This window comes from Cornus florida, unplaced genomic scaffold, assembly GCF_030987335.1.
Source record: "Cornus florida cultivar Cherokee Brave unplaced genomic scaffold, ASM3098733v1 CherokeeBrave_3.0.0_Hap2_Chr05, whole genome shotgun sequence".
NCBI classification, from domain to species: Eukaryota; Viridiplantae; Streptophyta; class Magnoliopsida; order Cornales; family Cornaceae; genus Cornus; species Cornus florida.
This window is the reverse complement of record NW_026775575.1, coordinates 81376193-81448281: the sequence shown is the minus strand read 5'-3', so window position 1 is coordinate 81448281 and position 72089 is coordinate 81376193. Positions and strand designations below refer to the sequence as shown.

Here is a 72089-nt window from a genome sequence, read left to right as displayed (position 1 = left end):
CTTATAGGTTCTCTGTCTCTTTGCCCAAGCTCCGGCGCCAGCGTCCAAACTCTGAACCATTTCATTGCCAGACCCAATTCCTTTTTTCTGCTCAAAACAAAACAACCACAACATCAGTGTGCCAGTGTTAATTTGTCTCATTGGCCCAACATTTCGTTTCAATTTCTTGATAAAAAATGAAAACTAACTTTAGCTTTAGATAAAGCATCGATGTTGCCATTATTAAGTGATGGAGCTAAGGACGAATTAATTCGGGTAATTTCCTCCAAAGCAGAGCATTTTTGGAGAAGCTTCAGTTGAGAAAGCATGGGGTATAGTTAAAGCAATTCTCTATTTCGTGACCCAGAATTAGGGCTGTAAATGAGCTGAGCTGAGCTTTGGAGTGTTCGGGCTCGGCTCGACTCAATCAAAGGGATGCTCAAGCTCGATTGAGCCTTGGCTGCCCATGATTGAGCTCGGCTCGGCAGTGCTCGAGCGAGGTCGAGCTCGGCTCGGCTTGGCTGCTCGTTTTGTAATCCAAACAAAAAATTAAGTCCCGTTTATATATATATATATATATATATATATATATATATATATATGAATCTGTGTATAAACGGAGCACCAATCTTTACATTCGTACCAATGTTCGTTTCATCCTCAAACTTTGACACTCCCGATTTCAATCATTCACACCAATATTAACAGAACAGACGAGTGAGACCAGTAGAGTGAGAAATACGACTATAAGAGAGACCAGTTGAGAGAGAGAGAGAAACACCAATAGATGAGAGAGATGAAGCTTTGGCTTGGGTTGTTGCTGTTACTGTGATCGTTGGCTAAATGGGACTTTTGCCGTTACTGTAATCGTTGGCTGCTTTGGCTGTTGTTGTTGCTGCTGCAATCGTTGGCTGCTTTGGCAAAGGGTGTGGTTGGGGGAGTTTTAGGGTTCAGACTTCAAAGTGATGCGATGAGGATTGAGGGTTGAGATGATATGTGTGTATAGATGGGCTTCATAAATGGGCTTGCGGATAGACATGTTAATTTGTTCGCTGGCCTGTATCTATTTTGTTTTTAAAATGGTTGGTTGCATGCATATGGATTGGGTTTGGATGGGCTAAACGTTTTAAGTTTAAAAGAGAAGGTATGTATCCAAACTTATAGTTAAAAAGGAAAAAAAGGGTAACATGATGTTATTTGGGTTAAAGTTAATTTTAATTAAAGTGGGTCTGAGAATATATTTTTGAGCTAAAAAAAAAGGTGGGCTGACTTCTTCAAGGTACAAGACATATATATATATAGCCATGTTCACGAGATGAGGATTGAGGGTTGAGATGATATGTGTGTATAGATGGGCTTCATAAATGGGCTTGCGGATAGGCATGTTAATTTGTTCGCTGGCCTGTATCTATTTTGTTTTTAAAGTGGTTGGTTGCATGCATATGGATTGGGTTTGGATGGGCTAAACGCTTTAAGTTTAAAAGAAAAGGTATGTATCCAAACTTAATAGTTAAAAAGGAAAAAAAGGGTAACATGATGTTATTTGGGTTAAAGTTAATTTTAATTAAAATGGGTCTGAGAATATATTTTTGAGCTAAGAAAAAAGGTGGGCTGACTTCTTTAAGGTACAAGACATATATATATATATATATATATATATATATATAGCCATGTTCACGAGCTCATTAACGAGCTTTGTTCACAACATGTTCACGAACTAACAAGTCGAGCTCCGGGTTGTTTGAGATTGGCTCGTTTACTAAACGAGCTTGAAAATCTTGTTTGAGCTTGATTCATTTATCAAATAAACGAACACAAGTCGAGCTCTTATCGAGTTGAGCCCGAGCTGTTTGTCGAACGTTTGGTTCATTTACAGCCCTACCCAGAATGTCATTGTTGGCGAAGAGTAGCTGAGAGAAGCTCCCTCCGACGAGTGTTTCTCCGAGGAAACCTTCATTGCCTGCCACTGATGTATCAAAATCAACCCCAACAATAGTTTTTTGATAGAGAGAGCGAGAGGTTGGAAGTGGGTTTATAGGAGTAAACAATGGAAGGTTCTGATATTGAATCTCAAACAACGGAAACATGGAGAAATTGAGGGAAAAATAGATGGATTAACTAAATATATACGTATATATCGCATAGTTGCAAAACAGGAGGATGATGACCATTGATGAGTGATCGGAGGTTGTCAATCTGAGTCTTAGAATTGCTGCTGTCGGCTTGGTATGAGAGAAATTCTAGGTTTGTTCTGTAAGTAAAAAGAGAGGAGGTGATTAAGAAGAGAGAAGGGTATTTTCGGTGTAAAGAGGGTAAGCGAGAGCACATGACATCACGTGCTTCTTTCCCGTTATTATCTAACAGCAGAATAACAGAAATAGGGGTAATTTGATCAATTTTGTTAGTTCGAATGGCTTTATAATTCAGTTGGGGGTTTTATGCATAGTAACCCATTAATTTAGGGCGGCGTTTGACTTTGGGACCACCATTTTCCCTTGGATAAAAACAACGATAAACCAGCCTCAAAATAATTTCATAAAAGAAGACTAGGAAAAAAAAAAGGATTTATTTAAGAGCCCTGCTTTGAAACCCAAGAGCTGAAGAGAATATAATAACTATGCAGTTGGTAAAGTAATCAATAGTAATGCCTTAACTTGCATCAAGTAAAGAGAATTGACCTTGGTTAGGATTTAGTGTGGTGGGTTGGTAAATTTTGTAACAAAAGCCAGATTTTGTAGTTTTTATTTTATTTTGAGTCATTCGGATAGAAACGATTATCTTAATTGAAATTACTACTCAAAATTTCAATCATAATTTGTAGTCTTCAGTGCATTCAATTTCATTCCCCATATTCCTTTGGTTCTCGTTCTGCATTTTTTTTATAATTATTTGTTAATTGAGTTCCTGAATTAATTTGTGGCTTATTTGCAGTTCTGTATTGGTACCATAAAAGATGATTTCCTGGGTGTGATCAGTGACCCTGGCTCAACTTCATAATGGAATTGTTGGTGTTTATCACATCAAACCGCACCATCCCATAGTACGCAATGGGCATGCCTAACTTGCTTAATTTTGTTTCAGAAATTCCTAGTGTTGGTGGTGCTGCATTCAATATCGTGCGACTGATATAAGAGTATACTGTTATGTGTTGTGTAAAAAGATTGCTCTGATGTTCCCGGCTAGGTAAAAGGAAAGCTGTTGGCTGTGTCTGGTTGCAGCCCATTTTGTATGAAGTTGAGCTATTCATGCTGTGAAATGGTTTGTTGTCAAATATCACGATTGACATAGATTCTAATGAATCCTGAGCCAATATATATATATATATATATCTTTCTTGGCCCTGCATAAGCATTTTTTTTTTCTTAACAAATCTTAATACTGCTCAGAAATTATGTATCTAGTCCATGGATAAAATTATGCTATCACCCCTGCAATGAGTGTTCTGTAATTCCGTGGGTATAACTCTTGAGAGGAGAATGAAATGTTGCAACTTGTAACACTAAATTTTAAGGGTTGTGTGAAGACTTAAAAGCTGGGTTTTAACGACTATCCATTCCAAGTTCTACCTGGTTTTAAGAATTTTTTATTTTTTTCTATTTTTTTTCCTTCCAACTCTGAATAATAACTCTCCTACACAAACTTGAACCCTCAGTCATATCCAACTTCAATTTATTGATTTTGTTTTCAATGCATGTTTATGCTCCAGTTGTTATTTAATGCATTTTTTTATTTTTTTTTTGTCCAAATTGAACCGCAATGCATGTTTATGCTCCAGTTGTTATTTAATGCATTTTTTTTTTTTTTTTTTGCCTCCCCCCCTCCCCTCCCCCCCATGTTTTTAGGATGGGGAGATTATATATTGTGGTGGAGGCGTGCCACCCCCCCCTCCCCCCCCCCCGCCCCCCCATGTTTTTAGGATGGGGAGATTATATATTGTGGCGGAGGCGTGCCACGTTTAAGCTTCTAGTTTTCTTGCCAGTTTATAGGTTCTGCCATGGCTTAACACATTCTGTGAAAACATTTTCAGCATTTTTAAAGTATTAATCAAACGCTCAAAAAAATAATTCTTTTTAGAAAAAAGTTTTAAATGAAAAATATTTTTTCAAGTAATTGTCCACGTGAAACTTGTTGCAATGGGAAAATCTCTGTATTTAGTGGTGTGAAATGGAATGGAATGCCCATTTCAATAATTTATTTGTTTGGTATGGCCATTTCATTGTAATGAAAATTCATTCCACAACTAAACCTATTGAATATCCATTTCATTACCAAGTAATTTTTTTAAAAAAATTAGCTTTCCAAAAACCCTCATGTTCCAAGTCTAAAAACCACCATTATTGACCTTCACCGTCGCCCACCGCTTTCCACAACCACCACTGACGTCACCGCCTATCACTACCACCGCCGCATTTCACCACTGCGACCGCCATCACCTTCCACCACCACCGCCATCGCCCTTCACCGCCGTCCACCACCACCACTGCCACCGCCTTTCACCATAACCACTGCCTTCCACCACCACCGCCATTGCCCTTCACAATCGCCACCACCTTACACCACCACTGCCGCAACTGCCGCCTTCCACCGCCACCGTTAGTGGAACCGCCTTCTACCACCACCACCACCGCCACTGCCTTCTACCATCACCACAGTCACCTCCATTGACTCCCACCATCGCCACCTCCATCACTATCTCCTTCCACAACCACAATACTATCACCGCCTTCCACCAACACCACTAAGGCCGCCGCCATCCACCATTGCCACGACTGCCACCTTCTAACACCACTACCGCTTTCTACCTCAACTACGACTACGGCCACCATTTATTTTTAAAAAATTATTAGAGAATGTCATTTTATTAATTTAATTTATTTGTTACTAATAGGGATATTTTTGAAAATTCAATTTATAATCAAACACTAGAATACTTATTATTATTCAATTTTTACACATTTCATATTTACAACCAAATAATAGAATTAGAATATTTATTCCATTACTACTTGGTATTTCATTCTATTTCTGCACACCAAACATAACATTATACCTTCAAATTTCACCTTAAAATGTCGACAATGATATTTAAGCTGATTGAGTCAGAAGAAGGTTTATTTATCTTTAGACAAGGGATAAATGTCCGATTAACAGTAGTAAAAAGATTTTAAGGTTAAAAAAGAGTTTGAACGATATTATTGGAAGTGCTCAGTTGAGTGAATTTATTAAATAAAGAGAGTTTTTAAGTCTCCGTTGTTCAGACTCTTTGTTTGGAATATCAGACTCTTTGTTTGGAAAAAATTTCATTCACTAGAAAAATGGAATTTATGCCCTTTGAATTAAATCCCGGATAAGAATCTACCAATGCACTAGAAGCTACCAGCTAGAGAGTTAAAAATACAGAATCAAACTAGAAGCGCCGGAAAGCCTATTGTGACGACGCATTCTAGCAACATTGGAAGAAATCTCATGTGATGTGGGCGTTTCAGGCCCTCCAACCTGTACAACAACCACCTCCTTACCACCAAATACACTCCCAAAAACACCAAACAACTCGTGTCTTTTCACGACACCAAACCTCCATCGCCATTAGCCCTTCAACCAACAACAATCACTTGATTCAATCTCTCTGCAAAAAAGGCAATCTCAAACAAGCCCTCCATGTCCTCTCTCAAGAACCCAACCCAACCCAACACACCTACGAGCTCTTAATCCTCTCTTGCGCCCAACAAAACTCTCTCTCCGACGGAGTTATCGTTCACCGGCAGCTTATCTCCGATGGGTTCGATGAAGACCCTTTCTTGGCCACCAAACTCATCAATATGTACTCTGAATTGGACTGCGTTGACCATGCACGCAAGGTGTTTGATGGAATTCTTAACAGAACCATATACGTTTGGAATGCGTTTTTTCGAGCTCTAACATTAGCCGGTCATGGAGAAGAGGTGCTAAATCACTACCGTCGGATGAATCTAATTGGTATTCCATCGGATAGGTTTACTTACACCTATGTTCTTAAAGCTTGTGTAGCTTCGGAGGCATTGGTTTCACTACTGCAAGTGGGAAAAGAGATTCATGCGCATATTTTGCGGCATGGGTTTGAGACCCATGTTCATATTATGACTACTTTAGTGGACATGTATGCGAGGTTTGGGTGTGTATCGTATGCAAGTTGTGTGTTTAATGAGATGCCTGTGAAAAATGTGGTTTCATGGAGTGCTATGATCGCGTGCTATGCTAAGAATGGGAGGCCCTTTGAAGCGTTGGAACTTTTTCGTGAAATGATGCTTGAAACCCATGATTTGGTTCCGAATTCGGTGACAATGGTCAGTGTGCTTCAAGCTTGTGCAGCACTTGCTGCCCTGGAACAGGGTAAGCTGATACATGGCTATATACTTAGAAAAGGGCTTGATTCAATTTTGCCAGTTATCAGTGCCCTTGTGACCATGTATGCAAGATGTGGTGAACTGGGATTGGGACGGCGTGTTTTTGATCAGATGGATAAGAGAGACGTTGTATCGTGGAATTCCATGATTTCAAGTTATGGGATTCATGGTTTTGGAAGAGAAGCAATTACAACTTTTAAAGAGATGATCTATAGTGGATTCTCACCGAGTCCCATATCATTAGTTAGCGTTTTGGGAGCTTGTAGCCACGCAGGATTTGTTGAAGAGGGCAAAGTTTTGTTTGAATCTATGGCTAAAGAACATAGGATATATCCTGGTGTGGAGCACTATGCTTGTATGGTTGATCTTCTTGGTCGAGCCAATAGATTGGATGAGGCAGCCAAGGTCATAGAAAATATGCGGATTGAACCGGGACCTAAAGTATGGGGTTCTCTCCTTGGATCATGTAGGATACATTGCAATGTTGAGCTCGCAGAGTGGGCAAGTCGAAGGCTTTTCGAGCTTGAGCCCACAAATGCTGGTAATTATGTCCTTCTGGCTGATATTTATGCAGAAGCTAAGATGTTGGATGAGGTAAAAAGACTGAAGAAGCTGGTACAAGCTCAGGGCTTGCAGAAAGTATCAGGCCGTAGTTGGATTGAAGTTGAAAGGAAAATATTCTCATTCACATCAGTTGATGAGTTTAACCCACAGATTGAGCAACTCCATGCCCTGTTGCTTAAATTGTCAGCGGAGATGAAGGAGAAGGGCTATGTGCCGCAGACCAAAGTAGTGCTCTATGATCTTGATGAAAAAGAGAAGGAACAAATTGTATTGGGACATAGTGAGAAATTGGCAGTTGCCTTTGGGTTGATCAATAGCAATAAAAGGGCAACCATTAGGATCACCAAGAACTTAAGGTTATGTGAAGACTGTCACTCCTTCACCAAGTTGATTTCCAAGTTAGCTAATAGAGAGATTCTGGTGCGAGATGTGAACCGCTTTCACCATTTCAAAGATGGGGTATGTTCATGCGGCGATTATTGGTAATTTTTCACAAAACTCAGTCCTTATTCCTTTCTTCTTCTTCTTCTTTGAATCACAAAGGGTTCTTAGTTGAGAATTCTCATCAGATGGAGACATTTTCAACATCTATAGGTACCAATACCAAACTATGAGAAATGATTTATTGACTTTATTTTTATTTCTACATAAATGATGCTACCATTTTGTATCTTCTACTATTTTTCCCATATCAAGTTTAAGAGAAGTTTAATAGGGGACAATTGCTTAATGTAAACCGTTGCATTAGATTTTGTTTTGGAACAGATATATATATAAAGAGAATTTGTAACTTTTGTTTGTACCAGTTCATGTATTATAATATAACTGATTAATTTGGATTAATGTTAGTTAATTGTCTAAGGACACTGATGAATCAACTATATTAATTGATAAATATTATTTTCTTCTCAATTTTTCTTGGAAATTAAAAAAAAAAACAAAACAAAACAAAAACAAAAGCAAAAAAAAAAAAAAAAAACTTTTACATTCAAAATAAGACTAAACATTCATTTTCATTTTGAAAATTTAATTTTTTTTTTTTTGGTAGAATATATAATATTTGAAACCAAAAATATTGCTATTTATCTCTTTCATAAATTAGTAATTAATTCTCTTTTTTATTTCTTTAAAACAATAATACAAGAACTATCTTTTAAACTAGAACAAATTTCTATTTTTTTTTTTTTTTTTTGTCATGACTAACACTCGTAACTCAACACTCACCCTTAGCATTTGTTGACTACAAATGAGCCATGCACTATTTATATATGCATCTCCTCTTAATAGACGGGTACAATTATACAACACTCCACAATTCTCTCATGACTGATAGGAGGAATTTGTTAGTAGGATGTAATAGTTTGGAAATTTGGCAATAATATCTATTTTGCATTTTCAATTTCATATAAAGCAAAACCAATTCATATTTATGATCTTTACAAAACTCTCTACCATTCTATAATATTCTTTGATTTACAAAGTTTTTAATGTTCTAGAATCCTCTACTCTACTGTTATACACCACTCCACAATTCTCTATACAACGTAATAATCAAAATTTAGTGAAATTTAGTGATAGGGAAATACATATAGGATGTAATAATTTGGGGGGAAAAAGCAATAAAAATATTAATATAAAATACTGATATTAAGAATCCTTTTGGCAATAATTTATAATTTGCATTTTCAATTTCATATGAAGCAAAACCAATTATATGTTTTTTGTGATGTGATTTATTCCAAAACAAAAACATATTTGGTAATTAATTTGTTGCACAATATTTTATATAAAAAAAATGTTTAGAGTTATTTAAAAACAAGTGAAAATCTCCTCTCTTTTTTTATAAAAAAAGTTAAAGCAATACACATTCTTTCTTCACCCAGGTTCGAACTCCCAACTTTCCCTTTACGAAAGGAGGAGTGATAACACTGGGCAATTGATCCTTTTGGAAGTGAAAATCTCCTCTCTCTCGGCTAGCTTTCAGATTTTGGTCTTTTGTCTGAAACAATCTCTAATTGTATAAAATAATAGACTTTAAAAATAAGATAATAAAAAAAGAATAAGAAGATAGAAAAGAAGGTTGCTAAGAGGAAAAAAGAATAATAAAAAAAAAGGAAAAAAAGAAGAAAATAATATATATATATATATATATGAGAGAGAACTTGGAAGGGAAGAAATTAGGATTTGATTGAAGAAAGGAAATGCATACCTTTTTGAAGAGAACTGAAAATAAAAATGAAGAAGAACAAGAGTAGGAAGGAAAAGAAAAAAATAATAATAATGAAGAATTAGAGAGATTTTTTTAGAAAAAGATAATTTTACTGGGGATGCCTCTCTGTCCCTCTAAGCGCTTGCGTGTCAACTTTCCTCCATATTGGATATATATATTTATATTTCCTTTTATTCTATAGAAGTTCTTTAACCTTTAAGAAGTTCAAACAGGCTAAAGCTCATAAATAAACGAATCAAGCTCGAATATGCTAATGCCCGACTCAGCTTAGGTCATTTGCAGTTATAGTTGGTAAAAGAAAAAGGCTAAAAAAAATTAATTTCCTTATTAGATCCCTTACCTTAGATGTGAACATTCAAGCATGTAAAATTTCACATTACAAAACCTACCTCCCAATCAGGAACAAATTGTATTTGGTCAATTTGGCAGTTGCGATTGGGTTGATAAATAGCAATATAAGGCACCACTAGGATGCCAAGGGCTGTTAATCTTTGCAAAGCTCAGTCCTTATTTTTATTATTATTTTTTTTTTCTGAGAGAATTCTCATCAGATAAGAGAGATTTTCTACAATCTATAGTTTACCAACACCAAACTATGAGAAATAATACTCCGTACTACCATTTTGCATCTTCTTCCACTTTCCAGTATCAAGTTTAGGAGAGGTATATATAAGAGAATTTGGATCTAGAAAATGATTTAAATTAATAAGTAGGAAAAATGAATAAAAAAAATCACCAAAATTGAAGAAGATGAAGATAGAGAAACTGAGCAACCTAACAGATTAAATGCATTCTGAAATTATTTTCTTGAAAAACCTTCTTTCCTATACATTTGCTTTAATTACTTGGATCCTAAAGTATTAAGAAATGTAATTTATTTGGTGGCAGATATTAAGAAACTATAAAGATGGTACATTAAGTTAAATAAAACAAATTAAATTATTTATATGCAAAATTAGACATAAAAAGGGTGAAAAAGTTTTTTCCAACTTAAAGGCTACATATAATTGAGTTGTTATAAAATATGAGAACAAATTGATAGTAAACTACTCTCTCAAATCAGTAAATCACCCAATTTTGACAGTTCTCATTAAAGCAGATGGTCATATGACATCAGTGTGTCACATGTTTTGTATCAAAGACAAATTGGGTGACACTATACTTTTTATCTTATTTAAATTTATTTAATTTGTCCCTATATAAAAATAAAAAAAAAATTGATAATAAACTGGGTTGTTTGATAGTACAGCTGTTTACTGGAAAACAATTTTCAGTTGTATGAATTTTTTTTATAGTATATGCATAATTTGATAATATTCAAAAAAAAAAATTGTATAGTACGTTTGATAGTAGGGTAAAAAATTGTATAATACATAAATTCTTATGCCGTCTAAAAATCCGATCCATTTTAACATATTTTTTCAGGAAAACTTTATCCTCCTCCTACTCATCCTTATTAACTATCTAGATATTTAAGATCCCTACATAGTCTACTCTTTTACCGTATATTCTAGTCTGCCCATTTTTATAAATTCTCTATATTCTAAAAAGAAAAAGAAAAGAAAGAAATAATAAGAGATATATCTAGAAAATGATAATGGTAGGGAACAGTTGTCCCTAAACCCATGCTGTTCTCTATCACCTGCACTGGGATATATATGCATCTCCTTTAAATTGATCGTTCATATACATTACTTTTTATTTTGTAGAATTATTACTAACTAGATATTTATGATCTCTACATAGTCTACTCTTTTATATTCTAGTCTATTTATTCTTATAAATTCTCTGATATTCTAGAATTATATATATATATATATATATTAAAGAATGAGTAAAAAGAAAAAGAAAGAAAGAATAAGAGAGATTTCTAGAAAATGATAATGGTAGGGGACAGATGTCCCTAAGCCATGGTGGCTAGGTCGGTCTCTATTAGCTGCTCTTGCATGGCTCATATAAATACAATTATTTTACTGAGTTTTTAAAAAAGTTAATTATTTACTAAAATTGCATTAGTTAGTACAGACTAATATTTAAATATTTATTATATTTATATTTCCTTCATTAATGTTTGAATGACCATTCTATATAATATTGTATTGGAGTTCTTTAATCTTTTGTAAGTATATATTTGTCAAACTTGACTTAGCCCAAAACGATTCTCAACACAAGTTTGGTTTTTTTATTTTTTAGTTTTTTATCTTCAACACTAGAAAAACAGCCATACGATATTTACAGACACAACCATAAACGCCTTACAAAAATAAACAAATCATAAAATAATAAAAGAAAAAAATTAAAGAATAGGTTTCAGGTTTGTTGAGAAACAAGTCAAAACACACCAGCGAACCACTCAAGGAGAAGAGCAGCAACGGGGATGACCCAAAGGTCAAGCCGTCATCAAGACAACAGTTTCAAAGCTGCATCCACAAGACGCTGCCGACTGGGAGAAAACCATCCAAACCCCGCACAAAAAGGGGGGGACACCAAAACCCGACATAGATCGAAAATTTAGCCAGAGATAAAACAACAGGTCCATTCCGTCGAGCCAGAAACAAACCAAACAAAAATAGATCTAACAAAACAACAGCAAAACGGCGTGATACCCACCCACCGAGCATACTTATTACAACAAATCGAGTTTATTAAGCGGTGGGAGGCAAGGATTCGCATTTCCCCACTCCCATGGGAGGGAATGAGGAACAAAACAGAAGGTAAAAAACGAAGGGGAGGCGGCTAAATGGTTAGAGAGGCGAGAAAAAGTAGAGTGAATTCAACAATTAATTTTTTGTGCGGGGTTGACCGAAGAGTCGACATGTGAACCGGGTCAGGGGGAGTAAGTGCCCTTGTCAATCTACTCTCAGGAGGCCCCTTATGCAGCTACAGTTCATAGGTTGCAGATGCCGGGGGTAAGAAGGGCTTCGTCCCGATCCGATGTGCTCCAAGTTCAACAGGTAGGTGAGCAGCAGAGCATTCCTTCCGCCAGAAAGATTTCTCAAGTTGATAATGTAATTAAGCAGAAGGAAAGAGGCCCGAATGGAGCGGGCAGTAAGGGGCTTGCTTGGCAAGAATGAAGGCTATAGAGGAATCAAACTATGTTTCCACAGATTTCACTTTTCGGCCAACATGTTCTTTTGACGACGAAGAGGACAAATTGGACGCTATTCAACTGGAAGATTGAAAGTCTGCTCCTGCAAATTTAGATGACTAATCAGGTAGCGCCCTTGCTTGTAATGCTTGCTGGTTTAACAAACAGAGAGTGGTGGGGCTGGTGGAGTGTTGTTGAGCCTCCTTTTGTTGGGGGAAGGTTATCCGGGGGTGAATTGAATTCATTATGAACTCAAAAGTGTAAGGCTGATTAGTGAGGTCTTAAAAACTTCATACAATGAATGATCGTCTATTCCATTTTTTCAAATCTAAGCTTTCTATGTTTCAATCGGCAATTGCTTGGATGCGTTTGAAAGCCTCGAGATGGCTTGCATCAGAAATGCGTTCTGTTTATTTTTTAAAACCATGAGACAATGATTCATTTTATTAAATGATACGAGACAAGTCGAACCATATGAGACAATGATTCATTTTACTACATGATATGAGACCAGACGAGCTCAATTTTTTGAGCTCATCACGCCAAGCTAAGCCCGAGCTAAGCTTATAAACAAACACATCAAGCCCAAACAACCTAAAATTCGGTCAGCTCGGTTCATTGGCAGCTGACTGTAACTGCCTGTCTCTGTGTGATTTGGGCGCGAATCACCTGCAGTGAGGTTCCTATGCGGTTTCATGCTGTAACTTTTAAGTGGTCCATATTTGGCCACATCATTCTTCAGCTAACGGACACTAAGGTCGTGTTTGACCAATTACACCACAACATTTCACACCATTTATAAGTAACATCACAGAGTTTAAAAAGTAACATCGCCACTTTTAATTTCAAATAACACCACTATTTATAAGTAACATTTCACCGCCATTTATAAGTAACACCTCTAAAAAATAACATCACCATCATTTAAATAGCAATTGCACCACTATTTATAAGTAACATTTCACCACCATTTATAAGTAACATCACAGATGTTTAAAAGTAATATCACATAGTCTAACATCACAGAAGTTTAAACTATGTGATATTACTTTTAAACTTATGTGATGTCACTTGGTGAAATTTTACTTATAAATAGTGGTGAAGTAAAACATAGCCAAATCAAGGCCAATTACGGCTCACTGTAGGTGTGATTTATAGCCGTCTCTAGAATGATGCATGCCTAAGAGAGTACACGACAATGCCAAATATATATATATATATATTCATTTCCATACAGATCCTATATATTCATTTCATATATATATATATATATATTCATTTCCATACAGATCCTATATATTCATTTCCATACAGATCCCGATCTTTGCAAGTAAACATTTGTCACGACTGTCCAAGTATTAAAAGGAGCACACTCAATACATCTCATTCACAGCATTTCATTTAAGATACTTTTCATAAAAAAATCCATCCGCCGATTTTAACAAGGAAGAAGCAGCAGCATCCACTAACAAGCAGGAATAATTTCGCAATACAAAACCTAGCTTCCATCATGAATATTTTATACGAATAACAAATGATAGTACAATACTGGACAGTAATCGTATCACACCTGTATGTTCAACCCTCCCTCATTGTGACACTGAAGAAGTGTATCGATTGTTCTCTTTCCACTTTCCTCTCAAAATAATACTATACCGGCACAAAACCAAGGGCCTTTCCGGTTTCACACTAGTTGTCACATGAGTGATCCACCACGGGATTGATAATCTACTGACAAACTGCTCTGACGCTTCATTGCATTGTCAGGTAACCATCTTGCTTCATTTTAAGGAGACTGCTCTCGATATTTCGCAGTACTGGTTTATAGCTGCAATAATTTTCAATCGGATATTTTTAAAAAAATAAGCTCAACAAAGATGTCTTGCAAAATTTGTAAGCATTAAACATCAAAATACTTTCACAACCATTGGAAAAAGATCAGAAAGAGAGCACATACAGGCGTGCAAGACCATTGTATGCTTGTGTGGCTTGTTGGAGTCGTGCCGAGAGCTGCAAGATCTCTGCCGATAGTGCTTCCGCTCTGCTCTGTTCTTTAGCAAGTTGGCCCTATTAACAGGCAACATGCGTATTACTCAAGCTTTTACACAAAATATCAATGGTTGATATTATACTGAACTTTACCCCAGCAAAAACCAGAAAATGAAGTTGTGAAGAGCCAAGATAAGATACAAGAGAGGCCTTCGCTAAATCTAGTTAGCACGGATATGGATAAGAGACAGATACGACACGGCATAGACACGACAATATGGTAAATCTAAAAAATGTAGGACACAAATACAAGGACAGTCAAGGAATAATAAAATGGTTATATTACTATACATACATAAAATAAATAAATATCATTTTACCAGCATTATCATGAATGAAATCACTAATTTGGTGCTTAGAGATTGTTCTTAAAAAAATTAGAAAATTACCCTGCCGTATCCTGAGTGTGTCCCAAACAAGTTCCTGCCATGTCCATCTCATGTCCAACCAGGGAAAAGATACTCAAATTTCTGGACACTTTTAGTTGTTCCGGACATGTGTCCAGACGTGGGACTGTTCGATACTTACCACAGCAAAGCTAGGAGATTCCCAAACTAAAATAGATTGATAACAGCCTAATCTAGTAACCAGTGTTGTAAAAGGCTCAACGCGCATCAAGGCACTAGAGGTCCATTGGAGCCTAGGCGCAAGGCTAGGCGCGTTAAATTACCATTAAAGCATATTCATATTCCACATAAAAAGCGTAAACGTTGTCAAAGGCGCACCTGGGCACACAACAGGCGCAAGAGTTGCACCTGTATGTGCCTGGAGCCTAGGCGCACCTTTAACAACACTGCTAGTAACCCACCCACTCGATCAGTCCCTTCAGCTGTTTTAATTGCAAGCCTACTTTCCTTCTTCCCTGTAACTCACACCTGTACTATCACATGCAAATAGATAAGCACAACAGCAACCTACTACTGCTAAGCCAGAGACTAACCTTGAGGAAAAGAATATCAGCTGTATATGCCTGAGGACTGGACTCATTTCCCACGTCTTTGTTAGCTTCCAAAAGGCCTCCCTCCATCTTCTTATCATTCAATGACGGTGTACTAGCCTGTGCTGCTCTCAAATTATCTAGCATGCCACGGAGTTCCTCATTCTGCTTAAGACAGTCTTTTACCTGCAGTCAAAAAAAAAAATTTGTCAGGCTGACCATTGTTTTGAGGACAGATACCCACCACATTACTCCCAAAATAACTTTTAGGGCGTAACAATTACTAGAAGCATTCTGCATCCAAGGGATGAATGAAAGCATTATTTCGTACTCTTCTCCATGCTATTCTGTTTAGAGGATTATTGAAATCCCATCTCCTAGATATTACTCTAGTCGTTTCCATATCTCAAATATCATCTTATATCAGCTATGTTGTATCGCATAACTCATACACGAATGATAAGCCAAGGATGTTCTTTTATGCAGGCTTCTCTGATGGTTTACATGGCTGCATTGATTCTCCTTAAGCAACTTAAATGGTTGAAACCAATCAGTTGATTGTCAACAAAATCCATAAAAAATATTTAACAAGTGTTCAAGGACAAATTTGGTGGTTTATAATCAAATTTTACCATAACAGCTTCATTATGAACTCCAAATGAATCAGGCAGCCAAACAACTTTCCCTCCAAATTTTCATATTGAGCTATGGAACAAAGAATCTAATGCACCCATTCATTCAAACCTTTAACCAAATTAAGGTTCGCAAAATCAATCCAAAACTACTTTGGGCACCTACAGATCCATCAAAACAGGGTAAAATATAAAAGAAACAACATATAAATGAACATGCACGCATTGCCAAGTCACTAAATCTGCAAGCCTATGCCTGTCAATCATCAAGCACTGTACCTGATTCTCCCAGTGAACCACCACACCCATTGCCTCTTGATAAGCAGATGAGAGGTTAGAATTTTCTTCAAAAAGCCTCTCAATCTCCGAAGATTGGGAATCAATCTGTCAACAAGATTAAGAAGCAAACTGTAATTTTCCAATTTAGGTACTAAATTATTAAAATGAAAGCAAAGATAGTACCTCCATTAGAAGTTTCTGTCTACTACTCTCCAATCTCTCAACCACCACTGCCATATCATGCAATTGCTTCTCAAGTTTCTCCTTGTCTTCCTGCAAAAGTAGAAAGATATCAGTGGGATCATAATAACAGTCATACAACACTGGTCCCTCAGCACATCAATGGCATGACGGTGCATAAGCAGTTGATCAAGTATCATATGAAAAAAAAAATTTGGCAAGGGGTGACAGTGAAATAAAACTGGGGGACAAATCTAGAGAACTATGGTCATAATCAAATTTACCACTCATAGTTTAAGTCTCAATTGGACAGTCATATTCATCGAAACAACAATATGGCACTAGACAAAATCTAATCCAACCTCAGGGATATAATAAAAGTTTTCAACTCAAACAGATATATTTAACAATTTAGATTTTCAACAAGAACTGATGATTGATGTTTACACCATAATTAGAAAGAAAGAGGTTGTTATCTCAATAAAAAAAGGCCATAACCACTTGTTTTCCCATTATTAATTCAGGATGCTGGAAGTGGCAGATTAAATATAAACACATTTTATTTACAACAAGGTGCTGCCGTCAAACTTGAACTTGCATTCTAATGCTACTAAAAATACACTTACCAAAAAATTCCTACAAGTATCAAATCAAATACGTTCACTCACCATTGAAAATGCCTTATGAGCAGCTTTTTCTGAAACGTCTTCTGCATTAAACAGGATGGGGTCATAACACAAAACTCGCCTCAAAAAAAAATAAATAAAAAAGATCCAAAAGAAAAGCTTTACAGAAAGAAATTACCTAGCACAAAAGAAAAATCACTATAAGAAAAAGATGATGTATCTACTTCAAATAGTGCACGTCGAAATCAGCAAAAAAAATAAGAACATTGTTGAAAACTGTAGAAACAGATTTTAATCAAAAACATATTTTTTTCATGAAATGAATTTAACTCAATTTGACTTAAATCCTTTTTCCACCAATCTAGGGTTGGATAGAAAAATTTATTTTGCCATTCCCCTATCTAAGATGTTACTTCAGTTAACCACATGCTACCGTATCTCTCAATTGGACAGTTACTTCAGTTAACCACATCCTACCGTATCTTTCATTGCTACCCAATCCATGCTAATTTCGATATGTCCCTCCCAAACATTGCGCTCAATTGTACCGTGCCACTCTTCATTACTAGTGTAGTAATTAATCACACTATGGTCAACCCATCTTAATTAATTTTCACTCATTTTATCTCAAATGGAAACTACTTCAATTGTTTCACGAACTTGTTCATTTCTAATTTTATCCTTCATATTTTTTCACACATCCATCTCAACATTCACATTTTGGCCAACACTTGATCCTTACCATGTGGTCACACATCCATCTCAACAAAAATTTGATAAAAATTTACCTTGCAATTTTAATGCATCATAACACAGAATATGCCAAAAGCTATGCTTCAATTTACCAATCCTGCATTAATTATATGTTTTAACCCTGTTTCCAATTTCTAGTTCTACTAAAGTTGCATTTCATCAATTCAGTTTTAGTTCTACTTATCTTAAACTCTCTTGGTTCTAATTCAGCTCTAATTTCATCAATCAAAACAATAACATCAAATAGCATACACCATGGAACCTTATCCTAAATGTGTTTTGTTAGTTCATCCATAACTAAGGTAAAAGATATGGACTTAATGTCAATCCTTGATGCAAGTCTGTATTAATTGAGCTCAAGGGTATAGCTTTGATTGTCTTTTAGCTTTGTATATGGGATGCGCCCCTTTTGGGCACTCTTCTATAATATGTTACTTATGAATCAAAAATGTTTGTAGCAATTGAGAATTGATTTCTTCATCCCACAATTGTTTTAACTACACTCCCTATTGCATCATACATGTCCTTTATTATGTTAATATATCCACTTGTGACTTTTCTTTTCTAAAATTGACCCGCTTTCTGCAGATCAATAACTGCCATACAAGTACCTTTATTCTTTCTTTTTTTCTTTTTATTTTTATAAGTACTACAAGTACCTTCATTCTTCCCTCCCAATATTTTCAATAATCTTCTCAATAAGTAAATAACTTCCATTATTGACCTCCACATATAAATCCAAAATGAAACTTTAAAATTGTATTTTTCAAGTATTAATAAATGCACATTCACTTTCTCCCATATATGACTAATCATTTTGTTGCTAGAACAATTTATACAACTTTGAATATCCAGATTCGTTTGCTGATCTCCTCAAAGTTGCCATAATCTTCTAAACCTAAGCTACCTGTGTGATTCTAATTAGCAACATTTCAAAGTAATTCCAACCTTTCTCTATTTTCATCATATTTCACTAAAACTCTTATATTCTCACTTTTGATACACTAAAGATTATTAAAATCTCCAGTTTTCCTCTTGTTCAATTTAGCAAGTTAATATATACACTTCTCACTGTTTTTCCATATTTGTATTTTTCAAAAGTTTGTTCATTTCTAGCTTTTTGGCAAACTTTGTAACTCCCTTTTGCTTGTAGCTTTACAATGATCCAATCCCAAGGTCCACCTACTCATGAATTGAAAACTATTAGATACTTTAGGCAGACCTCTCTATTGAGTTAGGCAAATGACAATCACTAGCAGGTGGGAAAAAATAGTTATGCCTAAAACCGATATATTTCCCACTTTCTCAGTTGTGCTCAAGGTGAGCCACATATTCAACAGTCTAGATAGATTACTCACTTAAAGGTACAGAGATAAAATTAATAAATAATCCAAGATGGATATCAAAACCATTTAATGTAATATTTTTCCCCTAAAAAATTGAGGTAGTTATAGCTGCAAGTTGATTGGTGATACCTGACGCCCTTTTGGAGATAACTGCAAGTTTCTCCTCCAACTCCTGCTTTTCAAACATTAGGGTAGATGTCCGGGCTTGTTCCTCTGCCAAACGTTGTCGCTCTTGCTGCCTCAGAAGTGACTCTTGCTGTAATTTTGATCAATTATGATATAAACATAAATACATATTCCAACAGTAAATGTGGAAAATTTCAACTACATTCTAACCTCTAACATGGATTTTATACTGGCTAGCTCCTTTTCCATGGATTGTATGTGTTCGGCTGAATTTCCCATTGAGGTCATGCCACCAAGTGAACCACTCATTGCTTGTTGCTGTAACAAATTTAATTCTGCCCTCAATGCTGCTGAATCCTCCTCTGCCTATTGCCAGAGAATTAATAAGTATATTATTAAGTGGTATGTTATGGAAAATTAATCAACAGAAACAGCTAGCATACCCGGTATTGTTCTTCTTCTGCTTCCTTTAAACGTTTCTTCATTGTGCGAAGCTGAGCTGAGAGATCCTCCTACACTAAAATATCATAGTTTGTCGGTGAAGCATAGAGAATAGTTAATGTGAAACTTCGTAAAAACCTAAATGTTTAGATTTCGTGTACCCGTGCAACAACTGCTGCATCTTTCTCCATTGCAACATCCTTAAGAGCTTTCCTTAAGGATGGTACCGTACTCTGTTCCTGCAATTTACAATGGAAACAAAAGACAATGACTTGGTGTACTTGTAACAGTGCGCATATATATATTGAAATAATATTAAGGACTAGATAGCCAATCTATTATAATTAAATCATTTTTCCTTTAAATGGTTAAATAAAAAATGAAGTAGTTTTTAATTCGAATACGATAAATCTCAATTTCATTCTGCCCTATCAATCACAAGTGTCTGAACCTAGGTCACACAGAGTGGGTGCGGGTGCAGAAGCAGGAGCACGAAAGTAGCAAAGTCTAAGTCACACATAGTGGGATCAGGAGCAAGATTGTGCACGGAGCACAAAAGCGGGAGCGCAAGCAGAGCAGGAGAGCGGCACCCATATAGAAGAATTATGTGACTTAGGTCTGAACTCTTCATAGTTTTACCACACCACAGTAATGCTACTTGCTCGATTAACAACATAAGAAAGTAATGCATATGGTTAAAATCATCTAACTGTGCAAGTGTGACATTGAATATCCATTGGCAATGGATTCAACTCCACTCGAGATTGTGTAACCTTTTTTCCCACAATTGACAAACCGAAAATAATCCACCAAAGCAATATCACAAACGTATTTAACAACAGTGTGTATAGAGAAACTATATGCCTTCTATTTACCAGCTCATTCAGATGTTTCTGCAGCGCATCATTCTCTGATTCTTTTGCTTGAAGCTAAAAAACAAATAAAAATAAAAATTTTAACATGATAAAAGCAAATTTATCATCTAAAATAAAAAATAGTAGTCCATTTGATAATTGTATACCCTTGAGATCAGTTTCGTGTTATCTTCTTCCAATTCAGTGTTCTTCATCTGCATGTCTTTTAGCTGAGATACTAAACCACTAACATCATTCTGCAATATTTTTCAAAGAATGTCTATATCAAAACCTACAGTTATTGCACAAAGTAAATAAAAAATTTATAAATAAAATTGGTCACTTAAATCAAAGCTCCCAGCTGATATCTCTCATAACCCAAAAGTTTTGTGTTGTCATGGAATTCCAAATTTCCCTAATTCTCAGGGTGAAAGGCCACTCGAGATAAAAATAACAAACCAAATTCCCCCTTATATTTTTTCCCGGAGAAGTTTTACAAGGACTATTTTTTTTCTGAAACCAATTTTAGCATCAAAAGAAATTTGCAATAGGAATAAAAATCTAGAATGAAATTTTCGCCAAAGCCACCAAATTTTTTTTTAAAAATAATAATGAGAAAGAAAAAAATAAAAAATATTGATTTTACCTCTGATGAGAGTCTATTTGCACTTTCAGACCTTTTCATCCCTAAAACATCTGTGCACACATGGATACAAAATAAATAAAAAAATAAAATAGTTGATATCTATAATGTCAATGAATTATTAATAATAACAATAATATAAAAATTAAATTTACGACTAGAGAGAGAGACCATTAGGGTTTAAAGCATTGGTCAGATCTGGGCCAGAGGAGGTTTTGCTTAACCTTTCTGCTGCTCTCTTTTGACGAATTTCTTCCAACTGAAAAAATAAATATAATTTGTTTATCGATAAACAAAATAAATACGCATTCACAAAATTTCAAAAAAAAAAAAAAATTATTTTTGAAGAACTTGGGAAGATGGTGATGAGAAGATGATTAGATCTGTACCGTTCGTCGACCAAGGGTAGCGTGACGTGCCTCCATGACTCAGAGAGAGTGGATGTTTATTTCTCTGCAAAACGTCTATATAGGAAGGGTCTCTTTTATAGAGAGAGAGGGGGGGGGAGAGAGGAGAGGGAGAAATCGACTTCGCGGTCGGTCTCGGACGGCCAACCGTCGACTTCTTTATTCAAATGCCAAAGAATGAGCGATTAGCAGGCTTTGGAAACCTTTCTCAGTTTATAATTCAAAGAACCATTCAATTTGAAATAAATATTATATTACTCCTATTTTCCCAAAAAAAAAAAAAAAAAAAAAAAGGAAAAATGATATTTTAGGCGACAAAAAAACAAAAAAAACTTACAAAATACCGACAATAAATAAATAATTCTCTCAAGCACCCCATATCATATTAAATATAGTAAGTTTTCTTTAGACAAAAATATCATTGCAGCAATTTTCTTCCATGTCTTCACCTTTTTCTCCCTGGACTCTCTCTGTTTCGTGTTTTTACTTTTTTTCTTTCCTGACTCTCTGTATGATTAATTTATTTCCTTTTTTATGGTCTTCATCTTTTTTCGCTCTGTATGTTAATCCTCTTTATATTTTTCTTTGAAATTTTGCTCTTTATAAAATATTTTTATCCTAATTTGTTGTCTTAATATCATATAAGATTTCCACCCAAGAAAAAATAGACAAAAAATAAAAGAGGAGATTTTGGATGGAAGATTTTCAATTTTCTTTCACACCCAACTTTAAAGCAATTAATATCTAGATTTGTGGAATTTTGTTAATTTTTTTTCTCTCATCTCTTATATATACACACACTAAGAAAGAAGAGTAAAGTAAGATGAGAGAAAATAATTAATAGAAATTCCACAAACCCAAATCTTTAAAGCTTCAATTTGATCGTAATTTGAACAAATTTTGCCGTCAAATTGGTGCTCGATTGCTCTGGCAGTAGATAATCACTATCTCTGCCGTGTCTAAGATGATGATTACAGATATTCACGGTCTTCGCCATGTCTCCGATGATGACGGCAGTTTCACGGTGTTCTACATAGAGAATGTGGAGAGAGGATGGACATTATCTCTTTATTTAGATAGAAAGAGAAAAGATATTTTCTAATTTTTATTAACAACTGTGTTGATATATTTAGATTTTAAAGCAACCCATACAATAGCATACACGTTAAAAGTTGTAATATATCCCGTTTTTTTAAGTCTGGGCGAAATAGCAGTAGTCAAAAAAAAATGACAACAATTTAATTTGTTGTCTGGCCCGTCTGGGTGGTGAAGTCGTTTATCACGCTCTCTTTTCTCACCTCAAACAGAGAATCGAATTGGGATACGATAGATTTTTTTTACTCATCCATGAAAATGTCATATTTGCACATTGTGGCATTTTCGCAGTGACTATTTAGCTGGGACATGATGCAAAGTTTATTATATACTTTTTTTTTTTTTTTTTTTTTCTTTCACAAGTGTATTTATTTTATTCAAACTATCAATTATTTGAAATAAGATGTATCGGACTTTAATTATGGACCTCCAAAATTCAATCTAATTGTGGCTAAAGGTTTCTAATGACATGAGAAAACTACCATAATTTTTTCCAAATCATTTCTCCAAGTGTTCTTAGGATTTGATTTTTTAATCATCCATGAAAATGTCTTATTTGCACATTGTGGCATGTTGGCATTCCACTCGTGCCCCTAATTTGCTATTTAGTTGTCAAAGGCCTAGCCAAGCCTCCTCGGCCTTATAGCTTAGAGTGTGAGTAGGATATTGGGTGAGTCGCACATGTCATGTTATTAGTGTGTCTATCCGATTACAATATACCATTCAACCAAATGAGTCTCACTCAAATACAAAAAAACTTACTTTCTTCAACTATATTGAATGTTATACTCTAATTGGGTGAGCATGCTAATAATGTGCGATGTCAAGCTCAAATTTTAACTTTTAACATTTTTTTAAACTTAGACCTAGTTTGGTATGCATTAATGAAATAGAATCGAATGAGCATTTTATTTCAACCATTCTCTTGTTTATACTCTAATTGGGTAAGAATAATTTTTCATTCCAATGAATGAAATTTTTAGACACCACTATCGCCACTACCTTCCACCACAACCACCATCTTTCATCACCATCACTGCCGTCGCCGCCACTTACACCACAATTGCCACCTTTCAACATCATCGTCGTCACAGAGCCACCACCGCCTTCCGCCACAACCGCTACCAACTCCACCGCCCTTTAGCGCCTTCCCCACCACTCCCACTTCCACCCCACCACTCATAATGGTAATTATTATTTTATTTTTACATCATTTCATATTACAACCAAACAATCTAATATAACGAGAACTATCATTTTATTCCATTTTTATTTTTATTCCATTCCCAACTTTATTCCTGTCTATCAAACTATGCTTTATAGAATCAAATTGTAACTTCTCAATTGACTTTGACCACACTACATGCCCGAAAAACATGTGTTTTCTTTTTGCACTGTCCTACTGTTAGGAGGGTTTGGAAAATGAGTTGTCTGGCATCAGTACTTGTTCTTCCCCCTTCTCGGGCTAATGTAAAAAGGCTTACCAGAGCTTGAGGATATTTTTGGTTTAATTGCTCATTTTTTTGGGAATTCATGGAAGAGTGGGAACATTTTTATGTTTGAAAAGAAAACAGTGAAAGATGACATTCTACTATCATCTATTAAGTGATTAACCAATAAATTATTACATGACTCTGCTACGCAAGTAAAATACTTAATAAACTTGTTTGAATTATATAATCTCGATCATATAATAATTAATTCTTTTGATTAGAACTATGTAACAATTTCTCGAGTATAAAGACGTCAACTTTGCTGCAAATTATAAATGAGATAACAATGCCAATGTAGCCGCTTCAACACCATTATGCTATATTTGATCGGAGGGAGGGATTGAGTATGGATGGATGAGAGAGGGGATAAAAAAACTTTTTTGTGTTTGGTTGGAGGGAAGGGAAGAGAGGAGGGACGAAGCTTCCCTCCCTCTTTTGTAATTTTCTATCTGTCTAAAATTGAGAGGAAGAGAAAAGAGTAAAAAAAAAAGTAATAACTAGCATAAATATATATTCTTCATTTCTAACCTTCCTAAAACAATTGGAATAGATATAAAATTTTTAGAATTTTAAATAATAAGTGCATGTTAGTATAAATAATATAAAAACTATTTTTCCCTTCCTTCCAATCAAAAAATAAATAAATAAATGTGTCATCCCATCCATCCTTTCTAATATATATTTCATACAACAATCAAACAAAAAATGAGAAAAATACCATCCCTTCCTTAAGGACCTCATCCATCCCATCCTCAATCTCTTCAATCCATTTTTCTCCCTCCAACTAAATAGAGCATTAGGGTTGGTGGAATCTTTAAAGGTTAATTTTGATGCATGATTTGATGTTACAACTGCGATTAGGCAAGATAAATTGCATATTTGAAATAATAGTTCGTGCACTTTGAACGGACCTCAAGAAACTCCTTTGGACTAGTTTGGTATGGAAGAATGAAATAAGATAGGAATGGAATGAACCATAGAATGGAATGAATATGAGTAATGATACTACAACCAAATTTAATCACCGATGAAATTACCACATCACTCACTCATTCATTAAATGAAAAATTCTACCATTTTAAAAAGACTACTTTTACCCTCAAAATATCATCCAAACCCTTCCACGTTTTCTCTCATCATCCAGTCTTTGTGTTCAAAATGGCGCTCTCTCTCTCTCTCTCTCTCTATATATATATATATATATCAACCATAACCCCATCGTCTCATCAATAAGTATGCAATTTCCCTCCATGATCTACAATCTTTAGATAATCCGATTGGGTCAAGCGATGAACAAGGAAGGTTGTATCATCATCCAACATTCAATTTAACAATTCACTAGAAAAATTAATGGTGACCCATCAAACCAGCAAATAAATCATAATTTTTCTTCTCTCTTCTCTCTCCGATTCTAACTCTCTCTCTCTCTTCAATTTTGCACCTCTCACGTAGATGCCCTAATCTCTAACTTCATTAGGGCTTTTTGAAGGAAAATGTCTCTACTCATCTATGTCATGGTGTACTGTTGATTTGTGTCTTCTTTGAATAAAAAAGACAATAGAAATGAATAGATAATTTGAAAAGTTTGATGGGTCATTGAGAAGGAACAAATTTGAAAGTCTTTTAGGGAGAGATGTGACACTAAGGGATTGTGGCAGTGGAGGAGTTGGGGCAACACAGAGATGGTGGTGGTGGAGAGAGTTGGGGCAACACAGAGATGGTGGTGGTGGAGAGGTGGATAGGACAGTGAACAGAAAGATGGTGGCGATGGAGGTGGAAAGGCGGGTAGGACAGTTATAGAGGTGTGGAAATTTTGAGAGAAAAATAAGGAAGAGTTTGGATGAAATAAGGAAGGGTTTTGAGTGTGTGATGCGGCAATTTCGGGTCTTATTTGGTAATTAAATTCGGTTGCCGTATCATTACTCTTTTTAATATTATTTTTACTCCGTATTTTTTTACGTATTTTTTAAGTGAGGATGAAATGTCCATTCCTCTTGTTGGAAAGTGGAATAATTTTGATGGAATAACCATTCTCCAAGAAAGGTGGAGAATAAGCATTCCATCTTTAAAATTACTTTCCAAACAAAAGAATAGAATTAAAAGCATTCCATTCCACTTTATTTCATTCCATTCCCACCTACCAAACTAACCCTTTGTGCTTAAAAAGGTTTGTAATATGAAATGCTTTTCATTAATTAGAAATATATAACAAGTTTATAAAAATACAAATAAATAAAAAGACTAATAGAATTTGAAATAATGTAAATATATGATTAATTAATGATATTAGATGTCAACGAGTTTGAAAAGTTAATAAGATAAACACTTATTAATTAATTTTTTATTAATTAGAAAGATATATATATATATATATATATATATATATATATTATTTTGTTGCAAATAAATAATAAATTTATAAAAATACAAATAAATAAAGGGAGACGATATTCATACTCTACTTTTCTTTAATTGCGCTACATTTATCATTTTCTTTTAAGGAAATGACAAGAAAGTTTTTGAATTCATTAATGCACAATTCCTTAATTTATAATATCATAACTACCCTCTACACAACTTAATTTTTTTTTTTTTTTAACCTTCTTTACTATTTTTTTTCCCCTTTCTTTTTGTTTTTTTTTCGGAGATCCTCTCAAAGAAAATAATTTATTCTATACTAATAATTTTATTTTTACACTCAAAAATGATAATTTAGATATATTTTTTTAATCATCTTCCTTTTGTACTTTTTATTTTTATTATTATTTTTTTTGGATCTTGACAATAGAGATAATTTATTCAATAAATATATTTTTTTGGAGTTTTTTGTTCATATCAAAAGAGACAATTTTTTAAACGGAAGCTTTTTATTTTTTTATCCTGCCAAAAGTGGCAATTTATTCAACATAACAAATTTTTTTTTTTTTTTTTGGGTCCCTCAAAAAAAATTATTCAAATTTTATTTTATTTTATTTGTGATGTCAAAAGATACTTAAAATATTAAAAATTAAAGATAAAGAGAGAAAATATTAAAGGACAGTTGTGTTATTTGAAAAGTAATAATTATTTATTTATAAAAAGTAAGGTTAGAATTGTCATTTCATTTAAGATTGTAATACAAATATTGAAAAATAGAATGCCAATATTGCCTTCCTAAGTAAAAGGCTAAATAAAAGGGCCAACAGAATTTGAAAAAATATAAAATTGACTTCGTAATTTGAAAGGTTAGTAGGAACACAGCAATCTTTCATTAATTAGAAATAAATAATATGGAGTAATAATGAATGTTTTTAATTGATTATTTATGCATATTTACAAGTAAGTGTAGGCTCACTCCTTTATTTGTTGTATAGATTAACCAATTAAAAATCACTATCTTATTTGATTAAAAAAAAGTAAAACTCAGCAATTCATTACAACAAATTGATACAAGAATCATTTTCCATAACAATAAAAAAAGTTCATAAAAGTACAAATAAGTAATAGGTCAACAAAATTTAAAATAATATAAACATATGATAAATTATTTGTTAGAAATGTATACCTTCGTTAATTAGAGATAAATAATAATAATAATAATAATAATAATAAAATTCATAGAAGTACAAACAAATAATGGGTCAGCAAGAACAAAATTTAAAATAATGTAAACTTATGATAAATTATTTGTTAGGAATGTATACCTTCATTAATTAGAGATACATAATAAAGTTAATAAAAGTACAAATATGTAATAGGCCAACAAAATTTAAACTAATGTAAAAAACACATGATTAGTTATTTGTAAGAAATGTATACAAAATATAAAAAAAATTAATAATTTATATATAGATCGACGTTGGTAAGAATTTTTTTTTTTTTTTTTTTTTGCTAATGTTGGTAAGAAATAAATATGAAGTTTATAAAAAAGGCAAATATATAAAAGACCAACTGACTTTGAAAGAATATAAAAATCAGACTAATTGGATATATAAAATATATTAAGCTTATATATATAGATCGATGTTGGTAATAAATAAATGATAAGTTTTTAAAAGACATATAAATAAAAGAATATATATATATATATATATATATATATATATATATATATATATATATATATAACAGACTAATTGGATGTAAAAAATATATTAAGCTTTATATATAGATCGAGGTTGGAAGAGAGAAACAATTAGTCTATAAAAAGACAAATAAATAAAAGACCAACTGACTTTGAATGAATATAAAAATTAGACTCATTGGTGATTTGAATACTATTTTTTTTTTTTTTCCTTTATTTAAATGACAAATATACACTCCCTTTTAAATAAATGCACTATCATTGCATTTCTTTTCTTGCCTTTTTCTTTATTTAAATAATAAATCTATGTTTTATATTTAACAAAACTTGTCATTTCATTTTCGACCGTACTTACTTATTCACGGGTTGATATGGTTGATCAGAAATACACTTATATCATTTAATTACAAGTTTAGAAAAGTAATAAATAAAGAAAATGGAGTCAGATATTTTAATTTATTTATTTTTGTTAGGAGTAACTAAAGACGACGTGTTAAGATTAGATCACATAAATAACTAAAAGGGATTACCTCTATTGATTAGTGAGTAGGTAAGTAACAAGTATTGTGCATTCATTTTGAAAGGGGGATGGATGTATTTGTTTGAAAGGAAAATACATAACGTAAAAATATAGGTAAATTATAGTGATCATTTTTTTATCCCCCTAAATTATAGTGATCTTTCTCGAGATTTTGAAAAATTATACATATGTAGAGTACTTAGTCTTTATTACTTTGATCTCATATGAGATTTGACTCTTGTGATTAATGACACTTTATTAAAAATTTAAAAAATGACTAAGTTGCCCTTTAATTGTATCAAAAGATCTCAATAACCTCATATTTTGGCATGAAATGATAAAAATATCATTAAATGCCATCAAAATGTAAAATATCAATTTCTTACTAATTTTATATTATTAAATTTTATAAAATTAAATATATTTTTTTGTTCATGATATTTGATTAGGTTTATTTATTTATTTATTTTTTAAAAATAAAATAATAATACAGCCTTTACACGATGAGAAAATAAATAAAAGGGTAATAGAGTCTTTTAGTTTGATAAAAAATAAATAAATAAATAAATAATATAGCCTTTACAAAATGAGAATATAAGTAAAAAGGTAATAGAGTCTTTTAGTTTGATAATTTTTTTTTATTAAATTATTATTAAATTAAAAAAAGATATGAAAAACTTTGTACGCTTTAGGTCAGCGTAATTTACTCTAGAAATATAGGTTTGAAATGTGATGGGCTTCAAAATTTAGCAATCAGTTAACAAGTTTATTCGAAAAGGCCACATCCCCAGTCCCCACCTAGTGACGAAGTCGCACTCATAATAAAGCTTGAAGTGTGTGTATATAATGCGTGTGCGGGTAATGTATAGACACATAGTTAGAGTGTGTAGAGAGACAGACAGAGAGAGGCCACGAGCTCAGATTCCCGTGACAGTCTGTCGTATCTCATGGCCTTGTTTCCGTGTTTAGTTTAGTGCTCATCCAAACTCTACCATTTTCTTCTGTTGCTATTCTCTACCGCCCAAATCTCTCCGCCCACCGGAGATAGATCAACTCCGTCGTCTCCGATTACAATGGCTGCATCGATCATCGAATCTGGTTGGCTGGTATTGTTTTCCAACTACTTCAATTCTTCATATCCTTTGTTTTTGCCCTAGATTCACTCACTTTGCTTCAAATTTCTTGTTTCATAACCATGCATTGCTAGTTCTCGATCTATTGAATCAACAAATATACTCTCAGACACTTAAAATAGTCTGCTTTTTCAAACGTACCCTATTTCCGAGATATATATCTATCTTTATATATTATGAATGATAGGCTGAAGCAGATTTGTTATATGATATTAGTAAGTAGTTTTAGTCAATTGAATCGATAATTCTGTAGGTTCGTCTGCTTTACACAATATATGGTTATATGGTGGACTCTTGGTACTTAATTGAAGTTCATAAGGTTCTGTATCAGTGTATCTATAAATAGTTGGCACCTTGCAATGGAGGAAGGGGCACCGGTATGGAAAAGGTTGAGATTTGATGTACCTAGACCATTATAAACAGCTTATTTGAGTATGCATTGCCTAGGACTGTCTGCTTTTAGATCTCTTAGGCAGTGGAAAATTAATCTACGGAAAGGGATAAATAAACTGTGAGGATGGCCAGTTTTATCTCAAAGCTTATGCCAATTTATATATGCCTAATGTCTTGCCCTAGTTCTTTGAACCCATGTGCTAGTATTTACCACACATAACCACATAATCTATCCCTCTTTCTTTCAGGTATCCTTTTTCTTTGCGGAGAATTTAGTGAATAGCAGGCTTATGCATAATGTAGCACAATTTAAATTGTTTGAACTAAAACTTTTATCATTCCTTTAGATAAAAGGACTTGTGTATTTTTGGAATGATAAGTCTGACAAAAAAAGAAAAACAGAAAGAAGCTTGCCTTTTGCCTTTATATGATATCATCAAATATGTTGACCCAACACTGAATCTTGATTGAGATTATCTGTGTTGGAAATTAATATTTGCTTTAAGAAAGAAAATTTGTCTCAATTCAATGTTGAGATTTTCGTGATTTCAAATGATGGTCGGTTGCATGGTTTAATTTTTATTGCGGGTTTCTTGCTCTATGCAGTCCTAATTGTTATTATCTAAATCTAATTATCATTTTGTGAATTTGTTATTCGTTTATTGTGCAGTATGTAATCAGTCATTTCAGTGACTTTCAACTGGCATGTCTCGGAAGTTTCTTTCTTCATGAAAGTGTATTTTTCTTATCGGGACTTCCCTTTATATATTTTGAAAGGGCAGGGTGGCTGAGCAAGTATAAGATTCAGGTTTTACTTTTACTCTACTGACTTTTCTGCCAATGGTGAATTGGAATAATTAAAAAATTTCACGTGATGATAAATTTTCAAGTTGAATTAGTGATTGGCATTCTATGTGTTTATCATTTGCAACATGATGTTCTTCCTTTTCTTTTATTTTTACATTTGTTTTGGGCCTTGTGGCATCGCTTTAGTTTCAATTTTTTTTTTAGCTTGCTTAGTATCTACAAAAAGGACTAGTGCCTCTAAGGAAACTCATGCTCCAACCATGGCAAGCTTTTTATATTCAACTCAACTGTTTCAATTTACATATTTTTCATGTGTAGTCTTGTAGGATATTAGCTGTGATACTGTTTTGTTGATATGCTGCTTAACAATGTGGAAATGTGTATCTGGTAGGCCATTTAGAACTTAGCATATAGAATTTACTTCTTAATAATGTGGAAATGCATATCAGGTTTTACATGTTTTTATAGTTATTCATGTCTTCAATTTTAATAAATTGTAATTGGAGCATGTGCTATTGCATGCACCTCGTCTTACATCATTTCTCTCTCTTTTCTTTGGTTATCATCACTTATTAACTCTGCAGTTTATTTGAGATGATGTAACAAATCGTTGTCATGGATGATGTAACATATCGTTTTTTTTTTTTTTTATAATTACTTGTATGTGCCTCAAAGAAGTGGCAATTATGTCATAGGTGGATTATAAATTTCACCAAAGGAGAAAAGTTGGTGTATTGAAGGTTTTAAATAATGGTAACAGCTATATGGTATATTTTTACTTATCAAAAAAAAAAAAAAATTGGTTAGAGCCATCTTAACGATAACGGTTGCGGTGACATGGATGCAAGCTGTAACACATAAGGTTACTAATGTGACTACCAGAGTCATGAATTTTTCTTCATTGCACAGCTCCCTGAAACTGTACCTACACATGCTTAATCCTAGAGCCCATTGGAGTTTTAATAAATTTTAATGAATCTATGAACTTATATGGATGATTCACATGGATGATGAATTTTATATCGAATTTTAAGTTGCTATAACCGAGAAACGATTCACATTCGGGTAATGGCTGTAGTAGCACCAATTGGAGATAATCGGTTAAGATGGTTTAGACATGTGCAAAGAAGAGCTTTAAGTGCGCCAGTTAGGAAAAGTGACATAGTCGCATTGAGGGTAATATTAGGGGAAGAGGAAGACCAAAGTTAATGTGGGTAGAGTTAGTAAAGAAAGATGTGATAGCATGTGGAAACATGGGATTCATGTAGCCGACCCCAAGTAATTGGGAAAAGGCTTGGTTGTTGTTGTTGTTGTAGTATAACCCAGAAGCCCGATTCATAATATATATATATATATATATTTTTGATGAGTAAATAATTTAATTAAATAGTTATTTACTAATACTGACTAATGGAGTGGGGATTCGAACCTGGGCCTTTGGCCACAAGCAACACATGCTCTACCACTGAGCTATCACACCACATCCATATATATATATATATTTTACCAAAAATGCATTTAAACATGAAAAAGAAAACCTGAATGTAATGCTAATTGGATTTTGCGAACTCATTGCTTACAATGTAGAAATGAAAAGAGTTCAAATAATCATGTGAGGATGCCATAATAAATTATTTGTGGTAATCATTCTTTAAGAAGAAAAGAACATTAGAATTCCGTCTATTTATTTGAGGTTTTCTCTTCCATATGCATGTTCGGGATTAATCTCATATTCATGCGATGTAGATGATACCTTAGATTATGGAAGTAATCCTCACCTTTTAAAAGCTCCACGACAATTACCAATCAGTTACATTTCCTAGAATGCATCTCTTTCTTACCATACCTTGTGTAAACTTTCTCCTTTTCCTCTCAATTCTCACCACTAACTAATAGCCTATGACACTTCCAATACTCCTGTTGACAGTTGACAGCCTCCAATAAAACTCAATTGCAACAGTCAATTTTCACCTCCTCTGCCAACCATTTACTGTGTTAGGTCAATAGGACTTTGGTTGGAATAATTTGTCCGAAACAGAGTTTGTAATATTGAATTTGGCTTTTGTTACCAACAGGCCTATGGCCTAGCGGTACTAGGCCCCTACTTTCCAAAGGGAGGTTAGGAGTTTGAGCCTCCATGGAGGCATGTGTGTGTGAGTACAACTAAGGAAAAAAAATGGCTTTTGTTTATGTTTTAAAAGTTAGATAAGTTTGTTAGTTGAGTTACCTCTGTCCAAGGGAAAATTGGAGAATTCAAATCTTCAACAAGGGCAAAAAAGGTTTGGTCAACTCGACATTGTGCACTCACCAATTTACGGTTCATGTGCATTCATTCATGTGATTGCATGTTCGGTTTTATAAGCTGCATGTTTAGATCTTCATAGTTTTTAAAAATGCATTAAACTGTTTTTGGAAATCAGAATCCTAATAAAACTAACTAGAGTAGGTTTTAACTTTTATCTGTAGATCAAGGATGCAAAACAGCAGTTACTAAATCCGATTAATTATTTTTAATCCTAATCTTTTCATCCTCCATAGTCTATATAAAGAGCCTATGCTTTCAGAAAACCTATGCCAGCACACACCAAGCATATTGAGAGCATATTTGTAGAGCTTCAAATTTTTTTTTTTTTTTTGGTGAGGTATAGACTGCATCCTAGCAATTTAATTGCTGGAGTTTGTTTCATTCATCATTCATATAGATGGTGTGTGTCGGAACATATATTTTAGCATGACAATCAATTCGACCACAAACAACCATAGACTAGTCATTGAAAATTAAATCACTGGTGGAAGAGGGGATCGCTTGAGAAGTGGATTCATTGTCTACGCAGAGTTTGGCCATTTAGGTGGAGTTTTTGGTGTGAGCTGGTCAGAGGTAACTAGGGGATTCTTGGGATTAGATTTTGGTAAACCCAGTGTGTAATAATACATTTTTTTGTTAGTGGATCTGATCTTCTTTAACTAGATACTGTGAATTTTTTCTATGAAATTTTCCACGTAAAAATCAGTGTTCATGTGTGTGGATAACATTTTGCTTTATATTTCTGCAAAATCTGCAATCTATTTTTTACATGTTTATTGATAAATAATTTAATATCAGTTAATCGTGATAATTGAATTTTAAAAATTATTTAAAGTTAGATATTGTGTTTTCAATATCTATTCACCTTCCTCTAAATCTGTTTTGGGCATAGCATACAGAACATAGGGCAATGAACCTTATTATAAATCTGGACCAATATCTGTAAATAATCTTAAAAAATCTAATATCAGACAACAAATATATGTAAGTTTTAACTTTAATAGTGTGGAAAAATAGGGAAAGAAATAGATTTATCCCAAACTTTTGATTGAAGATTTAAGTTTAGATATTGTGTATCAATATGTGCTTTCTTTATGTTTTAGAAGCTGAAACTGTTTAAAAAGAAAGTCGGGAAAAAGTGGCAAAATTGAAATTTGTAAACCTCGCCTTGTGAATCTTTTGTTAAGGCGCCATAAGGACATGCAATGGTCGTTACAACACTGTAAACAGCCATTGCGGTTGTGATTTTAGTAGGACAGTATATTGGATCTGTAATGATATTCTCGTTACACCATTAGGGTATGTGATGGCCAAAAATGAGCCTCATGTGTGATATATTTTAGTATTGATTTGTGTTTTCCCTGACGCAATCTAATCAAACTGCTGGGGGAAAAGCTCTATGTATCTCCTTTGTAATAGCAGATGCTGTCTTAATATAGCAAGTCTTACAAGTTGTCAAGTTGTCTCGCGTTAATAATTTAAGACAAAAAAACCCCAACAATTTCTTGACAGTACCAATGGGATATGTAATATATTGTCATCCTCTCTGATGTATCATGCTTGTTTTGTCCTCATCTTGCTGGATCTGTACTTACAAGTGTCATTATTGATTTCTGGTCCAATGCAGACAAAAAATAACACACCTGCAGCTCAGGAGAAATGTATCACTCAGTTGCTGCTGTATCATTTTTGTGTCAACTTACCAGTTATGATTCTTTCCTATCCTGTCTTCAGATACATGGGCATGCGAACTAGTCTCCCATTGCCCTCCTGGTACTTTCAGGTTCTTTATGGACTGAAGCTTAATTTTCCAGACATTGTTGCATGTCTTCTTTTATTGCACTAGATAAATTTACACTCCTTAATTCCATAAAATGCTTATAAGTTTTCATCTTTGACGAACCATATAATCTTGTTTGAAGTAACTTGAAAACCTTTTGGTCGAGCAGGAAAGTAGTTTCGACACAGATTTTATTCTACTTCGTCCTGGAGGATTTTGTATTCTATTGGGGACACAGGATTTTACATACAAAATGGCTGTACAAACATGTTCACAGTGTCCATCATGAGTAAGTGAAGAGTAACTTTCCTAGCATAATTTGTCTTTTTATTTTGGATTATGTTATAAATCTATTTTATTTTTGGTGTTGAAATCAGTGTCTTATTGTATCTACAGGTATGCAACACCATTTGGACTGACATCAGAATATGCTCACCCTGCTGAGATACTGTTCCTTGGATTTGCTACAATTGTTGGTCCTGCTATCACTGGGCCTCATCTGATAACTCTCTGGCTGTGGATGGTACTTAGAGTCCTGGAGACAGTAGAAGCACATTGTGGTTATCATTTCCCCTGGAGCCTCTCAAATTACTTGCCTCTATATGGCGGGTTAGTAGATACTTTTGTTCCTGCTCATTCTTAGCACAACCTGTTTCTGTCATTTATGTTTTCTTATCTCTATTGCCTGAAATTTGTTTCATTGAATTTACAGTGCCGATTTTCATGACTATCATCATCGCCTGCTTTACACAAAATCTGGCAACTACTCATCAACCTTCGTTTACATGGACTGGTAAGTTTTTGGTATATGTTCTGCTTTAAAGCATAAACATTTTGTTGTTTACTGTGGATATATAATTAGAATGATTACTATAATAACCTCAATCAAGTTTGTGAAACACAGATAAACATGTTAATGGCACGCGCGCACACACTTTTATTGTGTTTTTTATCTCCCTTCTGTGACTTTATGACAAACTTTATTTTGAGTCTGCATTTACCAGAGAAGAACTCAAGGGACTGACAACTAACCACATGAAAACTTGGTCCATTTATCCAGTTTGAGAAATTTGAATGTCAGTTGTCTTTTAATTGAAGTTTTTTACTCGTATATATATATATATTGTCTCTCTCCACCTCCAAAATAAAATAAAATGAGAGCGAGAGATTTATGAAAACTTGCTGTAAGAGGAGCTCAGTTTCTGGGATTCTTAATTAAGGTCTGTCATGTCAGAATAATATTACTTGGAGTTTCTTTTGCTTTATGTTGGTATACATCTTTTGTCATTGAAGATGAATCAATTATCGCTGTGGGTGAAATGCAATGTGCTGGGACTTGGCTATGCTCATTCAGATGGTTTGGTTATGGGTATAGACCCCAGCCTCTGGTAGCGGCATAAGTTGTTTCCGTAATTATTTTTTTTCAACTTGTGGGAAGAGTAACATTTGCTCAGGAGAAAGTAGTTGAAGTTAGTGATCTAAGGATGTCTCAAGAGAGTATGGCCCTAACTATTGAGGGTCAGTTACAATACTTTTCTGAATATCCTACAAGACTACAAATCCATATATATAGGATCTGAATTTCTTCACAATGAAGGATTCTTATATCTGAGGTTTTTTTTTATATTTTATTCTCCTACCCCTCCATGCATCCATTTAGCCTGAAAGAAAAACATAAAGAAAGAAAGAAAACTGCCAAAATAAATTACCCCAGTGCATCTTTGGTTAAAGGTCAAAAATAATTCGCTCCATGCTTACTGCGTAACTGCTTGTACGGTTGTGCAAACGAGGAGTTACTTCTTGATATATTCTTGACTGCGATTGGTGGACCAAGTGCATTTTACGTACTTTATTGACATACTCTTTTAGTGCAAATAGTGGACCTAGTGCATTTTGTTTACGTAATCTAGGACTGATACAGGTGTGACTGCCTTATGTTATGCATGTTAAGTTTCTGTGTGCCCTTCTAGGTGTGATTTACATTGTACGAGTGTTGTCTTGCATTCTCTCAAGTTACGACGGTGTTCGCACATAAGCTTTTGGAATGTGGTCCGAGTTACAATAGAACCTCTACATTTTTATAATAGAAACATCTTTGGAATTAGTGTATAGGAGTGGACATAAGCCCAAAAGTAATGTACTATAGAATTAATCCATGCTTGCTAGCTGCATAATTTGTTTTATTATTCTGAATATTGTGCGTTGACAAAGGATATGACGGAAAAGTTGCAAGTATAAATTTAAAGTGACATAAGATAATATTTGACATAGTTTAATGACTACAACTTTGTTAGGATATTCGGTACCGACAAGGGTTACAGAAAATTGAAGGCACTGAAGGGCTGCGGAGGTGAAGAAGATGAGGGCAAGCAACTATAAGATCAGCCTGTCAACAACATCACAGGATCAATTCTTATCTCGAATGGTCTGGTTGGGTTTCTTCTCAGCTTGTATGCCATCATCTTTTATGTTCTTGTTTTCTGGTATTACTTTGTCTAGTGTGGAATCAGCGCCAGGCTTCGTTTGGTTTTGTTTTGTCCCTTTCTACTCTACATGAATGAAGCTTCTGTTCTTTTTCCTAATTTGTTTTGTTATGATGCTCAATTTCTCAGTCTTTCACCTTCCTGTGTTCTCCAACATAGATTTAATAATTGCTATGTTGAATTCATTTATTTAAAATGATAATAACTATTGGATTGTCTCGTTTAAACCCTAATCTAATCGCGATAAAAGGGATGTGAATGTGGTTAAAAATTTGTGAAATAACTTTAGAAAGTCTGTGGAAGAAGTAAAATTACATGCATTTAGTTGTACATGAGTAGACATTAGTGTTATCCTTGGATATGGTAGATTTCATTGTTGGTCAAGGTTCAACTGTCCATTCCAAACCAACATTATCACTGTACAAATTAGAATGGAACTTTAATAAAATTCAGAGAAAATCATTAGAAATCCTAGAAAAATTGGGCAGTCAGTCCTTTGATAAATTGTCAGCCCACTAACATTTTTAAGCCATTTATCATAGCAGTCCAACAATACAAGGTAGACTTTGACTAGACTCCACCAGCATGAACACAATAATTGCATAGAATTTGATGGGTCAAAGATTCGGCCGTTTGAGTTTGAATATTTACTCGGATCTGTCCTCCCTTTAATTAGTGGGCATTCATATTTCGCGGAAAAAAGTATACAATATCTCTACTTTAGTGGACATTCAAATTTCACGAGAAAGCATACAATATCTAAGAATATTTTTCGTGAGAATTTTCATAATTGTCCATTATATTAGAGGAATTTATCTTCCTGTTTCACTTATGGTGTGGTATTTATCTATATATTTATTTATAGTAACACAATAACAATCTGAAAAAATGGGAGCTATTGAAAACAGAAAATCACAACAGATGTAATTTTGGATGGCACATGTTCCAAATTAAAAATTAAGTGATTTGACTGGATGTATATGGGTGCCAAGTCCTCCACCACCAAACAAATGTGATTATCATTGCAAAAAAAAAGTGATTATCATTGCTATAAGTAATAATAATAATAATAATAATAATAATAATAATTTTGGTGGTGCATCTGTATTTTCCAATTCTGGCGAGGCACCACGTATATGCGGGGGACCGTGTTGCAACTTCCTTCCCACAGAATATCGCCCGGACCCATCCTTAGATTTCTGATATGACCTTCAGATTCCCTTGTTTCAGGGCACATTGTATGCATGGGGAAGGAGAAATTGGAGGGGGGCATTTTTATACATTTTTAAAAAGTATATATATAAAGGAAAATGTTCTGGTTGTATACTCACTCGTTTCTGAACATGCAACACTATTTAACAACGCTTTGTTTCTAAGTATGTAACACTATCCATTCGTTTCAATTAGTATCAGAGTTAAACACAGTTCTTAATCCGGTGTCAAATCAAACCACCAGTCCATAGGCATCCGGGTGTGCCATTCGGGAAGACAAGATGATCCGACCGCCTCCGACTAAAAAGTGAAATGGGTATAAGAAGCTTTCTCCACTTGTTACTTCACATCTTTAAGATTACAACAATTTTTAGATTAAAAGACCAACTGTATCAACATTTTTTTGGGGCTGAACATAAAATTGTATCAACAATTGTAGATTGAGAGACTATTCAGGGTAGAATTTTTGGATTTGGATTTGGATGATCTCCACTATATATATATATATATATTTCCTCCAATCTCTTGAAGCCTCTATCCAATGATCAAAGTGTAACTACTCATATGATTGGTTTCAAACACAATTTAATCTAAAATGTTATCAACAATGATTAGGTCGAAGAGAATATGGAAGGATGACGAGTAATCTCTTAATACTGTCTTCAACCAAATTCAATTATTGATGCAAGTCTGGAGCAAATCTTTGGCGAATCAAAGCAGGCCCTGTGCAAGTATGCATCATCTGATCATGAATGTATCTTTCCTATCCTCCTGCTTCATGCATAAAAGTTTAGATTCATTGCCCAGGAAATCACCACCACATTAAGTAGTAACCAAGTTCCGTCAAATGATACAAAACTACACAAATTTTTAGCTAGGAAAATTTGTTCAATTCTTAAACCTATCCAAAACCTGCATCTAGATCCATTAGTTGCTTGAGTAACTGAATGTTATTGACGTACATGATCCATTAATCAAATTTTAGTACTGAAATAAATTCATATTCAAAACTCTACATCTACAACCACATATATCAATCATAATCATTTCTTTTTCTTTCCTTTCTAAACCCGACCCCATCATTTTCCTTCCATTTACTTCCTCTGCCAATAATTCTGACAGACATCTCCCTCGGTTCCAAACACTCCGTGACCCTTGGATAACGAATCCTCCTCATCAATTTAACAGGCCGCACCAATGCAAAAGCTTAAAACTAGTAACTACACAAGTCAGGGATGAACACATGCATATAATTAATATTTACTGCTCCACTGAAATGAAATGAAATTTCACTTGGAATTAGAAAACCAGTAACAAAAGCACGACTCTCTTCTGGTACCTGTTTCCATTTTCCGTCAGTTATTTCATTTTCCCACCCCACAAACACCCCGTTTCCCACTGCATCTTGTAAAGCCCTTCCGTCAGACCTAACCCTAAATTAAGCACCCACTTCAAATAAACCAACCAAACAACTACTACTAAACAAAATGAATTAGCCAAAAAGCGAAGGGCTTCGCATTTATATATTTCTACGTGCTCCTCCTCAGATCGATTACCACCACGCTTACGTTATCACTGCTTTGTCTCGCCAATGCCAGCTTCGTCAGCAACATGGATGCGTCCAAGCACGCCTTGTCGGAGTTCTCCCCGCCGGCTTCACTCTCCGGCCAACTCGCTTCCGCCCTCGCCGGTGCCTTCCCCCTCAGGCACATCAACGCAACGCCGCAGGCGGTGTTGTTCGACACCACGTCCCACAGCCCGTCGCTCGCCAGTATCAAACAGTCGTCCTCCGCCGTCCGATCAATGATCACCACTTCAGGTTCGCAGCTGACGTATGGCTTTAGATAGTTATCGCCTACACAACAGTATAGTAGTAACAAAGAACGTGCGTGAGTCGTGCTAAAATGCGCCGAGGAGTTTTAAAAGCACCATGTCAACCGAGAATCTCACCGATGGCTCTCGACATGGCGAGAAATCCGAGAACTCGCGGTCCGTCCCAGTATATAACTCTGCCGCCGGCGGCTTCAATCCGGCTCAGCTCGTCCGGACGATCCGGCTGAAAAGCGATATATATATATCATCACTCAAGGCTCATGTTAGCAAAGTGTACGGTAAAAATACTCACTTATGAGGAACTAACCTTATGATCTATTGAGAGGGGAACAGCCTTGCCCTTACGACTGAGAACGGCTCTCGAATCGCCACAGTTTGCAACGATGATCTTGTGTGGTGTTACGACGGCAACTACAGCCGTAGATCCGACGGCGTCACAGTCCGGCGTTTGGAGCTCGCATCGGCAATTGGCGCGCAACAAGTCGACGTCGTTCCACGCAATCACCTCCTTGTCCATGCGAGAGAAGCTTCGCTCCATCACGATCTTCCACTCCGTTGATCGTTTTTCTATCTCTTCTTTCACCAGTTCGTGTAATCGATCTCTACACTTCGTCGCCACCTACAAAATTCCATCAATGGAGAAAAGTCCTATCAGTTTCAAGATATTTTTACAAGAATCAACAACTACATACATGAGAGCATCCATGACCGTCGTAAACGGCGAAGTAGTGTAACTGTGTGACGCTTCCGTGCTCTCTCAGGCAAAAGGACGGCCGGACCGTCACCGCATCTTCCATGTCTCTCCTCTTTCCACACACTGAAGACACGCCGAACTTCGGATACAACTCCGGATCAACAAGTATCGGAGGACTCATAATCGAGATCTCCTTCATCACCGATTTTCCCATACCTATCTTCAAACTGCTTTGTTCTGCGCAGTTCTCCAAGGTGGCGGCGTTCTCGCACCCCCATGAAGGCGTCTCCGGCAAGAGTTCTAGCTTCTGACGCTTCTGCTCGTTCTCAGTCTCAGGCACGGCCGCACCGCCGACGAGATTATACCTCCGGATCGCCATTCTCCGGCGCCTCGCCGCTCGTGAAATCTGCCTCGGAGGCTGCGACTCCTCGCTCTCACTCACTATATCACAACAGGTGTCCGCCATTACTAATCCAAATTCTGGTTCGAACTGAACTCAAATTTTTTATTTTTATTTTTATTTTTTGAAATCAGTCCAAAATTTCGTACAAAATCATTCTGAAAACCTAAAAACACACCTCAATCAACCATTAGAAAGAAAAATTTCTCGTGCGACCACAGGGACGCGCCATTAAAAAGGTGAAGGGTCTCTGTATGGAAAAGTCTTTTCGGTTTTCACGGGCAGTGGGCAGGTGCCCGAGAAGATGATGGGGCAGACATGCAGGTAAGGTTAGTGTGACGCAGTGGTTCTGCGCCTAAACATAGTGGATACCTGTCTTGGGGTTCTCCTCACCCGTCCGTTGAAGTGTGACACGTGTAGGGTAACGTGGTCGAATAGGAAAGAAACATGTACCGTTTGATTTTAAAATTTGCTTTCAAGGTGTTGGTGAGACGTGTCGAGGTTGTGGAAAAATACGAGATTGATGTGATCTTTAGAATTTTTTTTTTCTCCGTTCTTTATTCTCTGCTTTAGTTTTTGTGGTCCACTCCACTTTAGAAACACATACGTAGCAGTTTTTGACGTTGACGTGTGGGTCCACACCTCGTTGACGCTTGTATATCAGGACTGTGGCACACCTCTCACCGCCATGAATAAATAATTATTTGAAAATATATATATATATATATATATATATAGGTTGAATGAATCCTTTCAAATACTTTATTAGTTGTCGAACGGTGAGAGTTCAAGCAGCTCAATGTGTGATTGATTTGTCTTTTTTTTATTCATCTTTATTTATTTATTTATTATTTATTATTATTATTATTATTATTACTATTATTTTTTATTATTATTAAAATAAAAAATAAAAAGATCAAATATACTCTTGGTTTTTTTTAGTTGGGTTACTCTCACACACGCACATACATTCTGATTTCTCTTTGAAAAGTAAGAATTTGGTATCGTTAGACCACTGGCCTGTTGGTCAAATATATTCTTATCATCTTAATTGTTTATAGTTTAACTTTTCAAGATGATAATTTTTAATTTTTTTTATTTTTAATGAGTGATGTGATGATTATTAAACTAGTAATATTATAAAAGTAAAACATTGAGATTCAAAAATTAAAATAAAACATTGAGATGCAAATCTTTTTAAGATGAATAAATAATTATTTGAAAATAAAAATAAGAATATATAGGTTGAATGAATTCTTTCAAATACTTTATTACCGGTTGAACGATGAGAGTTCAAGTAGCTGAATGTGTGATTGATTTGTCTTCCTCTTATTCTTCTTTATTTATTTATTTATTTATTATTATTATTATTATTATTATTATTACTATTATTTTTTATTATTATTAAAATAAAAAATAAAAAAATCAAATATACTCTTCGTTTTTTTCTAGTTGGGTTACTCTCACACACGCACACACATCCTGACTTCTCTTTGAAAAGTAAGAATTTGGTACCGTTAGACCACTGGCCTGTTGATCAAATATATTCTTATCATCTTAATTGTTTATAGTTTAACTTTCTAAGATGATAATTTTTAATTTTAATTGTTTATAGTTTAACTTTTTAAGATGATAATTTTTAATTTTTTTTATTTTTAATGAGTGATGTGATGATTATTAAACTAGTAATATTATAAAAGTAAAACATTGAGATTCAAAAATCAAAATAAAACATTGAGATGCAAATCTTTTTAAGATGAATAAATAATTATTTGAAAAAAAAATAAAAATATATAGGATGAATTAATTTTTTCAAATACTTTATTAGCTGTTGAACGATGAGAGTTCAAGTAGCTAAATGTGTGATTGATTTGCCTTCTTCTTATTCATCTTCTTTTATTTATTTATTTATTATTATTATTATTATTACTATTATTTTTTATTATTATTAAAATAAAAAATAAAAAAATCAAATATACTCTTAGTTTTTTTCTAGTTGGGTTACTCTTACACACGCACACATATCCTGACTTCTCTTCGAAAAGTAGGAATTTGGTACCTATATTCTTATCATCTTAATTGTTCACAGTTTAACTTTTTAGGATGATAATTTTTAATTTTTTTTATTTTTAATGAGTGATGTGATGATTATTAAACTAGTAATATTATAAAAGTAAAACATTGAGATTCAAAAATCAAAATAAAACATTGAGATGCAAATCTTTTTAAGATGAATAAATAATTATTTGAAAAAAAAATAAAAATATATAGGTTGAATGAATTCTTTCAAATACTTTATTAGTTGTTGAACGATGAGAGTTCAAGTAGCTGAATGTGTGATTGATTTGTCTTCTTCTTTTATTTATTTATTTATTATTATTATTATTATTATTACTATTATTTTTTGTTATTATTAAAATAAAAAATAAAAAAATCAAATATACTCTTCGTTTTTTTCTAGTTGGGTTACTCTCACACACGCACACACATCCTGACTTCTCTTTGAAAAGTAAGAATTTGGTACCGTTAGACCACCGGCCTGTTGGTCAAATATATTCTTATCATCTTAATTGTTTATAGTTTAACTTTTTAAGATGATATTTTTTTATTTTATTTATTTTTAATGAGTGATGTGATGATTATTAAACTAGTAATATTATAAAAGTAAAACATTGAGATTCAAAAATCAAAATAAAACATTGAGATGCAAATCTTTTTAAGATGAATAAATAATTATTTGAAAAATAAAAACAAAAATATATAGGTTGAATGAATTCTTTCAAATACTTTATTAGCTGTTGAACGATGAGAGTTCAAGTAACTGAATGTGTGATTGATTTGTCTTCTTCTTATTCTTCTTCTTTTATTTATTTATTTATTTATTTATTATTATTATTATTATTACTATTAAAATAAAAAATAAAAAAATCAAATATACTCTTCGTTTTTTTCTAGTTGGGTTACTCTCACACACGCACACACATCCTGACTTCTCTTTGAAAAGTAGGATTTCGGTACCGTTAAACCACTAGCCTGTTGGTCAAATATATTCTTATCATCTTAATTGTTTATAGTTTAACTTTTTAAGATAATAATTTTTAATTTTTTTTACTTTTAATGAGTGATGTGATGATTATTAAACTAGTAATATTATAAAAGTAAAACATTGAGATTCAAAAATCAAAATAAAACATTGAGATGCAAATCTTTTTAAGATGAACAAATAATTATTTGAAAAAAAAATAAAAATATATAGGTTGAATGAATTCTTTCAAATAGTTTATTAGCTGTTGAACGATGAAAGTTCAAGTAGCTGAATGTGTGATTGATTTGTCTTTTTCTTATTCTTCTTCTTTTATTTATTTATTTATTATTATTATTATTACTATTATTTTTTATTATTATTAAAATAAAAAATAAAAAAATCAAATATACTCTTCGTTTTTTTCTAGTTGGGTTACTCTCACACACGCACACACATCTTGATTTCTCTTTGAAAAGTAGGAATTTGGTACCTATATTCTTATCATCTTAATTGTTCATAGTTTAACTTTTTAAGATGATAATTTTTAATTTTTTTTATTTTTAATGAGTGATGTGATGATTATTAAACTAGGAATAATATAAAAGTAAAACATTGAGATTCAAAAATCAAAATAAAACATTGAGATGCAAATCTTTTTAAGATGAATAAATAATTATTGGAAAAAAAATAAAAATATATAGGTTGAATGAATTCTTTCAAATACTTTATTAGCTGTTGAACAATGAGAGTTCAAGTAGCTGAATGTGTGATTGATTTGTCTTCTTCTTATTCTTCTTCTTTTATTTATTTATTTATTTATTTATTTATTTATAATTATTATTATTATTACTATTATTTTTTATTATTATTAAAATAAAAAATAAAAAAATCAAATATACTCTTCGTTTTTTTCTAGTTGGGTTACTCTTACACAGGCACACACATCCTGACTTCTTTTTGAAAAGTAGAAATTTGGTACCGTTAGACCACTGGCCTGTTGGTCAAATATATTCCTATCATCTTAATTGTTTATAGTTTAACTTTTTAAGATGATAATTTTTAATTTTTTTTATTTTTAATGAGTGATGTGATGATTATTAAACTAGTAATATTACAAAAGTAAAACATTGAGATTCAAAAATCAAAATAAAACATTGAGATGCAAATCTATTTAAGATGAATAAATAATTATTTGAAAAAAAAAAGAAAAATATATAGGTTGAATGAATTCTTTCAAATACTTTATTAGCTGTTGAACGATGAGAGTTCAAGTAGCTGAATGTGTGATTGATTATCTTCTTCTTATTCTTCTTCTTTTATTTATTTATTTATTATTACTATTATTTTTTATTATTATTAAAATAAAAAATAAAAAAATCAAATATACTCTTCGTTTTTTTCTAGTTGGATTACTCTCACACACGCACACACATCCTGACTTCTCTTTGAAAAGTAGAAATTTGGTACCGTTAGACCACTGGCCTGTTGGTCAAATATATTCTTATCATCTTAATTGTTCATAGTTTAACTTTTTAAGATGATAATTTTTAATTTTTTTTATTTTTAATGAGTGATCTGATGATTATTAAACTAGTAATATTATAAAAGTAAAACATTGAGATTCAAAAATCAAAATAAAACATTGAGATGCAAATCTTTTTAAGATGAATAAATAATTATCTGAAAAAAAAATAAAAATATATAGGTTGAATGAATTCTTTCAAATACTTTATTAGCTGTTGAACGATGAGAGTTCAAGTAGCTGAATGTGTGATTGATTTGTCGTCTTCTTATTCTTCTTCTTTTATTTATTTATTTATTTATTTATTTATTATTATTATTATTATTATTATTATTATTACTATTATTTTTTATTATTATTAAAATAAAAAATAAAAAAATCAAATATACTCTTCATTTTTTTCTAGTTGGGTTACTCTCACACACGCACATACATCCTGACTTCTCTTTGAAAAGTAGGAATTTGGTACCGTTAGACCACTGGCCTGTTGGTCAAATATATTCTTATCATCTTAATTGTTCATAGTTTAACTTTTTAAGATGATAATTTTTAATTTTTTTTTATTTTTAATGAGTGATCTGATGATTATTAAACTAGTAATATTATAAAAGTAAAACATTGAGATTCAAAAATCAAAACAAAACATTGAGATGCAAATCTTTTTAAGATGAATAAATAATTATTTGAAAAAAAATAAAAATATATAGGTTGAATGAATTCTTTCAAATACTTTATTAGCTGTTGAACAATGAGAGTTCAAGTAGCTGAATGTGTGATTGATTTGTCTTCTCCTTATTCTTCTTCTTTTATTTATTTATTTATTATTATTATTAAAATAAAAAAATAAAAAAATCAAATATACTCTTCGTTTTTTTCTAGTTGGGTTACTCTCACACACGCACACACATCCTGACTTCTCTTTGAAAAGTAGGAATTTGGTACCGTTAGACCACTGGCCTGTTGATCAAATATATTCTTATCATATTAATTGTTTATAGTTTAACTTTTTAAGATGATAATTTTTAATTTTTTTTATTTTTAATGAGTGATGTGATGATTATTAAACTAGTAATATTATAAAAGTAAAACATTGAGATTCAAAAATCAAAATAAACATTGAGATGCAAATCTTTTTAAGATGAATATATAATTATTTGAAAAAAAAATAATAATATATAGGTTGAATGAATTCTTTCAAATACTTTATTAGCTGTTGAACGATGAGAGTTCAAGTAGCTGAATGTGTGATTGATTTGTCTTCTTCTTATTCTTCTTCTTTTATTTATTTATTTATTATTATTATTACTATTATTTTTTATTATTATTAAAATAAAAAATAAAAAAATCAAATATACTCTTCATTTTTTTCTAGTTGGGTTACTCTCACACACGCACACACATCCTGACTTCTCTTTGAAAAATAGGAATTTGGTATCGTTAGACCACTGGCATGTTGGTCAAATATATTCTTATCATCTTAATTGTTTATAGTTTAACTTTTTAAGATGATAATTTTTAATTTTTTTTATTTTTAATGAGTGATGTGATGATTATTAAACTAGTAATATTATAAAAGTAAAACATTGAGATTCAAAAATCAAAATAAAACATTGAGATGCAAATCTTTTTAAGATTAAATGGGTGTACATTATTCGTCAAGGCAACATCGATATATAAATATATAAAAAACTTACGTGGTTCTAGATATGAATTTAATGCCATTATCCTTTCAGAATTTAAAGCTTACAAAATGGTCATGTATATGTTTTCACACAGGGGACCAATTAGTCACGTTTGATGTATTTTTGTCTGACTTTAATTGCAATGAAAATGTATCAGTTCATAATTCAACAGTGCCAATATGTGCCTTGGATAGCTTATAGGCCAGATTTTAGCCTATCAAGTAAGGTTTTATTAACATCATTAATTTTAACCGAATGAACCGTTTTATTCTGTTTTAGGTTATGTAACTTTTCTTGAGTTTGTGAAATAATTTTTAGCTGTTAACTGTTACAATTTGTGTTTAAATTTGAAAATGTGTTACTAAAGAAGACATAATTTTATTGAAAGGTTTATATATATTTTTTTAAAGAAGACATAACCATTCTAGAAGAACAGTTTTCACATTATAAATAGGACAATATTTAGGTTCTCACTAGTGAAAATCACATTTTTGAGAATACCAATTTTGATTTGGTAATTAAAAATCACAAGTCAATTTGTTATTAATTTATATAACGGTGAATATGTTGTTGCTCTTTATTAATGAAGACCTAAATATTATTTAAATAAATATATAACTCAACCATTCAAAATATACTAATATGAATATTTCTCCTCTCCCTCCCTAAACCACTCTTTAACAAAGTTTAAATTTTTTTGTTTACTACTCTTCCGAATTTATTTATAAATATAATTTGTTTTTATACACCACCAATTAATACAATTAATGATAGAGATTAGGTTTACACGAGAGAAGGTAGACAAACTTTGATGAGGAAAAGCAGCAAAATGAGCAGAAGATTTTCTTTCCACGTGTTAAAATTTAATTTGTCAACGTGTATTTTATAAAAGTACAGTGTTGTTAGCTATGACCCCATCAGAAATGTTAAAAGTCCCGGAGATTCTTCCAAGTGTATTTTATAAAAAGTACAGAGTTGTTAGCTATGACCCATCAGAAATGTTAAAAGCCGCAGAGATTCTTCCAAGTGTACAATATTTGCTGGCAAAACAACTGCACTCTCTCCAAAAGAAGTAGGACAGTACGGTAGGTGGGACCAAAATAATTGCCGAATGGTGGAGTCCATCCACGTGTAGAGTGTTGTTGGCACCAGTCTCTATTTAAATGAAAGTGATAGGAGGAAGGTATGATAGTGCCAAGTGGCGATCAATGTTTACACCAACTCACAATTTGCTACAACAGCCCGACCCAAGCAGCGGCTCAACAGGGTTACTTTTTGACCACATGTTGGGTACAAGTTCACCACTGCCATAGTTAATATTAATTTATTATTATTATTTTTTTTAAGATTAAAATCATAAAATCAGCGCTACACTATTACAAAATTATCATATTGCTTCAATTTTGTCAATAGGTTAAATAATTAAATTACTTTTATGATATACTACTTTAAGAAAAATTTGATATTTTATAAATTAAAAAATTATCCTCAACTAAATATTATAATTTAATTCAAACTAAATAAAAAAATCTTTTATAAAATTCACAATTTGATAAACAAAAAAACTAAATAAGTTATTAAAATATCATTATTTATTTTATATTTTTGAAAAATTAAATCATTTACACATGTCAAAAAATTGACTAATTACCCCACAATTTAAATATAAAAATGGCAAAAGAACAAAATATCCCTTATGCTATACCAATGTTGTGTACTGCCTTCTTGAATTATTTTTTAAAGCAAGTTGTTCCCTTTAACTATAAAAGTAAGCAAAATACCTCCTTAAAGGTCCTACTAACAGAGGAGTATAATTATTAATTTACTCTTACTTAATAAATTATTATAATAAATCAAAATATCTACTATTATTAAAATGACCACTTTGCCCCTATTTTTTTTTTTCTCTGCCTTTTTTTTCATCTCTCTCTCTCTCTCTCACTCTCTCACTTACTTTGCTACCCACCATCGCCACCAATCCTCTTCTCTCTTTTCCACTGATGACGCTGCCCATCATCTCCACCACCCATTCTATCTCTCTGTTCTCCACCTCATCCATGTCCGTATGTATATGTGTAAGTGTATGTGTATGTAGGCGTGGACCATGACCAAATTAATCCCTTCATCATTGAAATTTGTGTGTGATGGGAGAGAATAAGGATCACTGCTCTTGAAGTCCCTGACTAGCAAATTTTTCCCTTGCACAACAATCGATCGCTTTTAACAGCTAGCCCCAAAGGTTCTCCCACAGTCCACTCCTACAAAGGCATCAACTTCAGAAATAAGGCAATAACTACAACCTGGAAAGCCAATACAATTTTGAAAAACACAAAGAACTATGAGAACAATCTCAAAGTTTTCAACCAAAGCAAGCTATTCAGAAACAGAATAATTATCGTTTATCATCATCTTAGACATGCTTATTTGCTCCCCAAACATACACTGATCCCAACTGAAGACCCCAATGAACAAGTCAGCACTTTGAAAGGAAAACTTAACAATGTAAAAGAACAAAAAATATATATATCTTGACCAGGTTCAAAGTATAAACTCAAGTCTGTTGAAGAAGAACAATAAAGAATAAGTTCTCAGTTAAAAACCAGATTTTGATGAAGGGATAAATTCTCTCCCATCACACAGAAATTTCAATGATGAAGGGATAAATTTGGTCATGGTCCACGCCTATAGATAAATACACATACACATACACATACGGACATGGATGAGGTGGAGAAGAGAGAGAATGGTTGGTGGATGATGGGTGGCGAAGTAAGTGAGAGAGAGAGAGAGAGCAGGGAGATTAAAAAAAAACGCAAAGAAAAAAAATGAAAGGAGAAACAAGATAGGAGTAAATGGTCATTTCATAATAATAGATATTTTGATTTATTACAATAAATTAATAAGTAAGAGTAAATTAGTAATTGTACTCTTCTGTTGGTCGGAAATTAACTTTTGGTGACCTTTAAGGGGCCACTTTGCTTGCTTTTGATAGTTGAAGGTGGTAACTTGCTTCAAAAAATAATTCAGGGGAGCATTATGCGACATTGGTATATCATAGGGGAGTATTTTGCTCTTTTGCCTATAAAAATTGACAACAATTAGGATAGCTAATAATTTTTTTAAATATGTTTAAATGGCAAACTAATAGATTTTGGATAACCACTACATTTTGAATAAAATTCCAACTATAGAAGTTTAATTCTTATTTTGAAAAATCGTATAAATAAAAGAACAATATATATTATAATAAAAGTAAATATAGAGAAAATCCCCCGCGCGGGGGGGGGGGAGTGCCCCCTCTGGGCCCTAACTCTCTCCCTCCTTGTTTACCTGCCAAACTCAAGACCAAGTCCTTGCCTGCAATTTTTGGGTTCGTTCTCGGCATATGATGCTCTCAATGGAGAGAGACGATGTTAATTCCCAACATCTCCGTCAATGGAGAGAGACCTATCATGCACCAAATCTGATCAACCCAATATACAACCTGTTTTAATTGGAACCCTTTTGATATTTATTATATTTTAATGTTATAACTTCATAATTTCCTCTCATCTCTTACAATTTCTTGTTGGTCTCAAAAAATACTACTCACGAGATGGAAATAGTAGAGTGGAGGGTGGATCAATTTTTATTCCCCGTGATCATTATTTTTTTTTTGGTTTAAAACTTTTAACACTCCTTGATATTTTATTGGGACATCTCATTATAAGAAGGAAGTTCCTTCTTATGTGGCCTAAGACAAACATTATTCTAAATAAACAAAAAGACGATTAATTCAAAACTCAATTGGAAGAAGATTTTCAAAGTTAGATTTATTGTATTTCTAAAAAAGAAACAAAATGAAAGGCCTCGTTTGAGTTTAAAAAGGAAATGCATAATTTGATGGTAAATTTTTTAAATATTCTTTTAATGCCTTCACTCACAAGTTATTTTAAATTTTAATTTAAACATTAAAATTTAATCATTTTCAGTGGATGAGTAAACCGTGGCTTCTATTATTTAACATGCTTAGGAGTATTTTTGGAATAACAAAAAAAGTGTAACAACACATGATTGACACATATTTTTGCAAGGGTAATTTTGTCACTAAAAATACTTTAACGCCCCAAACTAACATAATTAGGACAATATGATAACTTTGTAATGGTATTGGGATTTTTAGAAACAAATTGGTATTTTATGATAAAAAATTGAAAGTAATGGGAGGTTTTCTGATTTTAATCCTTCTTTTTTTGTAATATGAAAATGAAGCTCATCCAATTGTTTTTTTATTATTATTATCAAGATTTGTTTTATTAACGGAAAAGAAAAGAAAAAAATTCTATTTTACTATTATATCTCAATAGAAGGTAAAAAAATATTAGGAAAAAGAAAAGAAAAGGATCACCAGAGAAACAACAAAAAAAAAAGAGATGGAACATTCCAAGGAATATAAAGACCCTTGTTTTTTGATTCATCATATATATATAGATTTCTCTCTTATAAAAAACAATGGACAGCCTGTGGTTGTTCCTTTTACTTCCCATCAATTCGTTTCCTCTATTTTTCATCTTCATTAACAATGAAAAGTCACTGGGACTTGTGTTAGTAATTTTCATAAAACAAAACTAGAGTATGTAACTTTTATTTTAATTTCTAGTTTAAATTAGAGAATTTTAAAAATTAATTAGTGTTAGCTAACACTCAAAGGTCAAAAATGAAATTCATGATGCCACATCCAAAGGGTATTCTGAATATCTTCGTCTGAACTGATAACACTCATGAAATTTGGGTCATGCATACATTTCTACGTTTCTAAAAATAATATGATTTTATGTGAAGAAAATACAATCAGTGGCATTGCCATCATTACAAGACATAAAAAATACTGTAATAAAAATAAACAAATAAACAAAAATTTTGGGATTAGATAAATCCATAAGTGGATCAAGTTGATCTTGGAGCCTCTTAACACAATCTATAAACAATGACATGTAGGAAAATGTTTCTCTAGGTATGCAGACTACAAAGTGTAAACAAGAAAAATTGCCAAGTCACTGCTTGAAGTCATTTACAGGGTAGAAACCATTTACAGACATACCTCCATCAACACAAATTATCTGGCCAGTGATGTAAGATGATGCAGGTAAGCAAAGAAAAGCCACCAAAGATGAGACCTCTGTTGGATCTCCTAGACGCCGAAGAGGAGTTCGACAATATACCTCTTCCAAATATTCTTTATTGCTGAGAACCTGGAAACAAATACGAAATCGAGATCACGGAATGAAAAATAGATCAAAACTGCAAATTATAAAATCTGTCAGATACTACATAAATATGGCATATCAATGTTGGCTGAAATAATCCATGGCATAATTTCATTCAACGGAAGGACCTTTTGAAAATTAGGAAATTTCACTATGATGACAAGAACACAATATCTTCTGGTTTCAAAATTTCTACCAATAGGCAATATCAATATGGGGTGCTCTAAGAGGCTCGACGGCACCATTTTCCAGAAAAAAATTGTTATCCTGAATTTTTTTCAATATTTAATCAGGTTCAAAGCTAATGGCATCAAAAATCTGAAAACTTGTTTCAATATTCAACTAAATTGAAACAACAAATGAAGAACAGTATTAATAGTTGTAGCAGAAATTCCTTTCCATTCAGCAACAAAAAATCAACTTAAATATCATTCATGATCCTAACTCAGACTGACAAGATTTGAGTAAACAGTGTCTTCGCTGCCACATCAAGCAAGAGACTCCTAGTGATTTTATCATCTTCTATTAGGTGGCGTTCTTGTAAAATGTTACCCGTTGCCAATGCAAGAGAAATTATACTAGTTAACCACCGAGGACTGTAACTCGGTCGTACTTCCTCACCTTCCAAGTAAAAGGTCAACGGTTCAATTCCCATAGGAGAAATGTGGGCGTGTGTGAGTTTCTCCTTTTAATCCGTTTTACTTTTCATCACTTCTTGTCTACAAAATTATAAGGTACATATAAGTTCAGAAGAATGTTTGTGAAGCTAGATCCCTGATCCTGATTTTAAATATTAGCATTTAGTAAGCCATATATTGATTCATAAATGCACCTAAATCTATTGAAATGAACTGGGTCCAAAATTTCAGCCAGACTTTATTTATTTATTATATATATATATATTTTTTTTTTAAAAAATGAAAAGAAAAGAAAAAGGAAAAACATTAGCTTCCTTAACGAGTCCAAGTCCTCATGTTGCCTACAGAAAGAAAATAAAATTTTCAGCCAAAATTATGAAAAAAAAAAATTTGTATATACTGTCAAATTTAGCCATCATTTCATTAATTTGGTCATAATCAGATTTTGCAAGAAAAATTAGGTCATGAATTCATAAATTAAAAACCATGGCCTAATGTAATAAGTGCCCTTGGTCTGCCATAGCTTGGACCACGATTGGTTGTATGACAATGCAAGGAACACAGCCAAAATTTCAAATTATGGTTTACAAAGGAGAAAAGGAAATTACTTGCTCCACCATAGAGGTTCTGATATACCAAGGTGCAACTGCATTGCTCCTGATATTGTCTTTGGCCCACTCACATGCCAAATTTTTGGTAAGTTGATTAATTGCTCCTGGAAATGACAAATAAATAATAAAACCGCAACATTTCTAAAAGCAACTATAAAGGCATCGGAACATCCTGCAATAAAAAATCGTATCAAATACATAAAATACCTTTAGTTGCTCCTTGCACAGACATAGACTTCAGCGAAACAAACCCAGAGACGGAGGAAGTGAATACAACGCTTCCTGCTCCCGATGCTTTTAAAAAAGGATATGCAAGTTGGCACATATGAAAGACAGATTCAAAATTGGTTGCCAGAAGCGTAGAGAATTCTTGAGCTGTGAACTCGACCATTGGTTTCCGTATATTTGTTCCTACATTATTTATCTACAGATCAAAACCATCAAGGAAAAGAATAAAGAAAATAATGCATTCCAGTTTTACCATACAAGTACCAGAAACCAACAACATACATCTAACAGTAACAGCCTAATAGTGCGCTCAGCTTCAAGTCTCACGATGCAAGAGAAAGCTCCTCAATTCTTTTAATTAAAACTACCCAATTAATTAAAACAACAAATACTAAAAGTCAAGAACAAATATATGGTCTGCTTAAATATATACACACAAAGAAAATGATGCATTCCAGTTTTAACATACAAGTACCAGAAACCAACAACATACAGCTAACAGAAATAGCCTAACAGTGCACTCAGCTTCAAGTCTCAGTGACCTTTTTGGTACGTTCTTTATTTCTATCATATTATAATTTGTTGACAGCTACAGAGAAAAAGTGGCTGTTGTGTGGACATCAATGTGTTTCTTCTTGAGCCAAACTTCTCCTCTGCCGTGTTTGACAAACAAAAAGAGAGTGTGAAGTCACTTTGTCACACGCACTATATCCAATCAGTTCTCTCTCTAGGAGGCCTTAGTGTGACAATTAAACATGTCAATTCCTCAACCCCCACCTTCCCAATCCTCATCCTCCAAGACATAAGATCAAGATGGCTCTTCTTCCTCCTCTTCTTCATGGAGACAAAGCCAATCCTTTGCTCTTCCTATCATTCATGATAAGAAGAGCAAGATGTGTACGTTCGTCATCTCTCTCTCTCTCTCTATATATATATATATATAAGCAAACCATAATTTTGTTCTTGATTTTTAGTATTAGTTGTTTTAATTAATTGGGTAGTTTTATTCTTTTAATAAAATGATCAGTCCCTCTCAACAAGAGCTTGCGACTGATCATTTTAATTATTTCTTTCCTTTTCCCTATTCATCTTCTCACTAGAGAATAAAGCACTATTCACTTGCTCCATTGTAACGGTATCTCTCCCATAAAGCAAAACATAAAACAAATGCTTACAAGTGGAGCGTACCAATGTGAATAAAATAACAACTTTATCCTCCCCTCTCAATTTAACACCAACTATAGATGAACTCATCGAGGTGGTCATGCAAGTCCAAGCCTTCTTTTCTACGAAAGGACTACAACCCTTGCCTGAAGATTAGCCGATTAGTGAGATTTTTTCCCGTAAAAAGATCTTTCAATTTCTTCCACAAATCTGACATAGAAGTTTCTCCAATTACATCATACACAACATCATCTGTCAAAGTTAACCGAATAGTATTCACTGCCTTCAAGTTGAACTTGTCCACTTTTTGTCGTCCATTCCTGTTGGTCCATTGTCCAACGTCTCATCTAAACCTTGTTGAACTGAAAGATCTCGCATCCGTACTTGCCAAAGACTGAAGTTCTTTCTTTCATCAAATTTCTCGACCGCAAACTTTTCATCTGGAGTTACCGCCATGGCTCGATACCTTTTGTTATAAATTCCTTGTTAGGAATCAATCCACCCAAGATCACACACAACAAATATGCAATGCCAAAAAAAGGAAAATAATATGGAAATCACACACTAGAACTTTTATTCAATAAGAGAAAAGATTACAACTCTCAACGGATTACTAAGAGGTATTCCACATTCACTCACTAAAAGAAGACACTCTTTTCAAAAGGAATACACTAACTCTTGGCCCTCAATAATCTCTCTCTCTTTTCTCTCTTTTCTTCACTCTCAGTTCTTTTGCTCTAATACTCCATATCTATAAACAGCATCTGTCGACTTAGCCTGCTCAAAGCTGTCCCAAAGCGTACTTCCTTTCTCTTTAAGTTTTCTGCATTCAGGGCACAATGCACTGCCTCCATTAATGCACACACAATGTTTGACTTCATTCTTCCATGAATTGACCACCACCTCACATAGATTACTTGCACATTCAATGCATATAGTCACATAATTCATACCAATCATCTTCATCCATGCCAGCAACACACACACTATTGACCCAATGAATTTGAGCCACCTTAACAAACAATGCAAAACAAAACGGAAAAGGAAAAAAAGGAAAGCAATGAAAAAAAATCCAATGTACCTGAAGTCTTGATCATACAAAAAAAGTCCAACCTTTTGTTATGCTAGACCTTGTCGCGTGCCTGGTACAATGGACAATTAGGGCCTTTACATAAATTTAAAAGCTTTGATGTTTTTGAGCCATTTGGTGATTTGCGTGTACTTAGAGTTGCTTAAATCCATTCTTTCCTTAATTATGACCAATGGAGAACACAATTTTTCAGCTGGGCAAAGAGAACGGACGTTTCATTAATGCTAATCTCAAGAAGGATTGTACAGCCACATAACTGTATCAAAATTCAGCCAATTTGTAAACTTCTTTGAGAATGTCTTAAAATTCTTATTAAGAAAAAAACCCAATCACTAAATTCATTTTTTACACAATGTATGGTGGAGATCAGAAACTTAAGAGAGGAAGATAGAACATGTTTCCATAGTTTTGTAGACGAGAGAGAGGAAGTGAAAAGATGGGAGGATGAATGAAGTATTCCTCCTGACCTACCAATTTGCTTCCATCTAAAACTGGAGGAGGGCATGGAGGAAGAAGAGAAGGATATTTATTGTCTAAAATGAAGTATATTGGGGATATAGAAACAAAGTAATGTATTAACCCTTTTCTTTCTTTTTTTCCTCGTTGGTAGTCACACACACGTCTCTACTGAGACTTGAACCCCTGACCCTCCCTTTAGGAAGTAAGAGACTGATACCGCTAGGCCACCGGCCCGTTGGTATTATCCCTTTTCTTTTCTTCCACTCAACCAAATAAAAGGAGATGAGGCATTCTCTTCTCTAGGTTTGCCTCCTCTTTCCATCTGGTTTTTCATCCCTCCGGGCAAACAAAGCACTAAGCAATATTATAGGTCCCAACTTCCACCAAATCTTCAACACTGGCATACTATTGAAGCCAACTATATTGCTTAGTGCTCACTCTTTATCTGCCCTAGAACATGAAGTGCAGCCTGGTATCTAGGTATTTAAGTTGCTTCAATTACCTAGTCCTTGAATTACTTGGGCTCATTAATTTTGAACATCAACATCAAACTACTCCATCCCAGTTGTCTAGCTACAGAGTACAAAATGTCTCACCAAACCCCCACAGTGCCTCTTCCCCTCTAAACTCCATGCATCAATCTTTTGTCACCAAATTTAACAATTTCTTACTGTTATTAATACAAGTGTGGGGAATTGTTTGGAAGCATAATTCCACGAACTGCAACAATTCTTAATCATTCCAAGCCCTTTATTTTTCTGGATTTTCACTTTTTCTCACAAACATTATCAGCTTCTCTCTCCCATGAACAGCAACAATTCATCTCTTCCACTCAAGTCATCGATCTCTATCTTTTACTCCCTAAATGTCTCTCCAAAATAAAAGAAAGAGAAAGAAGAACTATAGAAATCTTTTCTCAGTCCATTCCTCTACCCAATCCTATTTTCAGTCCATTTCTTTATGCAAACATTACAATCAATATTTAAGTCATTGTATTTATTGTTCCGTTGGAAATTTTTATTATCTTATAATTATCTACGTTTGGCCCGTCTACACTTAAATTCTTTGCTCTATCACTTCTCCAAGCCTTTTAACCCTCAAATTTAATCAAATTATACATAAACCAGTCACTTAGGCTCCATTTGAATTGAAGGATTTTGACAATAATAGATTTAAGTTCAAATATTTAAGGAGCATACCTTGAATTTAGATTTAATAATTTAGCTTCAAGTTTTAAATAATGTGCATCGATTGACTTGAGTGAGGTCTTTATCTATGGATTTCAATTTTCAAATGACAAGTTTCAAGGAATTATTTGAAATCCATGTCAATAGGAATTGTAGTAGCACAAGGATGATAAGAAAATATGTCATCAACACCTGTAATTTGTAAACTAACATTCTCATGACGAACTAATTGTGGAACAACACAAAGAAAGACGGACTTACAAGAATGTTGAGCTTCCCATTGAATTCGGAAGAGACTGTTTGAATCAACTTCTCCCGCTGATCTCGAGCTGATACATCGCACACCGAACCAGTCACTCCAAAACCCTCATTTCCCCAATCCTGCAAGCACCTGCTCAGCTCAGCATCGTTCCTAGCACAGGTATGCACTCTCGCCCCGAGTCCCGCCAATTCCTCCACAATTGCATACCTAGAAAAAGTGTTACCACATTCATTCCAAATCCGAAAATTAGGGTTCTAGAAAAACAATCGTTGACCTCTACATACACACACACACATATATATATATATAGAGAGAGAGAGAGAGGGAGAAAGAGAACCCAATTCCTCTGGTGCCACCGGTGACGAGAGCTGTCATTCCGTGAAGGGACCACCTATTGGCTGTGCTATTGCTGATTGAATGTGCCATTGTTATAGAATTGGTAAATCGAAATGAGGTGTTGAGTGTAAGATTTCTATGGCCATGTTTTGAAACTCCAAGCTTGGGAGGCCCTATCACAGAGTGTGAAGACGCAGGTGGGACGAGGGTGTGAGACATTGGGTTACCTTTTTGTTTCCTACCTTAGAAGAAGAAGGTTAATTTTTGCTGGCTCGTCCAAAATTCCCAAATCTCAGGCACTACTATTTAATAAAATATTTTACTTCACCATATTAGACACCCTAATAAAATACTCCATTTAAAGTAAATTTCTTATCGAATAAATTTCACATTTTTGTTTTTACTTCCAAAAAGTGAATATGAGAATTCGGAGTCAATAAATAAACAAAATGAGTGTGTAATCCTTGAGTCAGAATAACAATGTGTAATCCTTAGTCAGAATAACAATAGACACAAATGAAAACGCCTCGTGCGAAAGTGACAATTGCACAACTTTAATTCCCTTATGAGCCGCAATCTAAAAAGTGAATATGAGAATTCGAGTCAATAAATAAACAAAATGATTGTGTAAATGACGTGTGTGAATTTTTTTAACAAAAAAAAAAAAAAAAAAAAAAAAAAAAAAAAAAAAAAAAATTGATTATCACCCTCTTTTAAGGATGAAATCCTCCTATTTTGTACGGTTAGTAAGAAAGTTTATGCGACAAAAAAAAAAAAGTTACAAAAATATTACGAAGTGGGCTGAACATTACAATATTTTTGTAATGTACTAACGGGACGGAACATGACCACTATTTGATCAAGAGAGAATTTTAGTCACATCCTCTAATGCACTAAACGTGACATTGTAATGCATCCAAGATGATTTTTGTATTTATAAATAAATACTTAAGTTATTACTGAAAATTTATATAAGAGAAAAGAAATATGTAACATATGTGTGGAGGGAAAAATTCCCATCCAATAAGAATCATCTATGTCATTAAAATAAGGTATAACCTCATTTGTTCTCCAATAGCCCAATCTTGATCAAGCCCAAATAAAGTCAATATCGATCCAAGGTTATTAATGTTAACCTCTTGGCTTGCTAAAAAACCCATTCGACCCATTTACATTATAATTCAAGTCCAGTTCAGATTAATTAAGTCCTGCTTAACAAAAGGATCCTACCATAATTCTACCATCTTCTTGTATATGAATAGAGGCTTATACCTCCAATAAAGGGTATCGAGCGTTATAAGTTTTTTTCTGAATTATTCTTGTTATTAATTATTTTTTATTTGAGTGAGTTGTATTTATTCTTTTAACTTTTTAGTTAAATGAATTATTTGTACCTACAACATGTGAGAAGGTTTGAATTCCTCTATCTCGCACGGTTCCTTCCGTGGAATGGTGTTATGATTGATAGAATGAATAAAATAAGAATAATGAATAAAAGGTCTTGTGGAGCAACACATGCGAAAAATGTAGTGTTTCTTTACATAATTATAATGTAATATGCTAAGTGTAGGTGCAAAATTTCGCCCAACCAATAATGATTGAGAAAAATAAAACAACTCACTCAAAAACAATAAAAATAAATAAGAACAGTGTGTAGAGAAGCGTAGAATTGCTTGATCCTTTATTGGAGGTCTTAGCCTCTATTTATATACAAAAGATTGCAAAATTATGGTAGAACTCGCGTTGCTTGACCTCTAATTCTTTCTATATAACCATTCTTTTCTAATAGAGTTCTTTCCATTGTCGAATCTTCCATACATAGAAATTACCTTGTACAGAACTTCCTATCCGAATTTTCCTTCTACAGTAAATCCTTCAAATGGTAGGATTTGTGCATTCTTGGGCTGAATATATTTTGATCCGTCTGGGCTTGGGTAACAGGCCGGATGTTAAATACTCATACGTTGGGCTGACGACAAGCTGGGCTGATGACTTCTTGATTCGGCCTTGATGGACGTTGGAGGATAAATAACAATGGTCTTGGGCTGTAAATACCCTCAATTTGGGCTTGAGCATGATGGGCCTTATATGTCCTTAGAATGTAGATATGGGTAGTGGTGACGTGTGCGCTTTTTATTGGAGGGAGTTTTTTTCCCTCCACACTTTACCCCAAATTCCATTTTTAATTGAGTGACGGCTCCTATTAAAGAGGGAATTGAAACCAGTTTTTACTTCGCTTCAGAAACGGTTCGTGGTCTTTCGTTATTACTCCGTCACACAAGATTTTGCAAGAGTTACATTTGCCCTTGCTGCACTTCTGCGTCCTTCATTCCATCGCTTCCTTCGCTTTGTCAGGTTAGTCTCGCATCTTTCTCTTCAATCTTTCATTATGAGTACTTCATCTACTCCCGAACGTGCAAACCTTGGGGATTCTGAATCCACACCTTCATCTTCCCCCGTTCGCATTAGGGCTCCCCCTCCTAGGGTTTCTACAGATCGCCCTTCGTTGAATCCATTAGGTACTTCCCCTATCCCAACCGAAACATCCTCCTCAGGCTCTGATTATATTCTTACCCATGAAGAGAAGAAAGCAATCATCTCTATTCGCCGCATCAAGTTCTATATTGCTTCGGTAATGGAAGAATTTGATATTCCTGAGGGAGTAGAAATTGCAGAATATCCCGAGGGTGCCGATTTCACCTCCGGCGAGGGAATTGAGGAGGATGAGTTGCTTCTTTTGGTAGGGCACCTTAACGCCCTCCGATTCCCTCTTCATCCCTTCTATCATTTAGTTTTCAATAAGTTAGGTCTCGCCCCCCTTCAGGTAAATCCTAATTTCTTTCGCATCCTTTCGGCACTGTTGGTGCGCCGGAAATTAGAGGCTCTAGATTTGACCCTTGCCGACCTTCTGCTTACTTACAATATATCTAAGCATGGGACCGAGCCTGGTCGCTTCTTTTTTACTTCTCCCCTTTATCAGAGGATATGCACGAACCTCCCTTCATCCGAAAAGAAATGGAAAGAAAGGATGGTTGTAGTTAAAGGAAAATGGTTCGTGTCCCAATCAATTGCGCTCCCTATCCCGCGCAAATTCGGGAAATTAGGTATAGAATATTTAACCTCCCTTCATACCAAGTGTTCTGGCTGTTTTCCTTGCCAAGTCTTAATATTTCGTCGTATTTATGAGTTTCTTGGTGTTTTTTCAGCTACATTCCCATCCTCCGCAGCAAGGAAAAGACTTTCTTTTCTTAAGGAACGAGTCTGGAGTGACCCCTCGCCTATCGAGGACCTGCTAACTTCTTCAAACCTCAAGGACATTGCCTCCAGTGCCGTTGCTGCAAACCTCATGGATCTGTCTCTACCATCTTTTAACAGTTTCCCCATGACTGAGGAGGAGATACAGAGGGCTGAGGCTTTAAAAAAGAAAGCCGAAGATACCCAACCGTTGGTCGTCATTGGATCAACTGAGGATGAAGTGGAGATTGAGGAACCACCATTGAAGAAATCTCGCCTCAACCCCTCATCCTCTGGCAAGGGCAAGGTCCCTTCTAAAAGCAGAGGGAAAAAGGCTGGAGAGGCCGAACCTGAAGATGAAGTCAGGGCCTTTGTCTTGGCTGAGACTGGGGCTCCTTGGACTTCTTCCTTCACCAGGGCTGACAGGTCAGTCCTGCACTCAGGGGATTCTGTGATTACAGACCCTTCAGCTGCACTGGCGGTGGCTCGAGGAATGTGGCTCCCAAAGGACGAGGAAGCCATCAGCCAAATGGGGTTGGAGCAACTACTCCCCTCTGCCCCAGTCCGGGCTATAGAGGTTCGCATTGCTCCTTCAGCATTAAGTTACTCTTGCTTGCTTATGTTTCTCTTTATGCTTATATTTGCTTCCCTGTTAAACAGAGTCTATACCACACCATGGCCCTCTGCGCCACTGCTGAAGCTCAATCCCTCTCCATCAAGAAGTTGGAGAAGGATCTTGACAATGCAGAGAAGAGAGCCACTACTGCCTCTACCAATCTGAAGATAGCTTCTGAAGCCAAGGATGCGTAAAAGAAGCAGTTGTCGGCCTCTGAGGCTAAGGTGGATTCGCTTCAGGCCGAGGTTCAACGCCTGACCGAGGCTCTTACTACTTGCTTCAAGGCGGGGAAGCAAATGCAGGGGCGCTACTCTTGTCTGGCGTACCTGGCTAGTGCTAAAGCGTTCCGGTCTGGCTACAATCAGGGCTCAGGCCCTAAGACGATGGATCCGGACGCTTTTGACAAGAAAGTGGGGGTGCACTTCCCATACGATGAAGGGCCAGAGGCTTTGGAAGCCGAAATCCGCTTTGCCGAGATGGTGAAGGTGCACCTGAAGGGTACTCCTAGCTCCCCTGCTCCTGCGGCTTCAACTCCTCCTACCTCAAGTCCTAATGTAGTGGATGCTTTTGAGTCTACTCCCTTCGATCCGAAGAGGAAGTAGAGCCATGTATTTTGTTTTTATGAACAGCCTGTTTTGGGATAATGAATATAATTTTTCGTTTTAGGCTTTGCCTGACTTGTTTTTGCTGTATGCTCTTGATACTGTTCATATTTCTCTGTCTGGTAATGTGTTTAAACACTAAACATTGTCTTTATGCTTCGGATTTATGCTATCCGTGGAAACGCAAGGATTGTGGGAAGAAGGAGATCCTTTTAATAGTTTAGTTGATATCGCAGGATGATTCATATGGACAATGATTTAACTGTTAAATGAACCCTCCTTGCCTTTTACTTGCCTGTGGTAGACGTATACATACTCTTTCCTTCTCATGTGTTCCTGATGTGAGGTGGACTATGATGAACTTATGATATATCCGCATCCACAGGGTTTTAAACACTTGGAGTCTGGTGGAAAGAGTTCTGATCCGGGTACCAGAGGTCTAAAGCGAATTATTCCTCGGTACTGAGTGCGGAGGACTAGTACTGAATAGGACACTTAGGGTCCGAAGCTGTCTCGGATACTTAGGATCCGAGGCGAATTATCCATTCCCTGGCGTGGAGCCGGAGGGGGGGTTTCGCCGAGCCGAACACTTAGGGTCCGAGGCGAAATTTCGCCGAGCCTAACACTTCGGGTCCGAGGCGAGATTTTTGCTGAGCCAAGTACACAGGGTCTGAAGCGAATGACCTACTCTCCGGCGCTGAGCCTGAGGGGAGGTTTAAATGAATCACTCCCCGGCGCTGAGCCAGAGGGGAAGTTTTGCCGAGCCGGACACTTAGGGTCCGAGGCGAGAGAACTACTCCCCGGCGCTGAGCCTGAGGGGAGGTTGTGCCGAACCGGACACTTAAGGTCCGAGGCGAATGAATTACTCCCCAGCGCTGAGCCTGAGGGGAGGTTTTGCCGAGCCGGACACTTAAGGTCCGAGGCGAATGAATTACTCCCCGGCGCTGAGCCTGAGGGGAGGTTGTGCCGAACCGGACACTTAAGGTCCGAGGCGAATGAATTACCCCCCGGCGCTGAGCCTGAGGGGAGGTTGTGCCGAGCCGGACACTTAAGGTCCGAGGCGAATGAATTACCCCCCGGCGCTGAGCCTGAGGGGAGGTTGTGCCGAACCGGACACTTAAGGTCCGAGGCGAATGAATTACTCCCCGGCGCTGAGCCTGAGGGGAGGTTTGTTTTATATTTTTTCTCAAACCACTTATCATGAGGCCGAGGACTAAAAAATGATAGGAGGCCAAGAAAGCGAGTAACAGTGGCTGTGAAGTTTTCCAAGTGTTGACTTTAGAGACCTGCCTCCACTGATACTCCCTTCTTGGCAACCAAATGTTGTGGACCACGCATATATGAACCGCATTTCTTTTCTATTTCTATTCGATGTGGGACATAGACTAAATTTTGTTAAAAAGGTCGGTGTAAGGAATGCCTCTGGTATTGAGCTTAACAGCCTTAAATACCAGTGGGCCTTCCTTACACCGTAATTAACTATTTGAATATTTCCATATATAACAGAACGTGGTACATACTTTTTTGTCGATGTGGGATAGAAAGGTTTGAGCACAGGCCATAACTCATGTTTTGTTGCTTTGTGCTTTTTTGTTTTTGGTCAAAAAATCAGACGAATTTTTGTTTTGTATCAAAAAATCAAACGAATGTTTGTTTTGTGTCAAAAAATCAAACGAATGCCATGCATAGTATGGCCCCCCATTTTTATAAAAAGAAACAAAAATAGAGGAAAGTGATACTGAATATAGAAGCAAAATAAAGAAAAGCTTGGCTGACTGTGGATATACACAGCTTTATTTGTGAAGAAGTTGTAGCAAAATGGACAAACTTAACTAATGGAAATACCTTTTCAGGTGTATTGCGTTCCAAGGACGCGCAATGGGACGTCCGCCAGCTTCGGCCAAACGATATGCTCCTTTCCCTACTACTTCGGTAACCCTGTAGGGGCCGGTCCAATTAGGTTCCAGTTTCTTTACATGAGCTGTCTCCTGCTTCAAAACCCAATCGTCTACCACAAAGCTCCTGAATCTGACGCGTTTGTTGTAACTGTTACACACCTGCTGTTGGTATGCCGCGTGACGAATTGCTGCTGCATCTCTCCTTTCGTCCACCAAATCAAGGCTATGTTCGAGTTGTTGCTCATTGTTCCCCTCCAGTACCAAGGATGTCCGGAGGGCTGGGATTATGGACTCGGTAGGAATGACAGCTTCGGATCCATATGCCATAGCAAATGGGCTTTCTCCCGTGGGTCGCCTTGGAGTGGTTCGATAGGCCCAAAGCACTTGAGGGAGATTCTCGTACCACTTTGTCTTCAACTTCTCTAACTTTTTCTTTAAGCACCCGAATATCGTGCGATTAGTTATTTCAGCTTGCCCATTGCCTTGTGGATGACTAACTGCAGCCAATTTTTGCAGGATTCCATGTTCGCCAAAGAATTTCCTTGTACTTCTGTTATCGAGGTTCTTACCATTGTCCATTACAATGACTTTTGGTACCCCAAACCGGCAAATAATGTTGCTCCAAATGAAATGTTTTACTTCTTCGTGGGTGACGCTAGAGAAGGCTTCAGCTTCCACCCACTTGGTGAAGTAATCCGTAACCAGAAGCACATATTCCTTTTTTTCCATAGTTTTGGGTAATGGTCCTACTATATCAATCCCCCATTGGGCGAACGGCCATGGATTAGCCATGGCGTGCAAACCTTCGGCAGGTTGGTGCTTTATTGGACCATGGCGCTGACACTTATCACATCGTCTTGTGTATTCCTCGGCATTCCGAGCCAAGTATGGCCAGAAATAACCTTGGGTTAGAATTTTGTGTGTAAGGGATCTTCCTCCGGAGTAGTTTCCACAATCTCCTTCATGAACTTGTTTTAGAATTGTGAGAGCCTCAGTAGGAGTTAAACACTTGAGATAGGGATCGGAGAATGACCTTCGGTACAACTGGTTATTGATGATTGCGTACTTAGCCGCGGTAAGCCTAAGCTTCCTTGCCTCAGCTTTCTGATTCGGGAGAACCCCTTCCTTGAGGTAGGCCTCGATTGGATCAATCCAGCAGGGCTCGCGTGGTACTTTCGGGATCACCATTACCTCTTGCCGGGGATTAATGCTGGGTTTTTCGAGAACATCGATTGGAACAAGCCGAATCAACTCTTCATCTGAAGATGATGCGGCTGCGGCCAATCGATCCGCTTCGGCATTTTCATCTCGTGGTACCTGATGGAACTCGATTTGATCGAACTCCTGGATAGCACTCTCTACAGCATTTTTGTACGACTTCATACGTTCCTCCTTGGGAGAATATTGCCCTGTCACTTGATTGATCACAAGCTGTGAGTCACTAAAAACTTTTAAACATCGTACCTGCAACTGTTTAGCTAGCCGAAGTCCGGCAAGCATCGCCTCGTACTCGGCCTCGTTATTGCAAAATTTCGCCCAACCAATAATGATTGAGAAAAATAAAACAACTCACTCAAAAACAATAAAAATAAATAAGAACAGTGTGTAGAGAAGCGTATAATTGCTTGATCCTTTATTGGAGGTCTTAGCCTCTATTTATATACAAAAGATTGCAAAATTATGGTAGGACTCGCGTTGCTTGCCCTCCAATTCTTTCTATATAACCATTCTTTTCTAATAGAGTTCTTTCCATTGTCGAATCTTCCATACATAGAAATTGCCTTGTACAGAACTTCCTATCCGAATTTTCCTTCTACAGTAAATCCTTCAAATGGTAGGATTTGTGCATTCTTGGGCTGAATATATTTTGATCCGTCTGGGCTTGGGTAACAGGCCGGAAGTTAAATACTCATACGTTGGGCTGACGACAAGTTGGGCTGATGACTTCTTGATTCGGCCTTGATGGACGTTGGAGGATAAATAACAATGGTCTTGGGCTATAAATACCCTCACTTTGGGCTTGAGCATGATGGGCCTTATATGTCCTTGGAATGTAGATATGGGTAGTGGTGACGTGTGCGCTTTTTATTGGAGGGAGTTTTTTTCCCTCCACACTAAGGTTGGCCAAGTAATGTCAAACCAGGTTAAATCTTGTACTTGTTTATAATTATTTATTATTATTATTATTTTATTATGGTTGGATCTCTATAGAAGTTTGATAGAGGGGTCAAATCTTTGCTTCTTTTTTTTTTTTTTAATTCTAAATTAAATGGGTCAAGTGAGACATCCAAAAAAATAAAAATAAAATAAAGAACAATCTTTGAACCTCGTTTTCTAAAGTCTTAAGCATGAAACAATCTCATGGATACATTGAAATGTCACATCCATGATGTAGGGTGAAATTTTCTTAAGCATGTAACAATCTCATTGATGTTTGCTGTATGAGAAACAATGAAGTGAAAAACCTTGAAATGTCAACAAATTTGTTGGGTCGGTCCAACCCCATATTGGGTTGACCGAGTGGGCCCAGCCCACATGTTACACGTGACTTAGTTTGCCTAGTTGCGAGTTTTTCCAACGTAAAATTTGATTTTACTTGTGAATAGTTTATTCATATTATTTGATTGGACTTAGATAATTTAGAATACGCATCCTAGTTTTTATAATCACACAATCTTTGAACGTCATTTTCTAAAATCTTGAATATGTAACAATCTCATCAAGAAATTGACATCCATGGGCGTAATCTTCTTAAGCATGTAACAATCTGATGGATATTTGCTGTATGATAAACAATGGAGTGAAAACCCTAGAAATGTCAACAAAATGACATCCTTGCTGTGGAGTGTAATATTTTCCTGGCCGGCTCAGCAAGATAAGGGCACATATCATAAGTTTGTAAATTCATAGCTTTAATATTGATTACCTCTTTTAAGGATTAAAATCCTCCTATTTTGTCCGGTTAGTAAGTAATTTTATGTGACAAAAAAAAAAAAAAAAAAAAATGCAAGTTACAAAAATATTATGAAGTGGGCTGAACATTACAATATTTTTGTAACACACTAATAGGACGGAACATGACCACTATTTGACCAAGAGAGAATTTTAGTCCCATCCTCTAATGCATTATACGTGACATTGTAACGCAAAGAAAATAATTTCTGTATTTATAAATAAATACTTAAGTTATAACTGAAAATTTATATAAGAGCAAGAAATACGTAACAAGTGCGAGAGGGTTTAAATTCCTCCATCTTGCGGTCCCTTTAGAGGAATGGTGTTATGATTGATAGAATGAATAAAATAAGGATAGTGAATAAAATTATAAAAGGTCTTGTGGCATACGAAAAATTATACACTTAGTGTTTCTTTACATAATTATAGTGTAATATACTAGCCAACAAGTAATGTCAAACCAGGTTAAATCTTGTACTTGTTTATAATTATTTATTTTTTATTTATGGTTGGATCTCTATAGATGTACATTTACTCAAGAAGTTTGGATGGAAGTATTGTCTTTAAATTAAGTGGGTCAAATCTCTTTTCTTTTTTTTTTTCTTTTTTTTTGTAGTTCCAAATTAAATGGGTCAAGTGAGACATCCCAAAAAATAAAAAAGAAAAAAATAAAGAACAATCTTTGAACCTCGTTTTCTAAAATCTTAAGCATGTAACAATCTCATGAATGCGTTGAAATGTCACATCCACGGTGTAGGGTGTAATCTTCTTAAGCATGTAACAATCTCACTGATGTTTGATGTATGAACAATGAAGTGAAAAACCTTGAATTGTCAACAAAATGTCAACATCTTTATTGGGTCGGTCCAACCCCATGTTGAATTGACCGAGTGGGCCCAGCCCACATGTTACAACATGCATGACATCAACATACAAGGTTTTGGGTTCTTCACCGTAAGATCGTACGGTCATTTTTTCTTTGTTTTTGCTCAAATTTTGGATGGTGATTCTTCACAACCAAGTCTACATATCTATCGGTACAGATTTTTGGTTTAAAATCTCCAAATTGTTTGATTTGATTGAGACCTAAACTTTTTCTTATTGGGATTGTTTTTGAAATCCATTTATTTTAGTGGTTATATTGTTATGGTGGATCAAGAGTATTTTATTTTTTGATGATTGTAAACTCTCTATTGAGAAAACTTGTATAAGTCACAAGAGCGGGACTACGAATGCTATGACGTGTGTAAGATATTTTAATATTTATATGTATACTAAATGCCATTATATAATTATGAAAAAATAAAAATGTAATTTCATAAGAACTAGAAAATGACTCGTCATCTTTCAAAATAGAAAGTCGAGAGTTCAAGTCTCCATAGATAAGGAAGGACTCATAATATTATGTGAGTGAGCGCAATAGTGAATTTTTAAAATAATTTCAGTGGGGGCAACAGTGAAATTTTATATAGATATATAATTAAAAAATAAAATTTTACCAGCGTATATTACTAAAAAAAAAAAATTAAATAAATAAATCAGCGGGAACAATTTGCCTAACTGTGTGTGTATTTCTTGTAAATTAAAATAAATAAATAAAAAAACAAAAAAAAAATTATTTGAGATATAAGCAACCTTATTTCAAGATGCATAATGTTATAAAAATTAAAATACAAAAAAACAAAAATTTATTTTTAAAGAAATGTGCCTTGAAATTATTATTTTAAAGGATTGTATAAATAAAATAAAACTAAAAAGTATCTATATAATTTGTTTGTAAATATATGTGTTGTATAATCTACCAATATATATATATATACACTGTACACACACCTTTAATACTTCAGACTTCAATAACAAAACAAAAAAGATCAAATATAAAGTGAACATTTCTAAACATTTGTATTGAGTATTAGGTACATTTTGATAATTTTCATCATAATAAATGTTTGTCCATAATTCAATGAATGAGAATTTGCATATTGAAGTTGAGAATTGACAAAATTGAATTTACGAATTATGTGAAGATAGTGTCAATTCGTACGCGAAGTGTGAGAGCCACATCCTTTATAAAAGATTATGTGATTTAGTTTGTCTACCCATTATTTTTATATGGTGAAATTTGAAATCGGACTTTAGTACCTTGCGTGTTTTTTCAACGTAAATTTTGATTGTATTTGGTTAATTTAGAATACTCATCCTAGTTTTTGTAATCACACAATCTTTGTCATTTTCTAAAATCTTGAGCATGTAACAATCTCATCAACAAATTGACATCCATGGGTGTAATCTTCTCAAGCATGTAACAATCTCATGGATGTTTGCTGTATGATAAACAATGGAGTGAAAAACCTAGAAATGTCGACAAAATGATATCCCTGGTCTGGAGTGTAATCTTTTCCTGGCCGGCTCAGCAAGCTATGGGCACATATCATAAGTTTGTAAATTCATATATAGCTTTAATATTTAAATTATTTAATCAAGTATGCTGCTGTACGTGGTCAAATTAAACCGTGATTTTTTATTTTTTATTTTTAATTTTTTTTTAATTTAATTAAAGTGTAGTCGTTAATAGTTTTATAGTTTTTATCAAACTGTATCTAAGTAATATCACCATCTTCGTTTTATATGGAAAAATTAAAAAAATGAGAGCACTGTCACTAACCTTCAGATTCATTGTGTTTGAATCACTTAGCGAAGTCTTTGCTATTAATAGTTATATATGATTCTTATGAAGACACAAGCTTACCAAAACAGCACTTATTATACACACACACACACACACACATATATATTTGTTTGGGTACATGGTTAATTAATTTGTATTAAAAAGAAAACAGGAATAGAAGTAGGGCGTTAGATGGTTACAAAAATACAGCCAAAAGCCACCCAAAGGAAGGCATATACACACACGTCAGTTGGATATATATGTACATCCACTTCATTTAGATGAAATTATTATTATTATTATTATTTTGGTAATTAAGGTATTTGAAATTAATGGTAGATTCAGAAATTGTCAATAAAGTGGGCTAATATTAATAATAAATTATTATTTTTGAATTAAATTGACTATATTTTTTAACAAATGAGCTTGAGCCCACTCCTAAATACACCCTTACTTAAAACTTTGTCCAACTAATTTTCGAAACATGTTTTTACATCCTTTCCATACAAATTAAGTAAAATTTGAACTTTTTTATGTGGATGTCATGACATGCGTGTTGATGTCCACGCAAGGGATGAAACCATGCAAAAACAAAGTCACCATCATCGACTGATCAAGCTTACATATGAACGGCTTCTATGAAAACTATTGATAAACGAATTAAATAACCAAACACATTTGTACATCAACATGAAGATTTAAATTTCCCGGTAAAATAAAAACACGTGAAGATTAATTAAGCTACAAAGACTACAATTAACAAATAATCATATTCCACCAGTTTTCATACACATATACAACCATCCATCCAGGTGAGGTGGTGATAAATTTTCTTTTTATATATCAAACATTAATGTATAACTGTACGAGTAGTCGACAGGGTAGATACCTTTTAATTATCCTCTAAATCTTCCACGTGGCATCATCCAAGCTGTGCC

At 34.4% G+C, this 72089-nt stretch overlaps 6 protein-coding genes across 8 annotated transcripts in view; 3 read left to right on the top strand and 3 right to left on the bottom strand.

Moving 5' to 3' along the window:
* The window catches only part of LOC132307144 (DNA-directed RNA polymerase II subunit RPB7), a 7462-nt gene extending 4135 nt beyond the window's left edge, over positions 1-3327 (top strand). For both annotated transcript variants that reach the window (XM_059804823.1, XM_059804824.1), the window contains exon 7: positions 2911-3327. In XM_059804823.1, the coding sequence (XP_059660806.1) occupies positions 2911-2976 (66 nt within the window). In that variant the 3' untranslated portion in view covers positions 2977-3327. The remainder of the gene's footprint in view (positions 1-2910) is intronic.
* Positions 3328-5216: 1889 nt separating this feature from the next.
* Positions 5217-7728, top strand: LOC132307143 (pentatricopeptide repeat-containing protein CRR2, chloroplastic). Its single transcript, XM_059804822.1, has one exon. It carries the CDS (start codon positions 5451-5453, stop codon positions 7410-7412), a length of 1962 nt encoding a protein of 653 aa, XP_059660805.1. The 5' UTR covers positions 5217-5450; the 3' UTR covers positions 7413-7728.
* A 5874-nt stretch (positions 7729-13602) lies between these two features.
* LOC132307142 (uncharacterized) lies at positions 13603-21743 on the bottom strand. Of its 2 annotated transcripts, none has more exons than XM_059804821.1 (15): positions 21500-21743; positions 21282-21369; positions 21114-21163; positions 20635-20724; positions 20489-20542; positions 19775-19852; positions 19616-19684; positions 19383-19538; positions 19176-19302; positions 16990-17027; positions 16325-16414; positions 16142-16246; positions 15234-15416; positions 14202-14311; positions 13603-14072 (listed from the first exon to the last, which is right to left on the bottom strand). In XM_059804821.1, exons 1-15 carry the CDS (start codon positions 21533-21535, stop codon positions 13997-13999), a joined length of 1350 nt encoding a protein of 449 aa, XP_059660804.1. In that variant the 5' UTR covers positions 21536-21743; the 3' UTR covers positions 13603-13996. The 2 variants fall into 2 exon arrangements, with proteins under 2 accessions (XP_059660804.1, XP_059660803.1); XM_059804820.1 differs by having other exon boundaries at positions 16990-17030; positions 21500-21742.
* A 7810-nt stretch (positions 21744-29553) lies between these two features.
* On the top strand, positions 29554-37688 carry LOC132307141 (methylsterol monooxygenase 2-2). Its single transcript, XM_059804819.1, has 7 exons — positions 29554-29794; positions 30885-31022; positions 34954-35099; positions 35276-35395; positions 35503-35715; positions 35819-35899; positions 37401-37688. Exons 1-7 carry the CDS (start codon positions 29762-29764, stop codon positions 37483-37485), a joined length of 816 nt encoding a protein of 271 aa, XP_059660802.1. The 5' UTR covers positions 29554-29761; the 3' UTR covers positions 37486-37688.
* A 2345-nt stretch (positions 37689-40033) lies between these two features.
* Positions 40034-42077, bottom strand: LOC132307140 (probable protein phosphatase 2C 24). The gene is made up of 4 exons (XM_059804818.1): positions 41327-42077; positions 40942-41253; positions 40752-40857; positions 40034-40656 (listed from the first exon to the last, which is right to left on the bottom strand). The coding sequence occupies exons 1-4, from the start codon at positions 41792-41794 to the stop codon at positions 40331-40333; spliced, it is 1212 nt and encodes a 403-aa protein (XP_059660801.1). The 5' UTR covers positions 41795-42077; the 3' UTR covers positions 40034-40330.
* Positions 42078-52833: 10756 nt separating this feature from the next.
* Positions 52834-59473, bottom strand: LOC132307139 (tropinone reductase homolog At2g29260, chloroplastic-like). The gene is made up of 5 exons (XM_059804817.1): positions 59180-59473; positions 58842-59049; positions 54660-54876; positions 54450-54556; positions 52834-53188 (listed from the first exon to the last, which is right to left on the bottom strand). The coding sequence occupies exons 1-5, from the start codon at positions 59395-59397 to the stop codon at positions 52991-52993; spliced, it is 948 nt and encodes a 315-aa protein (XP_059660800.1). The 5' UTR covers positions 59398-59473; the 3' UTR covers positions 52834-52990.
* Positions 59474-72089: the final 12616 nt, after the last annotated feature.

Bases quoted from the DNA above. Each gene is read 5' to 3' on its own strand.
- LOC132307143 (XM_059804822.1), top strand. From the start codon at position 5,451: ATGTGGGCGTTTCAGGCCCTCCAACCTGTACAACAACCACCTCCTTAC.
- LOC132307142 (XM_059804820.1), bottom strand. From the start codon at position 21,535: ATGGAGGCACGTCACGCTACCCTTGGTCGACGAACG. The intron at 19,853-20,488 runs GTAAATAGAAGG...TGTAAATTGCAG, and splicing joins AGAAACATCTGAATGAGCTG to GAACAGAGTACGGTACCATC. The intron at 14,073-14,201 runs GTATGTGCTCTC...AAATTATTGCAG, and splicing joins TACAATGGTCTTGCACGCCT to CTATAAACCAGTACTGCGAA.
- LOC132307141 (XM_059804819.1), top strand. From the start codon at position 29,762: ATGGCTGCATCGATCATCGAATCTGGTTGGCTG. The intron at 31,023-34,953 runs GTTTTACTTTTA...GGTCCAATGCAG, and splicing joins TGAGCAAGTATAAGATTCAG to ACAAAAAATAACACACCTGC. The intron at 35,716-35,818 runs GTTAGTAGATAC...TTGAATTTACAG, and splicing joins TACTTGCCTCTATATGGCGG to TGCCGATTTTCATGACTATC.
- LOC132307140 (XM_059804818.1), bottom strand. From the start codon at position 41,794: ATGGCGGACACCTGTTGTGATATAGTGAGTGAGAGCGAGGAGTCGCAG. The intron at 41,254-41,326 runs GTATGTAGTTGT...GGAATTTTGTAG, and splicing joins ACGGTCATGGATGCTCTCAT to GTGGCGACGAAGTGTAGAGA. The intron at 40,858-40,941 runs GTTAGTTCCTCA...ATCGCTTTTCAG, and splicing joins CCCTCTCAATAGATCATAAG to CCGGATCGTCCGGACGAGCT.
- LOC132307139 (XM_059804817.1), bottom strand. From the start codon at position 59,397: ATGTCTCACACCCTCGTCCCACCTGCGTCTTCACACTCTGTGATAGGG. The intron at 59,050-59,179 runs GTTCTCTTTCTC...CACTTTTTCTAG, and splicing joins GGTGGCACCAGAGGAATTGG to GTATGCAATTGTGGAGGAAT. The intron at 54,557-54,659 runs GTATTTTATGTA...TGTCATTTCCAG, and splicing joins TGTGCAAGGAGCAACTAAAG to GAGCAATTAATCAACTTACC.